Source organism: Equus asinus, chromosome 2, assembly GCF_041296235.1.
Source record: "Equus asinus isolate D_3611 breed Donkey chromosome 2, EquAss-T2T_v2, whole genome shotgun sequence".
Taxonomy (NCBI): domain Eukaryota; kingdom Metazoa; phylum Chordata; class Mammalia; order Perissodactyla; family Equidae; genus Equus; species Equus asinus.
The window spans coordinates 161995809-162066939 of NC_091791.1; the positions used below are offsets into that span (position 1 = coordinate 161995809).

General features: G+C 37.2%; 3 protein-coding genes and 1 pseudogene across 3 annotated transcripts; all 4 read right to left on the reverse strand.

The window, feature by feature from the left end:
* Positions 1 to 1404: 1404 nt before the first annotated feature.
* LOC106835200 (olfactory receptor 4F3/4F16/4F29-like) lies at positions 1405 to 2343 on the reverse strand. Its single transcript, XM_014847374.3, has one exon. It carries the CDS (start codon positions 2341 to 2343, stop codon positions 1405 to 1407), a length of 939 nt encoding a protein of 312 aa, XP_014702860.3.
* Positions 2344 to 19665: 17322 nt separating this feature from the next.
* On the reverse strand, positions 19666 to 20604 carry LOC106835199 (olfactory receptor 4F3/4F16/4F29-like). Its single transcript, XM_014847373.3, has one exon. The coding sequence runs from the start codon at positions 20602 to 20604 to the stop codon at positions 19666 to 19668; it is 939 nt and encodes a 312-aa protein (XP_014702859.3).
* A 19032-nt stretch (positions 20605 to 39636) lies between these two features.
* Positions 39637 to 40575, reverse strand: LOC106835198 (olfactory receptor 4F15). Its single transcript, XM_014847371.3, has one exon. The coding sequence runs from the start codon at positions 40573 to 40575 to the stop codon at positions 39637 to 39639; it is 939 nt and encodes a 312-aa protein (XP_014702857.3).
* Positions 40576 to 57414: 16839 nt separating this feature from the next.
* LOC139046420 (olfactory receptor 4F6-like) lies at positions 57415 to 58349 on the reverse strand (annotated as a pseudogene).
* Between the last annotated feature and the right edge of the window lie 12782 nt (positions 58350 to 71131).

Sequence of the window (71131 nt, forward strand, 5' to 3'; positions counted from 1 at the left end):
GGCTCAGGAAGTAGATTCTATTTGAGCTGGTTACAGTTATATATATCTTCAAATAATGAGTCTGAAAAGAAGACGTATTAATATTTTGGCAAAGTTTGCACAGCTCAGTTTGATGGGTTTATTTTAAAAACTTAGGGATGATTTACCACCAAACACTAAATTGAAGCAAGGCTAGAATTTGGTTTTCTCTCCGTTAGAATGACATGACAAATTTATTTTGGTATTTTCATTCTGCTCTTGATTAAAGGCAGTAAATGTTATTCTTTCCCTTCTGTGTAATCTTCCTAGTTAGTAGAGATTCCTAAGCTCCCAAGAATAACTTTTGTGCCTTATGCTGACTTTATATGCTCTGTTATTTAAAAATATAGTTAATTCCCTACGAAAGAGCAAAAGTTCCTCCTACTATTTTATTTATTTTAAATATATTTTCACTTTGATTATGGGGAACTATGCTACAACCATTCTTATTCCCAGATACCTATACTACCTACTGTTGTGGGTTGATTTGTGTCCACCAAATACGTATGTTTAAGTCCTAATCCCTAATATCTGTAAATGTGACCATATTTGGAAATAGGGTGTTTGCAGATGAGGTCAAGTTAAGATGAAGTCATACTGAACTAGGGTGGATTGAAAGATGTAGCCGCCCCTGACACAGGAAGGGTTAATAATCACTGGAAAAAGCTTGCCAACAAACTGTGACCCGGAGGTGAGAAGGCCGGTTAGCCAATGACGGGTAAGACCCCCTGGGGGGCAACCTAAGCCAGGTGGCGGCCGCCTGGGGGCACAGATGGAGAAACGATATCGATATCCGGAGCAGGAGGGACCATTGCCTAAGAGACCTTGCCTGCTCTGAGATAAAAATATAGGAGCACAGCAATAAAATGATAATATCAAAACAGAGGCCAAGGGAGGGCTCCTTGAGAAATCACTAAGAATTCTTGGCATTCGCTAATTACTTCATCCAGAACACATGTGTACGTTTAACAGCTGTAAGCTACGTATATATTGAAACGCTGGTTATAATAAACTCAGAGTGGCCATCAGCCCTCTCCGCATCTATCCTGATGTGTACATTGGATTGCGACACCAACAAAAGATTCTTCTCCCTGTTCTGAAGGACTTTAAGAAGACATTCCTCATGTATTTCTAAAAATTACTTCATACAACTATTATTCCGTAGGAATTTAGGCTCAAGATTATTGTAATCTTTGGTTTACAAATACTTTATATGTACCTCTCTCATTTCAGAAGTGAATATCCCTCCTTCCTAGCAAAAGATAAAATAGACTATCAGTGTGTATAATCAAATAAAGGTAGGAAATTCAACAGCTTCTCTCTGGGTTTGACCATCAATAATGAACATCAGTAATTAACAAGGATTTTTCACAATACAGGAATCACTTAAGAGATCTTCCTGTAATTCACTATCTGTCTGAATATTCTCCTCATTGCCACCTTCATTTCTTGATTCCTGAATGTGTAAATGAGAGGATTCAGGAAAGGAGTGAGAACTGCATCAAAGAAAGCCAGAAACTTATCTAGGTATGTGGAGGGAGATGGCCATGTATAGAAGAATATCAAAGGACCAAAGAACAGGAGCACCACAGTGATGTGAGCTGACAGTGTGGACAGAGCCTTAAATGAACCAGCAGACGAGTGTTTCTGAACAGTGAGAATGATGATTATATAGGAAATGATCAGTATGAAGAAGGAGCCAACAGAGATGAACCCACTGTTGGCTGTGACCATGAACTCCAGTTGGTAGGTGTCTGTGCAGGCAAGTTTGATGAACCGAGGAAGGTCACAGTAAAAGCTGTCCAACACATAAGGACCACAGAAAGGTAAGTTTATGACAAAAACCAATTGAACCGTGGAGTGGATAAGGCCAGTCATCCAGGCAGCCACTAAAAAGAAGATGCACATTCTTGGGCTCATGATGGTCAGATAGTGGAGGGGCTTACATATGGCAACATATCTGTCAAAGGCCATGGCTATGAGCAGTACCATCTCCACACCACCAATGATGTGGATGAAGAAGATTTGAGTGATGCAGCCTCTAAAGGAGATGACTTTACGCTTTCTGAAAAGGTCATAAATCATCTTGGGAGAACTGACAGAGGAAACTCCCAAGTCAATGAAGGAGAGGTTGGCCAACAGAAAGTACATGGGGGAGTGTAAGTGAGGGTCAGAGGTCACAGTGAGAATAATGAGGGAGTTTCCCATCATGCTTGCCACATAAAACATGGAGGAGAGCACAAACAGGAGAAGTTGGATCTCCCAGGAATTGGTGAGTCCCAGGAACACAAACTCTGACACCACAGAGCTATTCTCTCCATCCATTGGCTTTGTTGCCATTGCTACCTGAAGGAAGATACTAGAAGAAAATGTAAATTAAGATAATTATGTTAATAAGTTAGAAGATGAAAGGTCAAAGTTATGAAAGCCTACTTACACTTTAGCATTAAAACTGACTTAATAAATTCGTGGCCTCTGAAATGGAATCACAGAGAAATTTGTGGTTGTAACGTGGAGCTGTTTTCTACCATGAAGTGTCTCTTCATTTAGTACCCTCTACTTCCTCCCAGGGTCGATGCCATGACCCTACTCATGAGATACAAGGTGGTCAACATGAGTAACATGAATTCAACAACAAAAGTTTTGATTTTTGGTTCAAAACTAATATAGTCTGACCCCAGTCACATAGAACTAATCACTATTGCAATCCCTTCCAAGCCTATAAACCCTCATCAGAGACAGACCCTTCTTCTCTTCCTTCTCAGTCCCCATCTCTGAGAACATATTCTTAAATATACATATTCATTAAGTAAACATCATCTTAAATGTTACTTAAATGTTTACCACATCTATGAAGTCTTACTTTATTAGTAGTAGCATTTATTTTACTGTCCCTTGTATTATAGTGAACTGAGTACAGTTCTAACTCACCAAGTACACTGTAAGCTTCTTTTTTGGGGGACGGGGGAGATTAGCCCTGAGCTAACATCTGCTGCAAATCCTCCTCTTTTTGCTGAGGAAGACTGGCCCTGAGATAACATGTGCACACATCTTCCACTACTTTATATGTGTGACACCTGCCACAGCATGACTTGACAAGCAATGCATAGGTCTGCACCCGGGATCCGAACCAGTGAACCATGGGCCACCGAAGCAGAATGTGCAAACTTAACCACTGTGTCACTGGGCAGGCCCCTCCTGTAAGCTTCTTGAAGGCAGGGATTATGACTTATTCATACTTGGACACCCTGAAGCAATAAAAAAGTGGTCCACAGAGAGGTGCAGGTCCATGAACTATCTGTTACCAGTTTGCATCATGTTTCGTACAGAATTTGTGAGTGAGTTTTTAGAAACTTCTGCAGCAATTTGACATTATAGTGACACCTAAGTTTCTGATTTTGTATTTTACAAAGGTATTAGTCCATGAGAAATTGTAAATTAAAGAAAAAAACTTAGCCTTCAAGACAGGTAATTTGAAAAACACTGCATTAGGATATTTAGCACATGATCTGAAAAGCTTAAAACATGAAATGTATCATAATGTAGTGGAAACCATATGTACAGATCTCTATGTAACAACTTATCACACTGTCTTGTAATTATTTGCTCTTATTTAGAGAAATAGCATAGCTTAGTAAGAACAATATGGGTTTTAGATCCAGGTTACCAAGGTTTATACTAATGTTCAATCACTGACAAGTTGATTTGAGCAAGATACTAAAACTCTTTGAGGCTCATTTTATTTATCTATGATACTATAATTAGCAAAATAATTAATATATCTTAATCATATGGCTATATTAAGAATTCAGTAAATATTAAGTTTTCTTCTCTTTGTTTCTCTTGCTCATAACAGCCCTCAATACATGAGGCATATGTATGAATGAATAAGCAAATAAGATATTATTGACCAATAGAAAGCATCAAACTTCCACATCAGAGAACACATTTCAGTAAATAATTATGATTAATATCATATTCACATTATCCTAGTGATAGAAATTAAACTGTCTTGCATAAGTGCAATTGGTTTGCTCTCAAAGAACCTTGTATTTCTAAGCAGTACTTATCACATATGTAATTTATTATTTGCTTAATTTCTCCTTCCCAAGTAGGCTGCAAGCCCCATAAAGTTATGGACCACATGTGTCTTGTTCAATTCAGTGTATCAAAAATTTAGAATCACAAATAATATTTGCTGATGGGTGAATAAAATATATTTACTTGAGTTGGACACTGACCACATAAGGAAAGAAGGAAAGATCAAGAGTGAGGGAAATCCAGAAAAGTGAAAAATTTGTCTGAAGGGAAACCAAAAGTCGGAACAGGACTAAAAGGAAGTCTTCAATCTAGTGAAAGAGAATGAAATCAATGAGGTCAACTTTGGGACCTGCTGATAAACTCAATGTCCCTAATTTGAGAAAATCTCTAGTCATTATAGGTCAGGAAATAAATACCCAAGGTGTTAGATAACTTGAGAAAAATGATAAATTTACTTAGTGTTTGAGCTTATAGTAGAACCCTCAGTCCTGTCTCCAATTCGCTTCTTCCTTTCATTTATCCGTGACTTCCTGAGGATACAACCTGAAGAAAAACATGTGTCAGGGTGATGAGAGAAATTGTTGGGGGAAAGATGAGCTCTTCTTATAGCTGATGATTGCCATTTATTGACATGCTGCTAACTGCTGCCTTGGCCTCCATGATTAATCATCCCTGAAAACTGTCTGTCTAATTAATGCACCTCAGTGTCCCAGGAAATTTGGCAGTTTGCTAAAACATTTGTTCTTATTCTAATTGTTAGGGAAAACACTCTTATTTGGATCAGATGGTCTTTTGGATGGACTCATGATATAAAATGCCAATTTAATCTGTTTCACTCAATCATTCTTTATCCAGAGGGAAGTGAGAATCCTGAAGAGGGTCCAGCATGAGGTAACTGCTTAGAAGCCTCCATTATGTTTCCTATATTCAAGTTCTACCTCCATCATGAAATCACTCTTGACTTCTCCAACCTGAGTAGTTTTCTGTTTCTAGCATTTCATTTTAACCCCCCTAATAGATTATAGGACTATTCTACCTATCATATTTCTTTATAAGCTCCAAAGTGCCTAGAAGAGTGCTAGAGGACTTAACAGTCCCCCTGCCCCCGCGACTAGAAAGCTTGAGCATCCCATTTGAGTCAAAGTATATTGAGGATGATCTTCAATCTGAGTGTGGGTGCTCGGACTCTAGACTCCAACTGGGACTTCACGTTAAAAATAGACTCTCCGTATGATTGCATCATTCTTTGAATTTATCTCTATTTTATCTCTCACAACATCTGATAGCAATTACGACTGTGATTTTTTAAAGAAGTTGCATGGGATAATGAAATGAGTGTGGGGTTCAGTATCTGAAAAACCATATTTCACCTTCTGTAACCTAACAACCTGGTGATCTTGGGTTACATACATTTCATCTCTGAGCCCTTTTCCCATTTGTAAAATGGAGAAAATTATTGTCTATCAGAACTGAGGATGTGAGATAATATATGCCACTAAATCCAGTCAATTCTTCCTCTCTAATGCCTCTGGTAATGGAAATAATCTACATATCCACAATGAGGTCATATATAAGTAAATTGTTATAAATTAATACAATGGAATGAGTTATTTAGAAAGGAAATTGAATGAACCAGATTTATATTTGTCATCATGGAAAAATCTCAAAAATATAATACCAGATGAAAAATATCAAATTAAACACAATACATGTAAAGTGATACAAATTTTATGAATTTCAAAACACTCAATAACTATTAAATATTATTAAATGTAAATACACACATAGTAGAAGTATAAAAGTTTGAACCAGAAGGATATCTGATAACTTCAGAATAGTGATTTTCTCTGGGCAGGGAATCTGAGAGGAATCTGAGAAGATGAGTGATTTCAACTGTATTTGTAATGATTTACTACCAAAAGAAATCTGGTAAAAAAATAGCAAATGTTCATTGTTAAATCTTGATCTTAAACACACATGCCAATCATGCAGTTTTGGGTACTTTCTAAATGGTTGAAATATGTCACAATTTCTTTTTTAATTTAATATATCTGCCATGTGTCTGCTCCGTATTCTCATTGCCCCTACTGTCATCAGTTCTCACTAGGTCGACCACAAAGCCTCATCAAGATCCTCTCCTTCAAGTATTTTCACTGTTCTAACAAAAGCCCATTTACTCTCAAAACAGTCCCAATCCTAGTGTTAATGGTTTAACGAGTGTTTTTTTGCCTCCAGATGAACCACAAGCTCCTAAAAGAGTGTTCAAAGCCCTCTGGAGTCTAGTTCTTTCCATCCTCATTTTTCCTACTTCCTTTCTTGCATCTCATGATCCAACAACACTTGTTTATTATCTGACCATGCCACACACAATGTATGCCTCTATGCCTTTAAATATACTGGTTCTTCTTCCCCAACTCACCTTCCACCATCTCTACCCACTGCTCTTCTCTTTGGAATAGAAGTGCAATCCACACTTCAAAGTAAACACATACTGTAATGTTTGATTCCCTTTCCTACCTCTTCACACTCTAAGCATATTCATAAGCTCCTCATTTGTGTTCCTAGTCATAAAACTTTATTCATGCCCTAAGCATCACTTATCACATTACATTTTGGTTAGTTTTATATGTAAATAGGTTGAAGGGAGTAATTATGTTTAACCTCTTTTGTAACCTCAACTGCTAACGCATACTTAGAATAACAGAGGAGGGAGGAAGACACTAAAAATATTGCCTCTATCAAAAATTGGCTAAAGATTTCAATGATGTGGAAATTATGACCTAGACATAAGAAATAATAAAGGCAGCCTTTGACATGGGAATATTAGATTACAATTGAAATAGTAACATGTCAGTATTTATAATATAATCTGATGTATTTATAATATCAAAATTCAGCAAAGATGGAAAAAGATATAAATGGATGATTAAAAAACATGAAAATATATCTGATTATATAACTAGGGAAGAGTATTGAAAAGACTGAGAAGAGTTCTGAAAAGACAAGAAAAAACAGAAAAGAGGAGATTATAAAAATGAAGAATTAAGGAAAAAGAAATAAACTAGGTCAAAATTTAAACTGAAAAAGAAGAGGAGATAAGGAAAGTATGTGTATAATGACAAAGAGAAGAAAGACAAAGTGTAGTTTAAATTAAGTAAGAGACAGTTTACGAGGTATGATTTAGATTACTTTCTGAATCCATTCTTCAGAAACTCTATAATTAACAACTTATAGTACTATGTCTGTGGGTGTCTTTTAAGTGCTTAATGTCTTGGAAAACTTTCTTCATAAGGCTTTATCAGTTATACACGTTTAGTTGTGAATGTATCTGCTAGTTGGCTCTCCCATCCCCTTCCAATACATAAGAACTGGGAATTTGAGGAAAAGTTCAGTTAAAGGAGAATGAGCTATAAATATGGACGCTAATAGAACAACACTGGGTGTTCTTTAATTGCCCTCGTAGGAGTACTGAAAATAAGAAAGTTGGAAAAAGTCAGCAATAAATTTTCCCTAGATATACTAAAAGGAAGAGAAATACACAACCAAATGTCAAAGAATACACAAACTCACAGTTTGATGCGTGAAACTCACACATCAGAGTTTAAATCCACTTAAGGCATAGACAGGATCCAGTCTTCCACCCTGAACAATAGTCATAGGTAGGATTCTAGATGGAGACACTAGGATATGATGCTTATTCACCTAGGAGTCGTCAAATAACTGCAATCAGTCTCCTGGTTGATTATGTTCTGAAACCACGTTCTTATAGATTAGTTCTGCTCAAAAGAGAAAGTTTTTAAATTGTTTTTCTCAAACATATTAATTATAACCATTTGTTTTAACTAATTAAATATCCGTGATAGAAAAGAAAAAGCCTAGTTGTCTTTTATTGTGATTAATCTTTTTTCTTGACCCATATAGAATTGATCAATCTTTCAGAAACAGCTTCTCAGACACTTAATTTTTTACAGATGAAGGAAATACTGGTAGCTGAGTTTCCAAATAACAGAATTTTCAAGCTCCAAGGGGCCTACAGACATGTAGTTTTGAAAATCTAAATTATTTTTGATATAAATTTCCTTTTCAACCTAAAAATATTGAGAGATTAGAACTTTCCTAGCTAAAGCATTCTGCATTTTATCTCTCAAGTTGTCATAATATCATTTTTCATACCTAAGTAAATATCTGCCTCCTCTAATTTAATACCGTTTCTTTTACTTTTTATAACTGCATGCAATATAAGTAATTTTCAGTGTGTCTTTCAATTAACTTTATGTATGCATAAACTCAACAAACTAGTTCACTCCTTAGCTTTCTGTTTTCGAGACTCAAAATCTGAATCCCTTTTATATTTTCTCCTAGATTCTCTTTCTCACCTACCTCCCCTCTCCAAAACTCAATCACACGTGTCAACTTTCACTAAACACTCTGCATTCTACTTACATCTTAGAGACATAATTAATGCAAAACATCCTAAAATTCTAAAGCACTTAGAGCAGGAGAACTAATCTGATCTCCTGGTCATTTTCACTTTGCAAATTTTCCACATAATATTTTAAGATGACATTTACATTGGAAATAATTTATTCAGCTTTGGGTTTTTGGATGTCTCTTCTATTCAGGTATCCATAAAACTTTTTTCCATCTTGATAAGTTTACGAGTACCTAATAAATGCCTGTGTTTCAGTTTATACGTTGTCTCTTTCGAAAAGCTGTTGGAGAGTACAACAACTCTTGTTTTCCTAGTTTCATATGTCAGCAACTTTTCTTACCTGTTCATCAAATTGAAGAGGGTAAGAGTTATTCATATAATCATCACCGGCAGCAGAGTGCTGAATCCCAAACATTACAAAGCCTTCGGACTTTTTGTAATATCTTTCACCGTGTGATTCCAGTTAAAAGTCAAGCTCAGTCAACCTTCTCTAACATGTCAATACCCTTTTGCACAACGATCTTTCACTACTAGTCAATTTGTCTGACACCAGAGCTACTCTCTTTACTGTTAAATTTATTCTCATTCTTCCATTTTGCCCTATAAAGAAAAGAGCATCTTCACGGAGCCTGAGATATTCCTGTGTTCTCTTACACAAAGTGCCACAAAACCTTGCCATTTGTGGAAACGGAGCTAATAAACAGTCTAGAGGACAGTGATCAAGTGATACTGCAAACACAGGAGTTTAGAAGGAGCTCATGGAGCAAGGGACTTTACCCCTAGGGACTATTTAGTTTGACCAGAACAACCAAAGTTCCTAGAAACTCATAAGAGACTAGAGAATAAGAGGAAACAACAAATATTTATCAACATAAAAGGATTTATTATTTTGATTTATACCTTTTAAATATTTCAACATATGGTTCATGGGCTGCCATTTTTATACTTGCCCTAGTCCCAACAAATAGCTCTTTTTTGTCTTCTGGTTCAGTGACATGAGGAACCCAAAGTGGTCAGAGGCCAGTCTCAGCTGTGTTCCCTTTGGAAACATTCTTCCCTGGGTCACTAGGACCTCTAAACATACTAAACCAAAGTTCACATGGATATGAAGCATAGATCTTCCTAGTAAATGATTTGGTCTTATTGTTAAAGTAAATTTTTCCACCTTGGGTTCATATGTTCTTGCTATAAAACAGAAAGAAATACATATTGGCCACTGGTTTAAGATAGGTACTGCATCAAATAGGCAGCATCATACACTTGCAAGATGTTCACCGTCCAGCTGGAACAAAAGCTGAGCATTCACCAGGCCATTTCACCACTCCATCAGTGAGTTCTTTCTGGGTTATGGAGCACAAATAAGTCTAGTGAATTCTATGGGTGTAAGCCTGTTGTCATACTTCATTTTCTGTAAAAATGCATCTGGAACCGATGCTCAGTGGAACACCATAGGAATAGATAAGGCAGGAAAGGCTTCTATAAGTCCATGAATGGTAATGCTAGTAGAAGCACCATGGATGGAAAAGAAAAATCAATACCCACGATAAATTTATATTGCTGTGAAGACAAGTCTCTAATATTTCCGGAAAAGGTGGGCAATGAGTCTCCTGAGAGTATGGTGAAGTATAGTACCATAGAGGGTATTGAGGCTTTCTTTTTGCATTGACAGTTTGGACACTCAGCCATGATTGTAGGCAGATCACCCTTAGAGAGGGGAGATTCATATTGTTGAATTTATGCAGAGACTTCAACTATACTGCTATGGCCACTGTTTAGTACCAATTAACAATGACTTAGGTACTTAGCACATGGTTCCAATGAAGCAGTACTAGGAGAGCTGGGAAAAGAGACTGATTTACATCACAGAGCCAAGTCATCTTGTTTTTTCTACAGGGAATAATAGGCTTTTCCATGGGCATTTTCTATTTCTGAAAAGTCCATCTGCATACCTTTCCCTAGACTCCATCACAAGAAATTTATACTCTTGTTCTTTCTTAGACCTTAAACAATCAACAAACCATTAGACCTGCCCACAAATCAGTAGGATCTACACCACAGGCCATCTTTCCTTCCAAGGGAAGTGTACAACTAAAGGTATTCCCTGAGGTTCTTCCCATTAGAAGAGTTTTCTTTCACCATGATCCTCAGGGTAATTTTGTTCTTTCTTTTCTTTTTTAAAGGTATGTTTTTTGGTGAGGAAGATTGACCCCGAGCTAACATCTGCTGCCAATCTTCCTGTTTTTTTATTTTCTTTCTCCCCAAAGCTCCAGTACATAGTTGTCTACCCTAGTTGTAAGTCATTCTAGTTCTCCTGTGTGGGATGCAGCCACAGTATGGCCTGGCACGTGGTATGCAGTCTGCACCCAGAATCTGAATTGATGAACCTGGGGCCAATGAAGCAGAGTGTGTGAACTTAACCTCTTGGCCAGGGGTCAGCCTCAGGGTAATTTCTGAGGAGGGTTTACTACGGTGGCCATTCACTTCCAGGCAGTGCCAGCACAACACGTACATCCATTCATTAACCAAGCTCATGTTTTCTCTTCTTTTGTTAGTTATAGAGAATACTCTAGGTGAGAATAGAGAGATATGGTGAAAGAGTAGGAGACCATGAGAGTCTGAGCCTCCATCTCATACAGGCTAATTTTTGCTTCCAGACTGTCTACAGAGCCTTTTCTTGCATTAGAATTATCTCAAAACTGGCAGCCTTGTAAATTTCCCGATAGATAAGTTGGAGCAACACAGTTATGTACGGCATATATTGCCTCAGAAATACAAAGAAATTCACCAAAGATTGGGCCTTTTTCTCCAATGGCTATTGCAAGGTGAAAAAAATTTTGAAGAGATACCCTGGAATACCCCAAGCCACTAGGAGATGTCACTGATGTGGAAGGTCCCTGAAATTTTGATGGATTCATCTCATCATCTGGCACATGTATGTCTTACTGAAGCATTTAGGGTACTTACAACTTCTAGCTTATGACATCTAATTGGCATGTTGTCCTTAGAGTAATGGACCAACATAATATTCCGTGTGATACCAAAACCTTCAAGTATCCTCTCTGACAATAATATGAGAAGGATCAGGAAAATTACATGAAAGTTTGGATTCCCAGAAAAGCAGATTCTAGGATGAAGATTAACACACAGGAAGTTTGTTAGGGAGCTCTATGAGGATCAATTCTATTTGGAGGTAGGAAATTAAACAGGATGTGGCATAAGCAGAAGTTGGACAACAGTACAGTTACAATAATGTCTCAGTCAACCTTTCAAGGAGCTCCCAACCTGGCGTGACCTTTCAGAATTATCCCCTGTGGCTGATAACCAATCATTGGAAGCAAACTAACACAGAAAGGGGGGATGGCCTTGGGTATGTCAGCTCTCTTTAGGTGAGGACATTCCAAAGAGAGCAGAATGATGAGAGATGTCAGACAACAAAACTCCCACCAGTTAGAGGAATAAATTTTTCTGTCCTGAAGAGGGGGATCTGGGTGGCAGAGCATAGCACACATGACATCCACTCCTAACACTTGCATTTTCTTGATTCATTTGAATTCCAGGAGCAGCTCCTTCAGGACTTTGGTGAACTTCTTATCCTGTTGACATCTTATAAGATGAAAATTAATGGGATGGATTACACCACCTGCTCCTGAAGTGGGTAGTGAAATCACAACCAGTACTCATATCCCTCCTCTACTTATAGTCTAGATTCCTTAGTTGGCAACTCTGCTGGCTCTTCTCAAGCCATGGCTTATGCACTTGTCAATTTACCACCAAAATTGGTTAAGGGAGTTCTAAAAGTCACCCATGTGGATCAACTGGTTTCAAAATGTATCCTCCCTACTCTCACTGGGTAACAGTAGCCTTACTTCTTCTTAATGATCAATTACCCCTGCCTAGAGGGTGATTCCTTTTCTTGCCTGTTTGCTCTTGGTGCAAGAAGCCTGAATTTCCTGGACCATAGCCATAGACCAAAATTTAATGGGACCCCTTTTGTGTCCCTGATGGAAATGTTTCCTCTTATTATTGAAAACAAGACTTCTAAACCCATAGTGCCCAGAGTTCCAAGGATGGGAAACTCGCATTTCACAATCATACCCTTGCCCTGGACCCATGTATGCTAACTAATGGGGACACAATTCCAAGTAAAAATTACTTATTGTGTATATGTAAAGTATTCTAGAGAATACTGCTGCATTCTCAAAACATCATCTCCAAACTAGTGGTTCAGCCACAAATGCAGTAAGGCATTTAATTGCTCTTTTATGCCAGGAGATTCTGGGTGGTGCTTTATGATGGAGAGAGTAGATCCAATGGTAATATGTCAGCTCCCACACTCCTTTTTCTTTAATGTAGATCCTTGGTATTCTATGATGTTTGTGGGATACCATATCTGTATATAAATTACTCTGTAATTTTAGGAAAATGGTTGCTATAGAACCATTGCAATTTGCAGCTTGATTATCCTATTGATGCTTGCTATGAACTTAACATCTTATCTCTTCTCACCAACAGTTTTTCTAATTCTATTGTAGTTCAGGTTGTATGGCCCAGACAGTAGGGACCTTTGTTACAGAGCCTGGAACTGCTGCCAAAAAACCTTTTCCAGATCTGGGCTCCACTCAAAGCTGAGAGAATTTCATGTCATCCGGTATATTACTTGGAGTGGTATTCCTGGATATAGACTATACTTTCTCCAGCAAAGGAAGAAGTCACACTATTTTCCATAGTGACTGTACCACATTACATTCCTATCAACAGTGTGCAAGGGTTCCAATTATTCCATATCTTTGCCAATGCTTGTTATCTTTTTTCTTTTGCTAATACCTTTCCCAAAAGGTGTGAGTTGATATCTCATTTTTGTTTTGATTTGCATTTCCCTGATAATTAGTGATATTGATCATCTTTTCATATAACTGTTGACCATTTGTATGCCTGCTCAAATCCTTTGCCTGTTATTTGTGTTACTTTTTGATTTTGAGTTGTTTGAGATCCTTATTTATTTTGGATATTAATCTCTTATTAGATACATGGTTTGTAAATATTTTTCCCAATTCTAAAGTTTGGCTTTTGACTCTGTGATTGTTTTTCTACTGTGCAGAAGTTATTTTAGTTTGATGCAGTCCCACTTTTCTAATTTTGCTTACGTTGCTTGTGCTTTTGGTGTCGTATCAGAGAAATCATTGCCAAGTCCAATGGCTTGAAGCTTTGCTCCTATGTTTCTTCTATGAATTTTAAAGGTCCAGCTCTTACATTTAAATCTTTAATCCATTTTGAGTTTTTTTGTATATGGTGTAAGATAAGGATCCAGTTTGATTCTCTTGTATGTGGATATCCAGTTTTCCCAACACCATTTGTTGAAGAGACTTTCTTCTCTCTTGGCATTGTATATTGTATATTCTATTGTATATTCTTGGCACCCTTGTTAAATATCCAGTTGATGCATAAATGTGGGTTTATTACTGCACTCTGTAGTTTACTCCATTGGTCTATATGTCTGCCTTTATGCCCGTACTATGCTGTTTTAACCAGTATATATTTGCAAAATTTCTTGAAATCAGGAATATGCCTCCAGGTTTGTTCTTCTTTCTCAATATTGTTTTGACTATCAGGGTCATTTGTGGTTTCATGTGAATTTTAGGATTAGTTTTTCTATTTCTGTAAAAAACGTCAAATATCTTTGCTGAAGCTAAGGAATAAGTTGGTGCCAAATCCAAAACTAGTATGTTTGACCCTTGGCTTCCAGACAATCCAGGTTATTTCCAATATCCTACCCTTCTTTTGCTGTGATGGTCCAACATTTGCATTCGGTCTGTGGCCCAGGAAATTGTAATCTATCAAAGCTACTCTTTTCAGCATTTTCCAAAATTCTTCGCATTTTACTCCCTCTAAACTCAAATCCTCTGCTCCTACTTAATTCTTTGCCTGGAGACCAACACTCAAGACATCTGTGCAAATGTCATTAGAAGACCTTTTCCAACACGGAGCATGAAGTCATGATTTGACTTCACTTATCCGGCTCTTCTACAGTTTGGTTGTGAGTTTACCTGCTTCAAAGCCCCTATTGAATTACGGAGTTGATTCATTCCTGCTCTGATTAGAATCCTTTCCCCCTGCTCTATTTCTCAACCAAAGACAATTTCCATCCATCTAATTTATCTGAACCGATATCCAAATCATGATGGAGTCAAACTACCACAGAACTCAGAGCTCTTATTTTTAGAATATTATTATCCTCTGTCACAAAAAGCATGTAGAAAATCTGCATAGTGGAAAAGGCAACTGATAAGCGGCACTGAAACATCGTATGCACAGTTTCACTTTTAAGGTACAGTGTTAAATAGTCCTGTATGGAAGTCTCATGATCACGACTGTTTATTTGAAAGAACACATTTAAATTTTTACCCATATGAGTTATTTAATTATTAAAGCAAAAGATAAATTACATTGCTAAATATATACAGCTTATTGATGCCTTCTTTTCTGCTGGGTTGGTGGACTCATGACCTGTAAGGAGTGACTGCCGTAACGTAGGAGCACTGGGTGTATCATTCCAGGACCCATAACCCTTATGATCCCAGGAAGACCTCATCAACATCTTAGTCAGTAAACCTACACCTCACCTGCCACATGACTAGGACCTTTTTTTCAAGTTCTAAGAATGAAATTCTCACTATGCTGCAGAGTTGAGGAACTTTCCAACCCAGGTCGTAAAAACATATTTTCCACACAGCATTTTTGGTTTAGAGACAGATTTTAATTTGGATTTCCCTGATTAATAGTGAAGTTGAGCATTGATTACTACTTCTTTATTTTAAACTTCTTAAATGTCTTAAAATGCAGAGCTTTTGTATTTTAAAAATCTCAAATATGTCTAATGAATATTTCTTCATTTAATTCACAAACCTCTTGGCTCTTAGGTCAGTGGGAGATCATTTTTGTGAATGAGAGGTAATCTGACTGGTGTTTTTCCCCTTCAGTATGACTCTTCAAATTCTGAGTGGTCAGTGTATTCAGCCCAATTGTGACACAATAATTGAATTGGTGAAATAAGAAGTATGAAGAGCATTTACAAGTGGGTTCATTCAGACTTAGAAACTGATTCCTTCAAATTTAATTAAAATCAACTTAACATCTTGCTTACACATGATCATATATGAGTCATGTATTTAACTTTTTAAAATTATACTTTGACCATTTTCGAGACCCATCAAGATATCCAAGTGGACTCACTTTCTGGAGCCTATAAGCTGTGTTTCCTAAGCAATGCTCTTCCTGGTATGTTTAAGCCCAGGCATGTCTCTTCTTGGTTCCCATAGTGAATTCCAAGCAACAAAAAAACTTTACCTTCACTGACACTCTGACCTCCATTTTGTTTTTCTGGTTTGGCGATTTGTTTGTTTCTGGTTCTTGGCTAAGTTTGGCTCCAATTCTGGTTCTAATGCTGGTTTTCTGATAGGTTTTATCTCATTGGTGGCAACAGAGAGTGTGAATTTGGTTTTATGAACTGATAATTTGTTATTTCCTATTGGGATGTGTTGAATTGTATCCCCCCAAAATTCATATGTTGAAGTCCTTACCCCCAGTACTTTAAAGTGTGAACTTATTTGGAAATAATGTCATTGCAGATGTCATGAGTTAAGGTAAGATGAGGTCATTAGGGTGAGTCCTAATCCAGTATGACTGGTGTCCTTTTAGAAAGGGGGAAATTTGAACACAGAGACAGACAATCACAGAGGGAAGGCAATGTGAAGAGACACAGGGAGAAGATAGCCATTTACACGTCAAAGAAAGATACCTGGAACTGATCCTTCCCTCACAGCCCTCAGAAGGAATCAACCCAGTCAACACCTTGACTTTGAATTTCTAGGCTCTAGAAACTGAGATAATAATTTTTATTGTTTAGGCTACCCAGTATGTGGTACTTTGTTATAGTGGCCCTAGCAAACGAGTACCAGATCTCCTCTCTATCAGATGAGAAATAATGGAGAATTTGGCTTATGGGTTTTTTTGTAAATCAATTTGCCTGTTTGTGTAAGAATATGCTTGGTTTCCACTGAAAGCAGAAAGGTTCTCTGAGATCCAATGTTTATATGTGTCTCCATTTTTGATGTCTTGGTAAATCTGATTCTACTGTTGGTCTGTAGGTGAGGTTGCAAAGCAATTTTGCAGTTTTATGTGTGGCTGTATTTCTGTAACTGAGAAAACTTTCACTCTCATTGTGTGAATGTGAAATATTTTCCTACTACAAGGAGATATTTATAACTTTTATTCAAAGCCTTTAAAGATAAAGAGGCTCTGTCAGAATTGGTTTATAGAGATGAATAAATGCTGACATGAATATGATATACCCCATACTCTAAAAAAATTTTAAAAGCTGTGCTTCTACTATTTTCCATGTGCTAGCTTTTCAGAAAAAAAATATTATGGAAATTACTAGTTGCAAAGCATTTTTGTATGAGAATCCAAATTCACATAATCAAAATTAGCTTTCGGACAATTCAGATTGATTTGATAATGTTTGTAATAAAACAGCTATAAGTCCTCTCCGTGATCTTATCAGTAAGCTATATAAAAGAAACATTTAAAAATATAAAAAATGCAAAATTTTGTGTTCAATTAATTCGAATAATACTCCTGACAGTTTTGTAGTGTATCCACTTAAACATAATGTCCTAAGCAATTTTAAGATCTTGGTTTAGTGTTAAGTACAGTAATTAGTGGATATTCTTTGGATAATTTTAAAATAGAATTGAATATTGAAACACTGGTCACTGTATGTATGTGTGTCCATGAGTGTGTATGTGTGTTTGTATGTGTGACTTTATTTATATCTTTATAAATTATCTGGATCTTTTGATCAAGGTACACATGTTTATTTTTGCTATTTTAAAGATAACATTTACTGCCTGTAAGAAGGTGTAAGTAGGATGTGTGTGGCTGTCAGGGGTTATATTTAGCGCGTTCATGAGCTCTCCTGGTTTACTAAAATGATTGTATATGATAGGCAATTCTCAATTAGCTTCAAGAACTCTCAATGAAATAGAAATTAGCTATGTTGATTAAAAGTCATAGTTAATATGTGTGACTGAGACTATACTAGAAGTAAAATGATCAAAAAATATTACTGACTATGCAAATAATAGGATCTGGTTTTGTTTATCAAGCAGTAAAAAATGTACATTTATCTGAAGACAAAATGTCATTCCAGAATGTGAAAGAGGATAGTAAAAGACAAAACTGAATGGATATAGAAAGCTGTAGATGGTTTTCAGGAAGTGTATTCTATTTGCTTTGGTGATATATATAACTTCAAATAATGAGTCTGAAAGGAAGCAATGATATATATTAAAATTTTGGCAAAATTTGCACAGCTCAGCTTTGATGGGCTTGTTTACATAAACTTACAAATGCTTTACTATCAAATACATATTAAAGGAAGACTAGAATCTGGTTTTCTCTGTTTGAATGATGCAGAAAATTTGTCTTAGTGTATTCACTCTGCTCTTAACTAGAGGCAGTACATATACTTCTATAGCTTCTGTGTAACTTTCTTTATAAACAGAGATTCTGTAGATCACAAGCTGTGTTGTAAACAGATGTTTTCAATAGAAGATAAGAGAAAAGGAAAGGAAAGAAAAAAAGAAAATTTCATAAAAAATAGATATTGTTACGTGAAACTTTGATTCAGTTCTTTATGGAGATGGGCAGAGTATACTACAACGTTTCTTACATTTCACACTGACTCGATACTGTGGGTCACTCTTTAAAAATGTGAAAGCCACAGCTCTAAGTGACACTGCCCTTGCCATTTAGCTTTTCTTCCTTCAATCACATACCACAGCTGAGGTTTATGGCCAAAACAATGAGTTATTCAAGTGATGAAACCTGTGGAGGAGACAATTTGTAATAATTATCATAGAACAATTTAAAAGGGACAGCAGTAGGGGCCGGCCCCGTGGCCGAGTGGTTAAGTGCGCGCTCCGCTGCAGGCGGCCCAGTGTTTCGTTGGTTCGAATCCTGGGCACGGACATGGCACTGCTCATCAGACCACGCTGAGGCAGCGTCCCACATGCACAACTAGGAGAACCCACAACGAAGAATACACAACTATGTACCAGGGGGCTTTGGGGAGAAAAAGGAAAAAATAAAATCTTTAAAAAAAAAAAAAAAAGGGACAGCAGTAATTTATTGTGATGGGTGTTAACTAGCCTTATTGTGGTGATTCATTTTTGCAATATATACAAATATTAAATCATTATGTTGCATACTTTAAACTAATGTAATGTATCAAGTATACTTCAGTGAAAAAAGAGAAGAAAAATAAATGAATAAAAGGAACAGCATTAAGGTAAATTTGAATTTGACAGAGCAGCAACTGAAGAGAAGTGGGAAAAGAAGGAAGAATGAAGGCACAGAAGAACGAGGATGGAAGCCTGAAAAAGGAGAGGGAAAGGGGGAAAACATCTTCCTAGCCCAGAGCCTGCGAGTGGCTGAGGAAAAATGAAGAGGAAGAAATAGGAGGAAAATGAGAATGAAAATTTAGTAGGTTTGAGTAGCACAATGGTAAACAGAGAGAAAAATCTTGGTGTTTTCCTTGTTCTTTTTGTCCCAAGAACAACTCATGTGACTTCTACCCAGAGACATGCACCCATAGGACTCCTGTATGTGTGTTCTCGAAGATTCTCTGTGTGCTCTCAGAGGTTCTGCCCTAGTTGCATAGTCCAGGCAGAGACTCAAAGGAGGGTAGAACGTGAGCAAGCTGCAGCACACAACATGAACGCTCAGTTCAGTCCTCCCTGAGCAAACCCCACTGAGCGCTGAATTCCTGTCTGTGAGACAGATGCCTGTTAAAGGGAGAGAGAGCTCTCCCTGTGCTGAAGGCCTTAAAAAAGCCTGTCCTCTTTTGTATTTTTGAAAATTATTTCATATACATATTATTCCTTAGGAATTGGGAGTCAAGATTATGATAATCTTTGATTATAAATATTTCATATGGAAATCTTTCTCTCTTTTCAGAAGTGAATTTCTCTCCCTTCAGAGTGAAAGACAAAATAGACTCAATATCAGTGTGTATAATCAAATCAAGGTGGTCCAAAGAAAAGTTTCTCTCTGATTTTGACCATGAATACTGAGTTTCAGTAATCAACAAGTGCTCTTCACAATACAGGTATCACTTAAGAGATCTTCCTGTAATTCACTAGCTGTCTGCATATTCTCCTCATTGCCACCTTCATTTCTTGATTCCTGAATGTGTAAATGAGAGGATTCAGGAAAGGAGTGAGAACTGCATCAAAGATGGCCAGAAACTTACCTACATGTCTGGAGGGAGATGGCCATGTATAGAAGAATATCAAAGGACCAAAGAACAGGAGCACCACAGTGATGTGAGCTGACAGTGTGGACAGAGCCTTTGATGAACCAGAGGAAGAATGTTTCTGAACAGTAAGAATGATGACAATATAGGAAATGACCAGTATGAAGAAGGAGGCAACAGAGATGAATCCACTGTTGGCTGTGACCATGTTCTCCAGTCGGTAGGTGTCTGTGCAGGCAAGTTTGATGAACTGAGGAAGGTCACAGTAAAAGCTGTCCAACACATTAGGACCACAGAAGGGTAAGTTTACTACAAAAGCCAATTGAACTGTGGAGTGGATAAGGCCAGTCATCCAGGCAGCCACTAAAAAGAAGATGCACATTCTTGGGCTCATGATGGTCAGATAGTGGAGGGGCTTACATATGGCAACATATCTGTCAAAGGCCATGGCTATGAGCAGTACCATCTCCACACCACCAATGACGTGGATGAAGAAGATTTGAGTGATGCAGCCTGTAAAGGAGATGACTTTACGCTTTCTGAAAAGGTCATAAATCATCTTTGGAGAAGTGACAGAAGAAACTGCCAGGTCAATGAAGGAGAGATTGGCCAATAGAAAGTACATGGGGGAGTGTAAGTGAGGGTCAGAAGTCACAGTGAGCATAATGAGGGAGTTTCCCATCATGCTTGCCACATAAAATGTGGAGGAGAGCACAAATAGGAGAAGTTGGATCTCCCAGGAATTGGTGAGTCCCAGGAACACAAACTCTGACACCACAGAGTGATTTGCTCCATCCATTGGCTCTGTCAGCATTGCTACCTGAAAAAAAGACAATAGAACAAAACGTCAGTTATGGTCATTACAATAATTATTAGGAATTAGGTCAAAGTTATGAAAGGCTACTTCTACTTCAGCATTAAAACTGATTTAATATACTCAGGCCTTTTAAATGAAATCACAGAGAAATTGGTGCTGGTCATATGGAGCTGTTCTTTATCACCAAGTGGTCTCTGCATTTAATACCCTCTTCTTCTTCCCAGGGTTGATGCCATGATCCTACTCATGAGACACAAGATGGTTAACATGAACAGGAATTCAACCCCAAACGTTTTGATGTTTAGCTTAAAACTAATATGATCTGGCCTCACTCATATGGAACTAATCACTATTGCAATCCCTTCCAAGCCCATAAACCCTCATCAGAAAGACAGACCCTTCTTCTCTTCCTTCCCAGTCCCCACCTTTGGGAAGCTATTCATTTAAAATGTTTCTTAAATATTTACCATATCTAAGAAGTCTTACTTTATTCTTCCTAGCATTCATTATTACTGTTATAACCGACAAGTTTTCTCTGCATTTAATACTCCTGTGCTTCCTCCCAGGGTAGATGTTATGATGTTCCTCATAAAATGCAAGATTGGTCAGCGTGGGTAATAGGAATTCAAATTATAAACAAATTATAATGTTATATCTCCAGGTGTCTTTCAAGTGCTAAGCCTCTTGGGAGAGTTTCTCAATAAGCAGTTTATCAACTACACACATAGCTGTGAATTTATTTGCCTTTTGGATCTGCTATCCTCATCAACTAGGTAAGAACTGGGAATTTCAGGAGGAGTTTGAAGTGGAAAAAGATATACATGTGGAACCTAGATGTACTAGAAGGATGAGAACATATCCATTCAAATCTCAGGGAAAATAGAAACTTGAGAAGTTTGGCTCATCACAGTTTTAAAGTCACTTGAGATAGAGTCAGCATTCAAATCTTGTCAAGAGAAAAAGTCATAGGGAGGTTTCTAAATGGACGCACAAGGGTATGATATTTATTCACCTAAAAGTCATCAAATACCCTAAGGAAAAACTCTTGAATGATGGTGTTCTGAAATCACCTTCTCTTATAGATTGGCTATGCTTTGAAATAACTTTTCCTAAACATATTAATTATACCCATAATTTTGAACTAATTAAATATCCAAGATGCAAAACCAAGGCTTAACTCTGCCTTCTTTTGTGATTAATCCTTTCTCTTAATCCACATAGAATTGATTAATCTTCCAAACAGACTCCCAGACATTTGCTCCTTTACAGATGAAGGAAATGTTGGTAACTGAGGTTCCAGATAATAGAGTCATCAAGTTGAAAGGAATTTACAGACAGTTGTGCGGTTTGAATAAGGTACTAATCTAAATCATCACCCATATAAATGTCCTCCTCAATTTAAAAATATTGTGAGTTTAACATCTCTCTCAGCTCAAACTTTCTGCGTTTTAATCCTTCAAATTGTCACAAAACCTTCTTTATCCCCAAACAAAATCCTGCCTCCTCTAATTGAAGACAACCTCTACTTTTTTTTATAACCGTAATAAATATAAAAAATTTTGCCTCCTTTTCAAATAAGCTTTTATGGACATAAATGGAACAAATTGTCACCCCTTAGCTTTGTGTTTGCAGTGTTAAACAAACTCCATACCTTTTGTATTTCCTCTTAGGATCTCTTTCTGACTTACTCCCTTCCATAAAAAAAAAAGCTCATTTGCCAGCCTTCTCTAAACCTTTCTTCATTCTACTTACAGCTTAGACATAAAATTAATACAAAACACTCTGATACTAAAACATGTAAGAGACCAGGAAAACTAGCTTAATCTCCTGATAGTTTTATGTATTATTTTTTATGTTTCTCGTCATATTTTAAAGTGATATTATACATTGGAAATTATTTATTGACTTTGGATATTTTGGTCTCCATGCCTTTTTTTCTATTGAGATGTCTATGAAATCCTTTTCCATCATGTAAACTTGACAAGTTCCTAATAAAATTGCTTCCCTTTTCACAGAAGATAGTTTATACTCATCTCTTTTGAAAAGCTAATGGAAAGAAAAATATAATTAGCCCTTTTTAAAAACATTTTTACATGTCATCATTTTTCTTTCCTGTTTATCAAGGGGCAGAGAGTGAGTATCATTCATTTAATCAACATTGGGAACAGAGTGATTGATTTCAACCTATGCTGAATCCAAAATACTACAAAGCCATTTGATTGTTTCTCATATCTTTCACATTACCCCAGGCACAATGTGATTCTAGCTAGAAGTCACGGTCAGTTACCCTTTGCCAATATGTCAATAAACTTTTTCACAGTTATTCTTCTGTACTATTCAATTCCTTATCCTGGACACTATCTACTTTGCTTTAGGATAACACTCATGCATGTGAGGATATGACTCATATTCATAGAAATTCCAACAACAAAATCATGTCTGAAACTAAACTCACTCTCTGTGGTGTTAAATTTCTTTCCATCCTTCCCGCTTACCTGCATAAAGAGAACAGCATCTTCAGAGAGTTTGAGATTTTCCTGTGTTCTCTAACACAAACTGCCGTATAAAATCTTGCCATAGGAAGAAATAAAGCTAATTAAAGCTCAAGAGGACACTGACCAAGTGATACTGCAAAAACATGATAGTTGAGAAGGAGCTCATGGATCAGGGGACTTTGCCCCTAGAGAACTATTTGGTTTGACCAGAGCAAACGAAGGATCTAAAAACTCACTATAAGATATTAGAGAGGAAGAGGAACACAAGAGTGGGATATTTGTATTTAATGTCTTTGTGCTATTTTGTTGGAAATTTTATAAATATTGGTAAACACATTAGAATTAATCTCTGACAATAGGTAAATATTAGCTCAAAAAAGTTGCTATAATCATCTTGGTCATCTCCAAAAAAGTCAATGTACTTAATTTTTTAGTCTAGTTTAAATAGTAGAAGAATGTACATGAGACCACATTTTTACACAATCATATACTGAGTAATTATGGATATGTACAAAGATTTAGTTATACTAAATTTAGCTATTTATTCCAGTGAATAGAGTTAGAGTTAGCAGAAGAAAGTACAGTAGACTTCATCTTTATACAATCATATATTGAATAATTGTGCACGAGTACAAAGATTTAGCTATGTGGAAGTTCATTGCAGTGAATAGACCTTAAAAGTGAATGAAACAACTGAAACATATATGAATTGAGGATAAATTTTAAAAAATCATAATACATCCATATGGTCTAATTCTCTGAAGCCATTGAAAATCAAGTTTAAACTATATACATTTAAAGACCACCATAATACTGTTGAATGAAATTCTGGGTAGCAAAATAGCATGTATAGTAGGTTGCTGTGCATATAATAGTGCCCCCTTGTCTGTGGGGGATATGTTCCAAGACCTCGGTGGATGCCTGAAACCATGATAGTATTGAACCCAATATGTATACTATGTGTTTTCCATGCATACAGATAAAGTTTAATTTATAAATTAGGCACATAAGAGATTAACAACAATAACTAATAATAAAATAGAACAGTCATTACAATATACTGTGATGAAAGTTACCACAGATCTTAGAAACCTCAGCTTATGATTTTCTTTTTAATTTTGAGGTCGTATTGTTTTAAAACACTGTGTAATTTCAGGTGTACATTGTTATGTATCAGTTTCTATATAGACTGCATGATGCTCGCCAACAATAGTTTAGTTTTTATCTGTCACCATACATGTGTGTTCCTTTATCCCTTTAGATCACCCCCTTCCCTCTTCCCCTCTGGTAAGAACTAATCTATTCTTTCTATTTGTGTGTTTGTTTGTCTTCAACATATGAGTGAAATAATATCGTGTTTGTCTTTTTCTGTCTGACTTATTTCACGTAACATAATACCCTGAAAGTCCATCCATGTTGTTGCAAATGGGACGATTTGTCATTTTTACAGTTGAGTAGTATTCCATTGTATATATATACCACATATTCTTTATCCATCATTCTGTAGAAGGGCACTTGGGTTGCTTCCACTTCTTGGCTATTGTGAATAATGTTGCAATGAACATGGGGTGCATAAATCTCTTTGGATTGTTGATTTCACATTTTTGGATAAATACCCCATAGTAGGATAGCTGGATTGTATGGTATTTCTGTTTTTAATTTTTTGAGAAATCTCCATGCTGTTTTCTTTAGTGGCTCCACTAGTTTGTATTTCCACCAACAGTGTATAAGAGTTTCTTTTTCTCCACACGCTCTCCAACAATTGTTATTTTTTGTCTTGTTAATTACAGTCATTCTAATAGTTGTAAGGTGATATCTCATTGTAGTTTTGATTTGCATTTCCCTAATAATTTGTGATGTTCTTTTAATGTGTTTATTGGCTATCTGTATATCTTCTTTGGAAAAATGTTTGTTCATATGTTCTGCCCATTTTTTGATTGAGTTGTTTGTTTTTTTATTGTTGAGTTGTATGTGTTCTTTATATATTTTGGAGACTAACTCCTTGTCAGATATATGATTTGCAAATATTTTCCCCCAATTGATGGTATGTCTTTTAATTTTGTTCTTGGTTTACTTTGCCTTGCAGAAGCTTTTCAGTCTGATGTAGTCCCATTTGTTTATTTTTTTTTTGGTTTCCCTTGCCCAAATAGACATGGTATTTGAAAAGATGCTACTAAGATAGATTTCATAGAGTACTGGCTATATTTTCTTTTAGGAGTTTAATGGTTTCAGGTCTTACATTCAAGACTTTAATCCATTTTGAGTTAATTTTTGTATATGGTGTAAGATAATGGTCTACTTTCATTCTTTTGCATGTGGCTGTCCAGTTTTCCTAATGTCATTTATTAAAGAGACTTTCTCTATTGTATGTTCTTGGCTCCCTTGTTGAAGATTAGCTCTCCATAGATATGTGGTTTTATTTCTGTGCTTTCAATTCTGTTCCCTTGATTTATGTGTCTGTTTTTGTGCCAGTACCATGCTGTTTTGGTTATAATAGCTTTGCAGTATATTTTGAAGTCAGGTATTGTGATGGCTCCAGCTTTTTTCTTTTTTCTTAGGATTCCTTTGGATATTCGGGGTCTTTCATTTTTCCATATAAATTTCAAGATTCTGTGTTCTATTTATGTGAAGACTGTCATTGGAGTTCTGATTGGGATTGCATTGAATCTGTAGATTGCACTGGATAACATGGACATTTTAACTATGTTTATTCTTCCAATCCATGTGCATGGAATATCTTTCCATTTCTTTATGTCTTCTTCAAATTCTTTCAATAGTGTCTTATAGTTTTCAGTGTATAGGTCTTTCACCTCCTTGGTTAAGTTTATTTCTAGATATTTTATTCTTTTTGTTGCAATTGTAAGTAGGATTGTATTATGACTTCTCTTTCTGATAGTTCAGTATTAGCGTATTGAAATGCAAGCGATTTTTGTAAGTTGATTTTGTACCATGCAACTTTGATGTAGTTGTTGATTATTTCTAACAATTTTCTGGTGGATTATTTAGGGTTTTCTGTATATAGAATTATGTTATCTGCAAACAGTGAAAGTTTTACTTTTTCCTTTTCAATTTGGATATCTTTTATTTCTTTTTCTTGCCTAATTGCTCTTGCCAAATCCTCCATTACTGTGTTGAATAGGAGTGGCAAGAGTGAGGGCCCTTGTCACGTTCTTGTTCTCAGAGGGATGACTCTCAGTTTTTCACTGTTATGTATGATGTTGGCTGTTGGTTTGTCACATATGACCTTTATTATGTTGAGATACTTTTCTTTTTACCATTTTATTGAGAGATTTTTATCATTAATGGATGTTGGATCCTGCCAAATGCTTTCTATGAATCTATTGAGATGATCATGTGATTTTTATTCCTCATTTTGTTAATGTGGTGTATCACATCGATTGATTTGTGCATGTTGAACCAACCCATTGTCCCTGGTATAAATCCTACTTGATCATGGTGTATGATCATTTTAATGTATCGCTCTATTTGATTTGCCAATATACTCTTCAGGATTTTTGCTTCTATGTTTTCTCAGTGATGTTGGCCTGTAATTTTCCTTTTTGCATTGTCCTTGTCCGGTTTTGATATCAGTGTATTTTGGCCTCACAGAATAAGTTAGGAAGTATTCTGTCTTCTTCAATTTTGGGGAATAGTTTGAGAAGGATAGGTATTAAATCTCCTTTGAATGTTTGGTAGAATTCTCCAGGAAAGCATCAGGTCCTAGACTTTTGTTTTTTGGGAAGTTTTTGATTACTGTTTAAATCGCTTTACTTGTGATTGTTTTATTCACATTCTCTATTTCTCCTTGATTCACTCTTGAGAGGTTGTATGAGTCTAAGAATTTTTCCATTTTTTCTAGATTATACAATTTGTTGGATACAGTTTTTCACAGTATTCTCTTATAATCTGTTCTATTTCTGTGGCATCCATTGTAATTTCTCCTCTTTCATTTCTGATTTTATTAATTTGAGCTTCTCTCTCTTTTTCTTAGTGAGTCTGGCTAAGGGTTTATCAATTTTATTTATGTTTTCAAAGAACCAGCTGTTAGTTTCACCTATCCTTTCTATAGTTTTTTAGTCTCTATTTCATTTATTTCTGCTCTTATTTTCATTGTTTCCCTCCTTCTGGTCACTTTGGGCTTTGCTTGTTCTTCTTTTTTATAGTTCTGTTTAGTGTAGTTTAAGATAACTTATTTGAGATTTTTCTTGTGGCCTGTGTGGCTATGAATTTCCCTCTTAGCACCACTTTTGCTGCACCCCATTGGAGTTTGTATGTAGTGTTTTCATTTTCATTGGTCTCCAGGTATTTTTTGGTTTATCCTTTGGTTTCTTCAATGATCCAATTGTTGTTTAGTCCTGTTGTTTAGTCTCCACATATTTCCCAGCTTTTTTCGTGTAGTTGATTTCTACTTTTATAGGATTGTGGTCAGAAAAGATGTTTGATATGATTTCAATATTCTTAAATTTATTGAGGCTTGCCTTGTTTCCCAGCATATCGTCTATCTTTAAGAATGTTCCATGTGCACTTGAGAAGAATGTTTTGTCCTGTTTTTGGATGGAATTTTTAAAATATATCTATTATGTACATCTGGTCTGTTATTTCATTTAAGGCCAATGTCTCTTTGTTGACTTTCTGTCTGGATGATCTATCCATTGTTGTAAGTGAGGTGTTGAAGTCCCCTACTGTTAATTGTATTTCTGTTTGTTTCTCTCTTTAGGTCTGTTAATATTTGCTTTATATACTTTGGTGCTCCTGTGTTATGTGCATATATATTCATATGTGTTATTTCCTCTTGGTGTAATGTACCTTTTATCACTATATACTGACCCTCTTTATCTCTCATTGTCTTTCTTGTCTTGAAGTATGTTTTGTCTGATATAAGTATGGCAAATTCTGCTTTCTTTTGCTTGCCATTTGCTTGGGAAGATTGTCTTCCATCCCTTCCTCTGAGCCTATGTTTGTCTTGAGAACTAAGATGTGTTTCCTGGAGGCAGCATATCATAGGGTCTTTTTAAAAAAAATCCATCCAACCTCTCCTTGTCTTTTGATTCAATTAATTTACATTTAGAGTGATTATTGATAAATAAGGGCTTAATGCATTTTAAGACATTTTATCTCTTGTTTTCTGGTTGTTCTAAATTTCCATTGTTTCTCTTCCTTTGTTTTTCTGACTGCCATTTCAGTTTGGTTGCTTTCCTTAATGGTTTTCTCTCTATTTATGATGTGTGGCTCTGCTCTGATTTTTTTGTTTAATGGTTACCATGAGGCTTGTATAAATGATCTCATAGATGAGATAGTCCATTTTCTGATAGCCTCTTATCTCCATTAACATAAACACGTTCTATCTTTTTCCTCTTCCCATTCTGAGTTATTGTTGTCACAAATTACTTTTTTTCTGTTGTGAGTTTGTGACTAAATGGAATTGTTTAAACTTATTTTTGATATTTTCCTTCCCTTATCTTTTATTTTATAATTAAACATTTACTAACTTATTCTGATAGCAATTTTCTGATTCTACATGTCTATTTATCTCCTTGCTCAAAGCTTTGTAAAGCTTTGCTTTTCCATTTCAGATGGGAGGGCTCCTTTCAACATTTCTTGTAAGGCAGGTCTAATGGTGTTGAACTCCCTCAGCTTTTGTTTACCTGGGAAAGCTTTTATTTCTCCACCATATCTGAAGGATAGTTTTGTTGGATAGAGTATTCTTGGCTGAAAGTTTTTATCTTTCAGTGTTTTGAATATATCATTCCGTTCTCTCCTAACCTGTAAGGTTTCTGCTGAAAAAATCCTTTGAAAGCCTGATAGGAATTCTTTTGTAGGTTATTTTCTTCTGCCTTGCTGCCCTTAATATTTTTTCTTTCTCATTGACTTTTGCCACTTTTAATATTTTATGCCTTGCTGGTCTTTTTTGCATCAATGTAATTAGGAGTTCTATTGGTTTCATGTACATGTAAGTTTAGTTCTTTCCCCAGGTTTGGGAAGTTTTCAGCTAGCATTTCTTTGAACAAACTCTCTACTCCTTTCTCCCTCTGGAATACCTATAATCCTTATGTTGCTTTTCCTATTTCTCAAAGGATATTTCTCAAAGAATTTCTTCATCTTTAAAAAAATCTTAGTTCTCTCTACTCCTCCTCCTGAAGCATTTCTATATTTCTATACTCTAAATCACTAATTATGTTCTCCATTATATCAGTTCTGTTTCTTTTGGTTTCTAGATTATTTTTTATTTCATTAATTGTGTTCTTTAGCTACAGAATTTCTGTTTGGCTTTTTTAGAGCATCAATCTCTTTGGTGAAGTTTTCCTTCGTCTCATTAATTTTATTCCTGAGCTCACTTAACTATCTTTGTGAGATTTTTTTTTGTAACTCATTGAGGTCCTTTATGGCAGCTATTTTGAATTCTCTGTCATTTATATTGTAAATTCCTGTCACTTCAGGATTGGTTTCTGGAGACTTGTTACTTTCCCTTTGCTCTGAAGTGTTACTGTAGCTCTTAATGGTATTTCATGAACTGATTCTTTACCAGCACATTTGTGGTAGAATCAGGTCACAGATTCCACTTGCCTCTGATGAGGGGAACAGGGTCTGAGTTTTCTGGTTCTGCCCCATCTGGTGGAATTTGTACAGGTAGGGCTGCTCTACACATTGTGCTCATGTGGGCATGGCCTCTGCATTAGGTGTGTGAATCTTGAACCAGGGGCAAGGCTTCTCTGCTCAATGAGTGGGCTGCTCTTGCATGCATGGGACTGCTGCACTTGGCTGGGGATCAGCTAAGCTGCCGTGGTAGGTGCAAAGGGTGCCTAAGTGGGGGCTGAGCCTTCAACTGGTGGGTCCTGTAGCCTCCTGTGCTTCGTGGGTGGGGCATCTTCTGAGTTGGTGGGGCCTGTACTTTGTTCAGCAGGCAGGCACATTTGTGGAGGCTGAATTGCCACTTGGTGGGGAGCGTTCTCACAGGCGGGTCTGCTGCAGCATGGTGGGCATTCCTGGGGGCAGAGCTACCACTGTGAAAGCATTTGTGTGAGCTAGGCAGCCCCTGTCTCCTTTTACAGTCACACTGGCTGCTGTGTGAGGATCCATGGCCTGGCTTGCTACCACCAGGGAGGGAGAGAGGAAGGGGTGTGCTCCTCTAGTTCTAGTGTCTCCCAGGGATCCACTCCACAACCTTCAGATGCATGGTTGTGTGGATCTCTCACATGTCATTTTGTGCTGTGCAGGGAATCCTCTGCTGGTTAATTAAAATCCATTTAGTTATAACTTAGAAGGCAGAGACAAAGGTAAGAACTCACTTTGCTATGATGCTGATGTCACTCCGCTTATGATTTTTTTCTATCCTTAATAAAGGAGAACTTTCAGCTTTTCACTTAAAGGGAGCACTTTATGGCTTCCCTTTGGCATATCTGAATTTCCAGTCTCACTACTCTTGCACTTTGGGGCAAATTTAAATAAAATAAGTTTACCTGAAAACAAGCTCTGTGTTGTTGTGACAGTGGATCAGACAATCAAGACAACTACTAGGTAACTAATGGGCATGTAGTGTATATGGCATGGACATACCAGATAAAGGGATGACTCACATCCCAGGCAGGATGAAATAGGACAGCTGAGATTTCATCATCCTACTCAGAATGGCATGAAATTTAAGTCTTATGAGTTGTTTATATCTGGAATTTTTCCATTTAATATTTTCAGACTATGGTTGACTGCAGGTAACTGAAACCATGAAAAGTGAAACCACAGATAAAGGGGGACTACTGTACAAATATCTCTATATCTGAACAAACAGACAATAAACTTTTTTTGATAACTACTTCAGGACGGTGGGATAGTTAGGTGAGAAAATAAGGATTTTGACTTTCAATTTTGTATACTTGTATCAGTCAGGATCCTGCAAGGACAAAAAAATGGCACGCTGAATTTAGGTAACTGGCAAAAAGCTTAATAAAGGCAGAAAGTCAGCTGGAGAAGGGTTGAGTGGAACCGGAGGGGCAAATGGAAGCTATCCTTTTACTCTCTGCATCCACTCTTACTTTTTCTCCAGGAGACAAACAGGACAGGAAAGAAAATATCAAGATAGAAGAAACTGAGAATCACAGAAGAACATTTAGCTATTATCTCATTGCAGAATGGTCTAAATCCAAAAAGGTAGCCTCCACCAGTGTATTTCATATGAATTATATAGGGGAAAAAAAGGCAAGAAAAAAGTTACTATAAAACAACTATCAAAACTCCATTTGTATAGGAGGTCATGAGGCCTACTTTGTTAACAAAATTTCCCTCATTTCATCTTATCTTCCAACAGTACCTAGGCTCGACAGGGTTCTCTACCTGGTGGGATGAACAAAACTTCATTCCTATATTTTATCGGTCTTGAGATGATCCTTTCTTTAATGTGATGCTATTATTTTCCATTGACAGGAACCATTGGGCATAGAAGTACTAAGAAACACTCCAATAAGGCCCCTGAATTCTTCTTGTCCTCATTGTGGAATAGGAACCATATTTTGTCCTGGTAATTGGGATTTGTCAAACTGACAAGCAGTACTACTCTTAGACTCAAATAAGAGAATTGCCTGCCCCGATTTCCATCCTACAGAAGACTCTAAATTGGCCCATTCCCATTCATGCCCTTCACCATGGTGTGAAGATTTCAAGGAACCAAAAAAGTTTTTACCTGGAACCTATACCCATCCTTCTAGATCAGGTTCTGGTCCCCTAAACCCAGGAATTTCTTTTCAAGCTTCCCCAAGTCCACAAACCTGGATTTCCAGGCTTTAGTATAGCTGTATACATAGTTATCATATATATATTTATCAACATAGATGGATAGAGCATATTGTACTCAAGATTTTGTTACTGTGATTTATAACTTTGAAATATTTCAACATATAGCTCATGGACTTCAATTTTTACTCTTGCCTCAGTCCCCACAAATATCAGAGGCAGGTCCTTTTCTGTCTGCTGGTTCAGTGACACGAGGAGCCCAAAGGAGTCAAAGGTTAGTCTCAGCTGTGTTCCCTTTGGAAGCATTCTTCCCTGGGGCACTAAGACCTCTGAATCTACTCAATCAGAGTCCACAGGAATAGGAAGCATAAATTTTCTCAGTAAATTCTTTGGTCTTATTGTTAATGTGACTTTTTTACCTTCTGTTTATGCATTCCAGCTTTAAGACAGGTAAAAATTTATGTATTGGTCACTGATTTAAGACTTGTACTGCATCAAATAGACAGCTTCTTAAACTTGCAAGATGTTCACCTCCCAGTTGGTACAAAAGCTGAGCATTCTCAGGCCATTCCACTTGTCCATCCAGCCAATTGTTTCTGGGTATTGGAGCATGAGTAAGTCCACTGAATGCTATGGGTGTAAGCCCATGGTCACATTTCACTTCCTGTAAAAATATGGCCAGATGCAATATTGTATGTGACACCATAGAAACAGACAAGGCAGTAAAGGTAGTCTATGAATCAATGAATGGTAGTGCTGGCAGCAGCACTGTGGGTGGGAAAGACAAAGTAGTACCCAAAGTAAATAGATATATAGATGGATAGATAACTTATATTATATAAATATATTCTATATTATCATATATGTTATGTATGTTATAAGCATATATATTTATAGTATATTTTATATATTTATAATATATATTATATAGTCTATGTGTTTACATATATGTTTACATATTTATAAGCAGTGATGATAGGCAGATGAGCCTTAGGCAGGGGAAATTCATGTTGCTCATTTTATGCAGAGACATCAACTATGCTGCTATGGCCACTTTTAGTCCCAATTAAGCAGTTCTAGAATAGTGAGGGATAGAGGTTGACTGACATCCACAAGTCCAGGTCATCTTGTTCCTGAACATTAAATAACATCTAATAGGCTTTTTCACGGACATAAATACTGTCATTCTATGTACTTTTCTGAGAAGTCTGGCTATATACCTTTCCCCAGAACTCCATGCCAATAATTTTATAAGCTTACTTTTTATTAGGACCTGAACAATCCAATAAACCATTAGGCCTGCCATAAGTTAGTAAGATCTCTATCACACACCATCTTTTCTTCCAAGGGAAGTGTACAACTGAAAGTGTTCCCTAAGGTTCTTCCCCTTAGAAGGGTTTTCCTTCACCACTATGCTTCAAAGCAATCTCTGAGTAGAGTCACATGCAATGGTCATTTACGTATAGCTGATGTCAGCATAACATGCATAACTATTCAAACACCAGGCTGTGTTTTCTCCTCCACTGTTAATTGGTCATAGAGAATTTCAAATGTCCAACGAGAGAGATGTAGTGAAAAAGTAGATGACCATGGGACATCTGGTACACACGTGTCTTATTCCTTCTAGCTTAAGGTCTAATTTGCATGATGTCATTAGAGCAATTAACTAACATTGGAGTAATATTCCAAATGATACCAACACCTTCAAGAACCCTCTCTGACAATAATAGGAGAATGATCAGGGAAATTGTATCAACATTTGAGTTTCCAGAGAAGAAGATTCTGTGATGAAGAGCAGCATGTAGAAAGCTCATTAGGGAGTGCTATGAAGATCAAGTCTATTTGGAGGTAGTGAGTTAAGCAGGATCTGGAAGAAGAAATTGGATGACAGAACAGTTACAACAAGCCCTCGCCAAACTCACAGGTTGCTCTGAACCAGGAATGAGATTCCAGAATTGTCCCAAGTGGACTGACAACCAATCACTGGATGCAAACTGACATAGAGAGTGAGTATGGCTTTGGGTATGTCAGCTCTCTTTAGCCAAGGACATTACAAAATTGGCAGAGTTAGGAGAAATGTCAGACAGCAACACTCCTAACAGTTGGGGGAGTTGACCTGAATAAATCTTTCTGTCCTGAAGAGGGGTATATGGTGTCATACATAGCAGATTTGACATCCACCCATAAGCCATGTCCATTTCCGTGATTCATTTGGGTTCTGGCAGAAGCTCCTTCAGGACTTTGGTGGACCTCTTATCCTGTGGGCCTCGTATCAGAGGAAAGTTAATGGGATGAATTACAACACCTGCTACTGTAATGGGTAGTGAGACCACAACTGGTACTCATATCCCTCCTCTACCACGTGGTCGAGATTCTTTAGTTGACAACTCTGCTTGCCTAGTTGGTTTAGCTGATAAGGTGACTTAGACCCTCATCATGAGCACTCCATTTCCTTGCATTCTATGCTCTTCTCAAGCCGTGGCTGTTGCATTTGTCCATTTACCATCAAAATTGGTTAAGGGAGTTCTAAAAGTCACCCATGTGGATCAACTGGTGCCAAATTGTATCCTTCCTACTCTCACCATGTAATGGTAGTCATACATCTTCTTAATAATCAATTACCCCTGGCACAATGGTGATTCCTTTTCTTCCCTGTTTGTTCTTGGTGCAAGAAGCCTGAATTTCCTGGCAATAGCTATAGACCAACATTTAATGGGATTCTTGTTGTGTCCATGATGGAAATGTTTCCTCTTGTTATTGAAAACAAGACTTGTAAACCCATAGTTCCCAGAGTTCAAATGATGAGAAGCTCAAATTTACTAACCATACCCTCATTCCTGGACCCATGTATGCTATATAATGGAGACACAGCAGCAAATTTTATAAATACATATATATATATATAAATGTAATATCAAAATATCGTTTCCAATCTGGTGCTTCTGATGCAACTGCAGTAAACCATTCCATTGCTCTATTAGACCAGGAGATTCTGGGTAGTATAGTATGTTATAGGGCCAGTAGATCCAGTGGTCATGTGCCAAGTTCCACCTTTCCTTTTCTTTAATGTGGTTCCACAGTATGTTGTGATGTCATGCGGCATCCCATGGCTATATATTAATTACTCTGCAATCTTTTGGAAATGATTGATTCAGAACCTAAAGGTTTGTGTTGTTATTATCCAATTGGTGGTGCTTGCTATAAGTTTCTAATCTTTTCTCTTCTCACTACCAATTTTTCTAATATCAGAAGGTATGCCGTGCTGAATAGTTCATGTAGAAGGGCTATTTGCATAAAGTCTGGAGCTGCAAAAAGTCCTTTGCAGATCTGCATCCTGCTCAAAGTTTACAGTCTTTCATGTCTTTCAGTATATGGGTTATAGAGGTATTCCTGGTGTATAATGTTTCCTTGAGAAACTGAAGAAATCTAACAGGTATTGTGCTTCCTTAGTGACAGGAGGTACAAGATGCAATAATTTTTCCTTTACTTTTAAAAGGATGTCTTGGCTTTCCCCAGAACTTTGAACTTGTAAAAAATTTTTAAACTTTATTTAGGAATAACTGACTAACACAGTTGTATATAATTTAAGTATACAATGTGATGATTTGATATTGTGAAATGAAGATCAAGAAAATTAACACATCCATCACCTCACATAGTTCATTGTGCATGTGTGTGTTTGTATTTGGTGAGACTAACATCTACTCTCGACATCTTTCAAGTATACAGGACTATATTATTAACTATAGTCGCCACACTGTACATTAGATCCTCTTAATTTATTCCTATAATAACTGAAAGTTTGTACCTTTTGATCTACATTTTATCATTCACCCTTCCCCCAAGGTTCTGGCAGCCACCATTCTATCCTCTGGTTCTATAAAACTGACTTTCCTCCCCTTAGATTCCGCATATGAGTGATACCATGAAGTTTTTGTCTTTCTCTGTCTTGGCTTATTTCACTTAGCATAATGCACTCCAGGCTCATCCATGTTGTTCCAAATGGCAGGATTTCCTTTTTATGGCTTAATAATGGTCCATTGTGTGTATATATGCACATTATTTTCCTTATCCATTCATCTGTTGAATGGCGTTTACATTATTTCCATATCTTAGCTAATGTGAATAATGCTGCAATGAAGATGAGTGTGTAGATAACTCTTCAAGATAATGATTTCATTTCCTTTAGATATATACCCAGAAGTGGGATGGCTGCATCATATGGTAGTTTTAGTTTTAATTTTTTGAGGAAGCTTCATAGTGGATGTACCAGTTTACGTTCCCACCAACACTGCACAAGTGTTCTCTTTTCTCCATGTCCTTGCTAGCATTTATCTCTTTTCTTTTTGATAATAGCCATTTAAACAGGTGTAAGGTGATGTAAGGTGGTTTTGATTTGCATTTCCCAGGTGATTGGTGATGTTGAGCACTTTTTCATATACCTATTGACCATTTGTATTTCTTCTTTGGAAAAATTTCTATTCAGATCCTTTGCCCCCTTTTTAATTGTATTGTGTTTTTCACTATTGAGTTGTATGAGTCTCTTGCATATTTTGGATATAATCCCTTATCAGATACATAGTTTGCAAGAAAACCTCCATTCTGTAGATTGTCTTTTCATTTATTGATTGTCTCCTTTGCTATGCAGAAGCTCTTGAGTTTGATGTAGTCCCAATTGTTTATTTTGGCTTTTGTTCCTTTGCTTTAGGTGTCTTATCCAAGAAATAATTGCCAAGACCAATGTCAAAGAGAGTTTTCTTCTAGGAGTTTTATGGTTTCAGGTCTTACACTTAAGTCTTTGATCCATTTTGTGAACTCCTAAAATTTTTAATGACATGGCACTTCTTCATTCTTCATAGAATTTATTCCTTCCCTTGAAAGCATGTGTATATTACCAAAGCATCCAATGTACTTACCATTGCCTCCTCATCTTGTGTGATAGGATGATATCATCCATATAATAGACAATTATGATGATCTGTAAAATATCCAGATGGTCCAGATCCAGATCTCTTCAGATTATATCGTGACAAACAGTAAAACTGTGAATGTATACTGTTTTCCATTCCATGTAAATGTTGTTTCTGTTTCTCCTTTCTGAAAGAGATGGAAAAGAAAATTTATCAGATCAGTCATAATATCATATACCCGAGGCTATGCTAATCTTCTCTGACAGTGATACCACCTTTCTTAGCAGCTGCAACTAAGACTAATACTGGATTGAGTTACAACAGTCCATTGTCATTCTCCAGGTTCTGTCTGGCTTTGTAGGGTCCACACTGGTGAACTAAATAGAGATACCACCTTTCTTAGCAGCTGCAACTAAGACTAATACTGGATTGAGTTGCAATAGTCCATTGTCATTCTCCAGGTTCTGTCTGGCTTTGTAGGGGCCACACTGGTGAACTAAATAGAGATATGATGGGAATAAACTTTCCTGTATCTTTTGTGTATATTTTTGCTACAACACCCTTAAAAAATGTAATATACTTTTTGAAATGCTATCTTGGCCTGAGGATGGGACTGTTTCAGTACCTTCTCCTCTACAATAGCTGTAATCCATGGAACTAGGAAACAGTGTGGGAGTTGCACCAACTACTAAGTACATCCATTCAAATTATACATTCAGGAAATGGTGTAATGATGACTGGGGGTTGTCACCCAGAGAACCTGCTGTGCAGCAGACCTAGACTAAGACTTCATATATACCTAACTCCCACATGCTAGGATTCAAACAAAAGTTCATGATGACCCTTGAGAAATCTGGGTGTATATAACAACTCAGACACTGTGTCCAACAATCCTCAAAACGTTGTGACATTCCTTTTTTTCCTTGTGTATGGTTATGCAAATAAAGGGTCACTAGTACCTTTGGAAAAAGTACTGGGAGAATCATTGTCATGTACCCTTACTGAGCTATTGCACAGTCCTTCCTCCTGGTATTTTTATTAAAACAGTCTTGGTGATGACATGTCCCCCAGCCCCTCACAGAAGAACAGAGTTAGGGATTATCTGCATAGGTTACACATAATAGATCCATTCAAATATACTCTTAAGGTTTTGGACTCCTTCCTCTACAGTATTTCAGAGCAATTCTGGCATTTCAACTTCCTTCATAGTAGTGAGTGCCTAGAACAATTCCTGGTTGGTTTTACATACACAATAAGTATTTGTAAATTCATTAATCCCACAAATACTGGGGTTTTACAGATACGGGGTCACCAGAAGAAGGCCCACAAATAGAGATTATTTTCAAGTAAAGGAGTTGTTCTGATATCTTTTATCACCAGAGATGCGCTCTAGTGCAGAAGTGAAGATAACAGATCCAAACTGGAAGAATTTATGTCTAGGCTTATTACCTAATAGATTTTGAGAATATTTAGCATCTTTGTGCCTCAGATTCCTCCTCTGTAAAATGAAGATAATGAGAGTATTTATTTCGTAAAGTTCAAGGTAGCACTTAGCACCTAGCACCTAGACTGTAAAAATCACTGTGTGAATCACATCAATTATTACCTCCCCTAGGACACAAATGTTGAAAAACAATCATTACTCCACTGCTTCATGAAGGAAACTTCAATTAATAGGTTCCTTTCTGTTCTTTAGTAACCATGTTAAATAACAGGCTGCACAATTTCTGGAAAAAGAGAAGCTTCACATATATTTTATGAATATTTCATTTTATATTTGCTGAAATTTTCAAATTTTTCTTTCTGTGAGAGGTAACTTAAGCAGAGTACACAATTCAACAATCACATTTGTTTCCCACAAAAGAGATAGCATCATTAATTGTAAGTATTTGGGGAGATTTCAGTCCTACAGAATAGAACTTCATCAAGATCTTTCTCAACACCACAGTAGATAAAGGAATTCTGTTTAATAATGAATTTTAAACATTTCTTTCATGACTATAGCAATGGTTTCAAATTTGGTTTTCATAGGACAGGAACAAGGAAATGTATGATAGTGGTAGAAATTAGGAAATATTTAAAAATGATAAAGAAGTAATAAATACTAATGACACTTTACTAAGAAGAAGAAATACAAATGAGGTGCAAATCTCTCCCTCCAAACAAACCTACAGGAAAGATCTGGAAGAGTGGAATATGAGCAGAAATTCAAAGACAAAGCTCATTTGAAAGTGAAAAGGCACTGACTTGGCAACCAGAGTCATGCTTTCTGGTGCCTGGCGCTCTCTGGTGATTTCTGGCTGAATGCCCTTGGACATAGTACAGTCACCCCTCAATTCCTGGGTTTTATCATGTGCAATTCATGGGATTAGAACAAGTGGTTTTAGTAATCCATCCTAACTTTAAATTCTAAAATTCTAACATAGATTAACAATTTCCCAGACTGCCAGTTAGAGGAGCCTGATAAGGAGGCAAAATATGTAGAAAATGGGGAAATAAGAAGAAAACAGAGTTGAAACAAAGAGAATTATAATTAAGATAGGTAATAAGTAGATGAAAGTAATATGAATGCATAGTTTGTCTATCAATAGAATAATCTGTCCAATGTAGGAAAATATTAAATATTATTTGCTCAGTTACATGGCCCTATCCTAGACCATGTCGACTGCAAAGAATATATAATTTGGCTTTAAGCACTTTGATGTTCAGAGTGTCAAAGAATATCACTTCTAATTTAATGGTGAGATTGATACCATAATTTGATAGAGAGTAGATTTCTAGGCATATAACATGGCTTAAGTCTTGAGTATTTCTCTGAAATTGCATGACGTCTTTTCTGCAACCAGCAAGAGGGAGAATCTATAGCTCCGTGTCTTGACAGCCATCCATTATGAAATCTTCCCGGCATGAACAAGACGAACACACAGTCTCCTCATCGCCACTTTCATCTCTTTGTTCCTGAATGTATAGATGACTGGATTCAGAAAAGGAGTGATAAATGCATCAAAAATAGCAAGATATTTATCCAGGTGTGATGTGGGAGAAGGCCATGTGTAGAAAAACATCAGAGGCCCGAAGAACAAAACCACCACAGTGATATGAGCTGACAAAGTGGAGAGAGCCTTGGAAGATCCACCAGAAGAGTGTTTCCAAACAGTGAACAGAATGAAGATGTATGAAATGACCAGCAAGGCAAAGGATCCCACAGAAATGAGCCCACTATTGACAGTGACCATGAACTCCAGTTCTTGGGTGTTTGTGCAGGCAAGTCTGAGGAGCCAAGGAAGGTCACAGTAAAAACTGTCCAATACATTAGGGCCACAAAAAGGCAAATCTACCACAAAAACTAATTGAACTAATGAATGGATAAGGCCAATGATCCAGGAAGTGACTAAAAAGTATAGACAAATTCTTGGACTCATGATGGTCACATAGTGGAGAGGTTTACATATGGCCACATATCTGTCAAAGGCCATGGCAATGAGTAGCACCATCTCAGTGCCCCCAACAGCATGACTGCAGAATATCTGGGTAATACAGCCACAAAAGGAGATTGCTTTGTGCTTCTTGAAAATATCATAAATCATTTTAGGGGCTATGATTGAGCAAAACAACATATCAATGACTGAGAGGTTGGTCAGGAGGAAATACATGGGGGAGTGTAGATGAGCATCCAGGGTTACAGTGAACACAATGACAAGGTTTCCCATTATGCTTGCAAAGTAGAAGAAAAAGGAGAGGACAAAAAGGAGAAGCTGGATCTCCCATGTGTTGGTGAGTCCCAGGAACACAAACTCTGATACTATGGAGTGATTCCTTCCATTCATTGTCTCAAACACCAGAACGAGTTTTCATGTTATCTAAAGGACAAAGAAAATGGATGAGTTGCCTAGACAAGTATTAGTGTTCAAGAAAGAAAGCCCCCAGTTCATGAAAACAATTATCATATTAACATCTCATACAGCCAAATAATCTTCATCACATGCATATCTAACTTCTACTTAAAGGAGTCAGCTGGTTCCCATATGGCACAATGGTTTTCAAAGCTACTACTACTAAATTAATTCTATCTCTGGATCTATTTCCCTCCTGCCTTCTTTTACTATTACACGGATATTTCCTATTTCCTCTTTCCCAGAGTGTCCAACTTCAATAACGTAGAAGATTATCTTCAAACACTTTTGACTGTGACTACTTTTGAATGGATATGATTTCAACCATTCGTTTGAGCCACCTAACCATTCCTCATGCACAGCATACGGTTTTCAAAGTCTTTGTTCTGTTATTCATATTGCTCAATTAGACTTCAAAATTTTTCTTCCTTTCAATTTTTGAAATTTCTCAAATTCTATTCTCCATTTCACAAAATCCTAAACATCTAAACATCTCAGCTCAAACGCTCCCTCATTAGTGAAATCCTCCAAATCTGCCCATCTCTATACTCCCTCTGCACTGTTAGCATTTATTTCACTCTGCCTCTCATGATGATATAAATTTCCATCTTAATTAAAATGGAGCAACTTGGGTAAAGGAATCATGTTCAGTTCATATGAATAACACCCCCTCCATCACTAATGCAACCAGTTGTTTAATGAGTGTTTCACACTTATTGAATGAAGGAAGAAATTCATGAGACTGAAGAATGAACCTGGAGTCAAGAGAGTATATCATAATTCAGTAAGGTTCACATTAACAGTATGTTTTGTGTTGCCAGTCAGGAATTATCAGAGGACCCCAAGTCTGATTCCCACCATTGTTTAACTACACAAAGTTAGATGTGCACAATAAAATTCTGTCATCAAAGGAATATGGAGTACTAATTATTGATTTAAAATAGTCAATAAAAGGCCTTTGATATGTTTCAAAATGGGAAAAGATCATTTATTTGATAAAAGATGCTCACTTGCTCACCAAATATCTCAATTTCTACCATAAAATGTGTGATGAACTGAGACAAATAATCTCTTCCTCTAATATATGTATATATTCATATGTACGTATATACACACATTCATTGGATCCTCAAAGATAAGAACTCTGCCACATAAAGGCTGTCTCATTTCTTTTTCAAAATACATTTGGAATGGTTAAAAGAGTGACAGAAATAAAATGCTGGTAAAAAGAGCCAGACTGTGTATGTGTCTGGAAATGAGAAAAGGTGATTATTGAGTTATAAAATTCAGAAAAAGAATGAAAGGACAGTAGTCAGATCCCAGCATGGGGATGTAAAGACAAAATTACAAGTCTTCAAGGATTAAAAATTGCTGGAGATAAATGATCTGAGGTCCACTGTTCAATGTGGGGTTCCTGACTTAGTACAATATCCATGCTTTACGAGTGAAATAATTTATATAGAAAGAGTTATAGGAAGTGACCTGCCTATTTTCACAAAAGTGTTTGGTGGGAGAGTTTGTACTGGGATCAAAAGCCCTTGCTTGAAAGCTCTTTGCATTAAATAGCCTTTGTATTAATTTCCTATTTTCTACTGTAATAACTTATCAGAAATTTAGTGGCTTAAAAAAACACAAATGTGTCATCTCACTGTTCTGGAGAAGGCCAAAATGTGTGTTCTGAGCTAAAATCAAAGAATGGGCAGAGCTGCATTCCTTCTGGAGGATCTAGGAGATAATCCATTTCGTTGCCTTTTCCAAGGTTGCCTGCATCCTTAATTCATGACCCCTTCCTCTCTTTTCAAAGTATATCACTCTTAACTCTGATTCTGTCATCACATCTCTCTGACTCTGACCTTCCTGCCTTCCTCTTTTAAGGATACTCATGATTACATTGGGCTCACCCAGATAATCCAGTATAATTTCCCATCTCACAATGTTAATTATGTCTGCAAAGTCTCTTTTGTCATGTAAGGTAACATAGTCAAAGGTCCAGAGATCAAGACATGGACATTTTGGGGGGCCATTATTCTGTATACCACAACTTTCTTACGTGAGAACAAATATTTTAGGAGAAAAAGGAAAATTTTAAAACGGGGCAATGAATCTGACAGAGGACATTTCAGATAGCCTGTTAAGAAGATGGATGAGATATTGAAGGAGGCAGGATAGATAGCGCATCCTGACTTTTTCCATGGCACTACACATAAGTGACTTCTTACTCCAACTACATTGAGGAACAAATCTGAACAACTCATGTCCACTGATAATAGGGAACCTATGATAATCAGCCACCCAATATGTTCTTGGACAAGTAGGTATATAATTGACTCCTGAGTGGTTCTCTGAATGGTTTTTGTTCATTAATTAAATAAATACTCTTGTGTTTCCAGAATACCAGGCAAAATTTCAGGCACTGGGGGTAAAGCATAGACAAGAATTCCTGCTTTGTGGAGTCCATCTTCATGACAGAAAATGCGATTTTGGTCTGTTACATACAGATCTTCTTTTTCCAGAAAAGATAAGAACACTTGAAGAAATACTATAGTCATCAAATTCCTGGGGAGTGTCAAACACTCTGCTTGCTTCTAGCTGAGTTTCCACCTTCATGAAGTCTCGTCTCAGTATTCTGACTTTTTCCTTTATCTGAAATTTTACATCTCTAATTTCTATCACCCTAATTTTTCAGTGGCTGTCTAATAAATATGTATGGGTTTTATTGCCTCAAAATATATTATAAAACACTTGGGGCAGGTTTCATGTATCCTAATTCTTTGTGCTGATTGAAAAGTAGCTAAAAAATGATGCTTAGATTTCTTGGTTTTGCCACTCATTCATTCAACAAATATTTATGCAGCATCTATAAAATGCCTATTACTCTGCTAAGCTTTAGAAATAATATAAAGATGAAAAATTAATAGATATCAATTATGTGGAATAAAGTAATGAAATAAGAACTTAAAAATACATAAAATGGAACTCTAAGATTATCAGAACTGTTTTAAGCAAGAGTTGTATAAAGCATTTTATGACTGATAACTAAAAATCCATGCCATGAACTATGAACTAACTAATCAAAATTTCTGTAGGAATGAGCAGAGAAATAAGGCAAAAAGACTTCCTTCTGATCACTAAGGGAAAAAGTGCTTCTAGCCAAATGTTTTTTAAGGCTTCTATGAAGTAGGAATAACAATGAGAATACACTAGGAAGTGAAAATACAAGTGATGCTTCCTCCAAATTGAAATTTGAATAGCAAAAAAATCCAAATGAGAATAGCAAAAGAAATGATGGTAAACTTGATAATGAATTTATAAGAAGTAGAGTTACTCAAATCAGAACAGGACTTGTTGGGTCATTCAGAAAAAAAAATATATGTGATTCAACGTAAAGTTTACATAAAGACAGAGTCTAGCCATAGGGAAAGAAGAACATTCTTTTAAAAAATAAGTTAAACATATTATTTAAATCAGAAAGAAAATTGATAGAAAGATGAGTAAAATGAAGGCAAAGCAAATTGGATTATTGAAAGCAGCAGGAGACCAAGCTGGTCAGTTAGATGGAAAATTATGAGAAAGAGAAGAAATGACAGCCTGGGAGTTTGTTCAGATGTGCAGTCTTAAAAGCTCCAGAGCACAAAATGATTTCCTACTAGCACCCGGCATTAGAGTTGCCTTCTTTTAGGCTAACAGACTGCATTCCCTAGTTTTACTTACGAAACGAAGGGAAGGATGCTCCATTAGCTGTTACAGACAAACAAGTTACCAGATGACTTTCTTAGCTGAGATCTTATGGATGCAAGAAATTAGCATTTTGACGATGATGAAATAAGTGATCCATTTTAAACCTGATTCATTAGCCAAGAAGGATTAGCTTGGATATGTTGCTATAGAAGACAGGTAAACAGCAGATGAGCTCAGCAGGAATGGGGTAGGCTCCAGGAATGAGAGCTAAACCTGAGAAAAGGAGAAATGTCATCAAAGACAAAATGTACTTACTTTACAATCCGTTAAACAGCAAAGAAGACAAAATAATAGAAAGAGCAAATAGCAGCAGATCTAGAAACTTACCCAGCTCCTGTCTTAAGTCTTCAAATTTCTTGACGATCTGTCTAATGGCTCTGAGTCATATTCTCTGAATGGCTTCCAGGGGGAGATGTTAGGTTCTGGGTGCTTGGTCGCTTTGAGACATCCCAGACACTCCACGGAAATGGTGCTGTTCTCCTATGACCATTGCCATTAGAAGATATTTCACTTTGAGTTCTCTACTTCTGGTCTAGCTATTACTCACGTGAATTATAATGACATGAATTAGAGCCATCATTTATTTAGACTACTTAAATGATCTAGATATGTGACAAATTCAGCTTCTGCAGTGTTTGATGCAATCATCATTTAAATGTCTTGATCTATATGGAATTAGAATTGGGCAACCCCTTAGAATAGATTCATGGTAATTTTACCTTTTAAAATTTTGAAAAAAAAGAGAGATACTCATTATCCCTAATAATAAAATCACTCAAGCTGGAAAAGATCTAAAAATATGTTCTGACCTAGTTCTTTTCTTTTCTTTTCCATCCAGGATATGTCAGTTCTTCTACAGTTTAAAAAGTTTGAAAATTCATTTTCTTCCTTGGCTTCTTATTTTTTATTAACATAATAGTTCAAAAGTTTTCCTTACAAAAGAAAATCTCTCATCATTTCAATTAAGCTGATGTCCACTTAATTCTTTCTCTGTGAATTGAAAGAAGTTGTCAGCAACTCTCTCAGATAAATGTTTAATATTCTTGAACTTGGTAAAAGCAAATAAAATCACTCATCATCTGTACACTCTATTTTTAATCACCTAAATTCTTTTAGCTTTTCCTCATAGGTCCATCTTGTATCCCTTTATTTTTGTCACTCTGTCTACCAACCCCCTTTCACCATGAAACATCTCACTGTAATGACCTAGAAAAAAACCCTAATAAATGTTTAAAAAACATAGACAAAAACAGGAGGATTGACTGTTGGTTGATAACATTACAGATTCAGTTTCCTATTTTTTTTCTCTTCATTCTTCTATCACCGAATTTTAACTGACACTACATTATTTTAGATTAGGGTGAGCTCCATTCCTAGGTATTTTTCTTCTAAGCAAGTTTTCAATCATCCTTCTCCACCGTGATTCTATGAAATTGGGGTTTTATTTTTTAAAACTTCACTTATTACTGGTACCTAATGTACTTTCTCCTCTTTATTTCTTAGTCCTTTAAAGAAGAAGTAAAGCAGACAACAAGCTTGTTATGAGAACAGTACACATATTTGTTTTACTTTCAGTGCTAATATATTTCCCTAAAAATCCCTAGGTGTAGTTCACAACTCAATCTGCTTCCTAATCCTGACCACAGCGTAGATGCCAGAGTCTGCAATGTATCTTCAGTTGCACCTTTGGACGTCCACGTCATTTCCAAGTCCTAGTTACAAATTAAGGTTAATGCCTTTTCTCCATATCCACAACCACTCACATTTATTTTCCTGTGTGCCCATCATCTCACCACCACTACTTGTTTCCTTTTGCTTCCAGGGCAAAGCTTAATTGATATGTACAAAAAGCAAACCTGAGTTTTCCTTGTCACCGAAGTTTATCTAGTTTAATATCTTGCTCCTGTTGTCAATGGACCCCATCCTTCCTCTGTAGCTATTCACAGTCTATCATCTCAAGCACACAGAGGTATATAAAATGTTTCTATAAGAGGAAAAAATACCTAATTAACTGCACTGGAGGATAGTGACCATAATGTTACAGTGACCTGGGACTGCAGAACTACAGTTAATTAGTCAAGGAAATTGTCTCCTAAAAATATATTCGTTTTGATTAAAGGAAAAAGGAGAAATATTGGGGCTGGCCTGGTGGCATAGTGGTTAAGTTTGCACTCTCCACTTCTGCAGCCTGGAGTTCACAGTTTCAGTTCCCAGGCCTGGACCTATGTATCACTCATTAAGCCATGCTGTGGCGGTGTCCCACACACAAAATAGAGTTGGCACAGATATTAGGTCAGGGCCAGTCTTCCTCACAAAAAATGGGGAAATGTTAATAATAGGTACAATGGAATCTTTAAGAAAAACAACATCTGCCATTTTTTTTGCCAATTTAAATCCTGTGATGATGAATGAAAGCATCCCTGGGTAATTCGATAGTATTCAACTTCTAAGAAATTCATACAAGTTACATGTAATAGCCTAATAAATGTCAATTTTCACTATACGTAAATAAACTAACCAAGTAAAAGAATAAGCTTCAAAAACTTAACTTAAAAAATAGCTTATTATGTGACTATAATTAATAACAATAATAATAATAAATTTACCACGTTGTAATAAGTACTTTGAAGACACAGATCTGTCTAATATTTGCTTCTTCCAAAGCAACTTGTGCAGTTTCCTGCAATAAGGGGGCCTACTATTTACTTGTTGAACTTAACAGAAGAATCCAATCATTGAAATAATTCCATTGTCCCTTACTGTGCTTGCCATTTGGAGGTAGGAATAGTATAAATAAGGAGGTTCACTTCAAAATATTATGAGGAAGTAACAAGACATTTCCTTCTGTTTTTTTTAGCTTTAGGCGCATGAGACTGAGGTGATGATATTCCTCAGTCCATGGTACATTATCAACATTGGTATATAGAGGGCCCCTCTCTTGTTTACTGGTTTGTTCTCTTTAATCTCCAGTCTCCATTTACAGTCTTTTTACCTCCGAGGCAACCATTCTAGTGTTTTTAAAACATATCCTGTTGTTGTATGTGTTCACATAAAAATGTATACTGTTTTCTATGCATATACATATAAAATATTATTATACATGCCATTCTAGTTTTTTTTCACTTATCCTGTGTTGCTATGTGTACATCTAGTCTATTATTTCCAAATGCTGCATAGTAATCCATGGTGTGTATGCAATGCCTTTTCCTGTCTGATCACCCAAAGGCAGACACCTAGATTTTCTCTAAGTTTTTCAGGGCCACTGCTTGTGATTGCATGTGATTGGACAAGCATTGGATGATTCTCTAACTTCTCCAACCCCACATCCCAATAATGTTAATATTCAGCTGGAACATGGCTGTGTGATAAAACTGGTTGTTAAAATTCTAAACTATGTGCGTATTTGTTAGAATATAACTACAGTCACAAGTCCCTTGAGGTTCCACTGCCACCCAAGTTAATTTCCCAGAGTTCCTTATGAATCAGCACCTAAATGTTAACACCTGGAAAAGCAGGGGTCTCCAGGACCCTGCTCCAACTCTATGGCAAGCATCTGTTCTGATGGCTCAGTGCATATACCATACAGTTATTTCATATCTGGAATCCTTCCCTGTGTTAAAAGCAACACTACAATGAACACCCTAATACATGTCTCCCTGAAGATCAGCACTGACCATGATCACGCCCCAGGATGCCTTAAGAAGCTCTGACATTTTAATTACTAATTATTATATTACTCGCTCTTTAGTAGCATAGAAAAAATAAAGCAAATGGATGATCTAAATGAGAAGTAAATTCCAGCACTGGAAATAGTATCTGGGTGGAAAAATACAATTTTTCTCTGCTGTCCTGAACCCCAGGCTGAGGTTACGGAGTATAGTCATTAATTAACCTGTGTTGCTGTGGTAACAGTTATGTTTCAACATTCATGACAAAATATTCAAATGCCCACTCAAGAAGAATTATAATGGAGAGCCTAGATAAAATGTTGGGCACTAGGAGCTGGCTAAGGCGATTACACTACCAAAGACCCTCTAATGAAAAGTGTTGAGAAAAACTAAGCGTTAATAGACAGAGATTTGAGATACAAACACCAAATCTAAAGGCATACGATCAGGAAACTCAGAAATAGAAGATCAAGAGTTCCATACGCATAGAAGAAAAAGTAACTGAATCAAAGAAGGAACAAGGGAAGAGGAACATAAGCAATCATGTACACAGCTTGCCTTTATAGTCCAACCAAGATGGGATGGAGTTGAAATAAACTCTTGCTTAGACCTCCAATAAATATATAAATTACATATGCAAAATCATGATAAACCATCATCAAGTCCTTAGAAAACTTGTGGTTGACTACTCAAGTAGGAAGAAACAACTCAAATGGTAGAAGAAACATCTAATAGATGTCTTTTCTTTTATTAGGATCAGATAATAGAATAACTGAGCAAGTTTAACATCACTAGTGATGACATGAATATTACCTACTCCCCGAAAAAAGCTACTTCACCTCTTTGGTATTCTTTACAAAAACCTGGAATCCCTGTCTAATTATCAGGAAAAACTTCAGACAAACCCAAATTGAGGGGCATTTTACAAAATACCTGACCAATACTCTTCAAAGCTGTCATAGCCATGATAAACAAGGTCAGACTGAGAAACTCACAAACCAGAGGAGACTAAGGAGACATGATAACTAAATGTCACGTGGTATCCTGGAACCACTCTGAAACAGAAAAAGGACATTAATGGAAAAGCTGGTGAAATCTGGGTAAAGTCTAGTGTTTAGTTAATACTTACGCATGAGGGTCAATTACTCATGTTTGGAAACATGAGATAACGTTAGAGGAAATGGAAACTAAAAGTAGGTGAGGGGTATATGGGAACTCTCTGGACTATCATTGTAACTTCTCTGTAAATCTAAAATTCTTCCAAAATAAAAGCTTTCCTTAAAAAAATAGGATCAGAGAAAGAAATGTAAAATAGGGCTGAATAGACTTACTAAGTGAATGTCACTCATGAACATTTGTTGAAAGTCTGCTATTTGACAAATGGACATTCAAGATACAAGGTGCCTGATCTAAGGGTGCATGTCAGTGAAAAATTGACAGTCCAAAGGAGACGTGGGACTCAGCAACTGAGGGAATAAGATCTGAAAGGACAGAAGACAGCAAAGGGCCAGGAGTCTGTCAACCTAGATTCTCGATTTGGATCTTCCATCTATTTCTTTTATGATGTTGAGCCTATTAGTTAATTTTCCAGTACCTGAGACTTTCTAAAAATAGAGAAACTTTAAGAGATAATTTATAATTTACTCTAAGATTCAAAAACAGGATGATCCTAATTGATATTTAATAATTGTCTAAGTAACTACATGTGCTATATAAGCTATATGACTACATGTGCTATATAATCTATATAACTACGTGTGTTATATTATTTTTCAGCACTACAGTACCTGTCTATACTCTGTATGATGCAGGGCTGGGTTCTACAAACTACATTTCTTTTTTGGCAGCCTGGCCATTAGAGGGCACTAGAGAGAGACTGCAAGTCTGGAGGCGGAAAAAGGGACTTTTGCTCCCTCCTGTTTGCTGTTTCAGGGCTTCCTCTCTGCTCACTGAGACTGTAAGCATCACCCAACCACACACTTCACCTCAGCAAACTTGATTTCTTTCCAAAGCAGGAGCTGAATCTAGTTACAGTTTTTCCAGCACTGGAGGAACTCGTCTTATCACACTCTCCTCAGGAACACCTGCGTTAGCCAGCAGCACCCCTTCTTCAGGGGCTGTGTCCCTGCCCCATAGGCCCTCCTCTAGGTTAGAGACACTAGCACCAGCCAAGCAGCATCCCCTCCTCAAATATTTGAGTTTGAACTCCACATGTCCTTCCTCCAAGCTTTTAATCATTTTTATGTTTTTAAGATGTAATAATTCTAACAGCTTTCCCTTATTTTCCATCTCTGGAGCCGAAAGGGGCTTCCTACAAATGCTATATCTGTGACATCTTAGAGTTCCTTCTTTTTAAAATAACTGGTTAGAAATTTATACTTAGTCAACAAATCTTTATATCAAACTTTCTCTGTTCAAAAAAACTGATATGGTTTCTGTCTCCTTACTGGACCCTGAAAAAGCCAGATTAAGAATAAACCAATGAGGGAAGCTAATAGATAATGAGCTGAAAAGATAGAAATTGAATCAGCTAATAGTAAGACAAATCAGATGAAATAAAATTTAACATTATCTTTTTAAAAATTAATTGATTTTTGATTGCAGTAACACTGGTTACTGCAAATTATATAAATTTCAGGTGTACATCATTATATTTCGATTTCTGTGTAAATTACATCATGTTCACCCCCCAAAGACTAACTACAGTCCATCACCACACACGTGCCTAATTACCCCTTTCACCCTCCTCCCTCCCTCCTTCCCCTACGGTAACCATGAATCCAATCTCTGTCTCTATGTGATCGTTTGTTGTTGTTTTTATCTTCTACTTATGAGTGAGATTGTACGATATTTGGCTTTTTCCCTCTGACTTATTTCGCTTAGCATAATACACTCAAGGTTCATCCATGTTGTCACAAATGGCCGGCTGAGTAGTATTCCATTGTGTATATATACCACTATTTCTTTATCCATTCATCCTTTGATGGGCACCTAGGTTGCTTCCACGTTTTGGCTATTGGGTATAATGCTGCAGTGAACATACGGATGCGTGTATCTTTATGCATTTATATTTTTGAGTTTTTTTGGATAGATACCCAGCAGTGGAATAGCTGGATCATATGGTAGATCTATTCTTAATTTTCTGAGGAAACTCCATACTGTTTTCCATAGTGGCTGCACCAGTTTGCTCTCCCCCTAGCAGTGTATGTGGCTTCCCTTCTCTCCACATCCTCTCCCACCTCTTATTATTATTACCTCTCTTGTTAATTATAGCCATTCTGATGGGACTGAGGTGATATCTCATTGCAGTTTTGATTTGCATTTCTCTGATAGTTAATGATGTTGAACATCTTTTCATGTACCTCTTGGCCATCTGTATATCTCCTTTGGAGAAGAGTTTGTTCAAATCTTTTGCCAATTTTTTAATTGGCTTGTTAGTTTTTTTGGTTGTTGAGATGTATGAATTCTTAATATATTTTGGATATTAACCCCTTATCAGATATATGGTTTGCAAATATCTTATCCTAATTGTTAGGTTGTATTTTCCCTTTGTTGATGGTTTCCTTTGCTGGTACAGAAGATTTTTAGTTTGATGTAGTCCCATTTGTTTATTTTTTCTGTTGTTTCCCTTGCCCGGTCAGACATGGGACTTGAAAATATGCTGCTAAGACCGATGTTGACGAGTGTACTGCCTATGTTTTCTTCTAGAAGTTTCATGGTTTCAGGTCTTGTATTAAAGTCTCTAAACCATTTTGAATTAATTTTTGTGTATAGTGAAAGGTAATGTTCTGTGTTCATTCTTTTGTATGTGGTTGTCCAGTTTTCCCAAAACCATTTATTGAAGATATTTTCCTTTCTCCATTGTATGTTCTTGATTCCATTGCTGAAATTTAGCTGTCCATAGATGTGTGGGTTTATTTCTGGGGTTTGATTCAGTTCCGTTGATCTGTGTGTCTGTTTTTGTGCAGGACCAGTTTCACTTCTTTTCCAATATGGATCACTTTTATTTCTTTTTCTTGCCTGATTGCTCTGGCTAGGACTTTCAATACTATGTTAAACAAGAGTGGTGAAAGTGGGCATCCTTGTCTGGTTCCTGTTCTTAGAGGGGTAGTTTTCAAATTTTCTCCATTGAGAATGATGTTAACTGTGGGTTTGTCATATATGGTCTTTATTATGTTCGCATATTTTCCTTCTATACTCATTTTATTTAGAGTTTTTATCATAAATACATGCTGCATCTTGTCAAATGCTTTCTCTGAATCTATTGAGATGATCATGTGATTTTTAGTCTTCATTTTATTAATGTGGTATATCACATTTATTGATTTGCGGATGTTGAACCATCTGTGAATCCCTGGAATAAATCCCACTTGATCATTGTGTATGATCTTTTTTATGTATTGTTGTATTTGATTTGCTGGTATTTTGTTGAGGATTTTTGCATCGATGTTCATCAGTGATATTGGCCTGTAATTTCTCTTTTTGTGTTGTCCTCATCTGGTTTTGGTATCAGGGTAATGTTGGCTTCATAGAATGAGTTAAGAAGCTTCTCTTCCTCTTCAATTTTTTCATAGAGTTTGAGAATAATAGGTATTAAGTCTTCTTTGAATGTTTGGTAGCATTCACCTGGGAGGCCTTATAGTCCTGCACTTTCATTTTTTTGGAGGTTTTTGATTACTGTTTTGATCTCCTTACTGGTGATTGGTTTATTCACATTCTCTATTTCTTCTTGATTCAGTTTTGAAAGGTTGTGTGGTTCTAAGAATTTATCCATTTCTTCTAGGCATCCAATTTGTTCATGTATATCTTTTCATAGAATTCTATTATAATCTTTTGCATTTCTGAGGTGTCCATTGTAACTTCTCCTCTTTCAGTTCTGATTTTATTTGTTTGAGCCTTCTCTCTTTTTTTCTTGGTGAGTCTAGCTAAAAGTTTTTCAATTTTGGTTATCTTTTCAAAGAACAAGCTCTTGGTTTCATTGATTCTTTCCATTGCTTTTCTAGTCTCTATTTCATTTATTTCTGCTCTGATTTTTAAAATTTCCTTCCTTCCACTGATTTTGGGCTTTGTTTGCTCTTCTTTTTCCAAGTTCCTTTAGGTCCACTGTTAGCTTGCTTATTTGAGATTTTTCTTGTTTGCTGGGGTAGGCCTATATTGCCATAAACTTTCCTCTTAGAACCACTTTTACCATATCCCATAAATTTTGGGATGTCGTATTTTCATTTCCATTTGACTCCAGGTATCTTTTTTATTTCTTCTTTGATTTCTTCACTGACCCAATTGTTCAGTAGCATTTTGTTTAATCTCCACATATTTTTGGCTTCGCTGACTTTCTCCCTATAGTGGATTTCTAATTTCATATCATTGTGGTCCGAAAACATGCTTGGTATTATTTCAATTTCCTCAAATTTATTAAGACATTTTGTGGCCTAATATGTGATCAATACTGGATAATGTTCCACGTGCATTTGAAAAGAATATGTATTCTGAGGTTTTTGGATGACATGTTCTACATATATCTACAAAGTCCATCTGTTCTAATGTGTTGTGTAAGGCCTATGTTTCTTTATTGATCTTCTGTTCAGATGATCTATGCATTGGTATAAGTGGTGTGTTAAAGTTCCCTGGTATTATTGTGTTACTATTTCTCTTTTCATGTATGTTAAAAATTGCTTTATATATTTAGGTGCTCCTATGTTGGGTATTTAGATATCTACAAGTGTTATATCCTCTTTTTGGATTGTTCCCTTTATCATTATATAGTGCCCATCTTTGTCTTTTGTTACAGTTTTGTTTTAAAGTCTATTTTTTCTATAAGTATTGCTATCTTGACTTTCTTTTCTTTGCCATTTGATTGGAATATCTTTTTCCATCCTTTTACTTTCAGTTTGTGAGTGTCTTCAGGTCTGAAGTGTGTTTCTTATATGCAGATATATATGGGTCTTGTTTTTCTTTAACCAATTGGCCACCCTATGCCTTTTTTTTTAAGATTTTATTTTTCCTTTTTCTCCCCAAAGCCTCCCTGTACATAATTGTATATTTTTAGTTGTGGGTCCTTCTAGTTGTGGCATGTGGGATGCTGCCTCAGCATGGCCTGATGAGCAGTGCCATGTGCATGCCCAGGATCCGAACCAGTGAAACCCTTGTCCGCTGAAGTGGAGCACATGAACTTAACCACTTGGTCATGGGACTAGCCCCCACACTATGCCTTTTGATTGGAGAATTTAGTCCATTGATATTTAAAGTGGCTATTGATAAGAATGTACTTATTGCCATTTTGTTACCTTTTTTCTGGGTGTTTTAGCAGTTCCTCTCTGTTCCTTTTTTCTTCTCTTGCTCTCTTCCCTTCTGGCTTGATGGCTTTCTTTAGTATTTTGTTTGGGTTCCTTTCTCTTAATTATTTGTGTATTTATTATAGATTTCTGGTTTGTGATTACCATGAGGTTCATATATAATAATCTACATATATAGCAATCTATATTGTGTTGATGGTCTCTTTAGTTTGACCTCTTTCTAAAAGCTCTACTCCTTTATTCCCTTCCTCTCACATTTTATGTTTATGGTAAATCTGGCCTCTTATTTTGTGTGTGTGTATCCATTACCCTCTTATCATTGAAATAGGTAGTTTTAGTACTTTTGTCTTTTGACCTTCTTATTATCTTCATAGGTGGTTGATCTGCTACTTTTATTGTATTTTTGCCTTTACCACTGATTTTATTGCCTTTTTTTGAGATAATTTTCTTATTCCTATTTGTGGTCTTCTCTTTCCCACTTAAATAAGTCCCTTTAGTATTTCTTGCAAAACTGGTTTCTTGGTGATAAACTCTTGTAGTTTTTGCTTGTCTTGGAAACTCTTTGTTTCTTCTTCTATTCTGAGTGATAACCTTGTCAGGTAGAGTGTTCTTGACTATCGGTTTTTCCTTTTAGCACTTTAAACATATCATGCCATTACCTTCTAACTCTGTAAGGTTTTGCCTGAGAAGTCAGCAAACAGCCTTATGCGGTTTCCTTTGTATATCACTTGTTGCCTTTCTCTTGCGGCTTTTAGGATTTTTTTTATCTTTAATTTTGGACATTTTAATTATATTGTGTCTTGGTGTGGGCCTCTTTGGGTTTATCTTGTTTGGTGCGCTCTGTTCTTTCTGCACCTGGATGTCTGTTTCCTTCCTTAGGTTAGGAAAGTTTTCAGCTATTATTTCTTCAGATAGATTCTCTGCCCTTTTGTCTCTTCTTCTGGGACACTTAGTGTGGCTTGTTGCTAGGCTCAGGGGCTTACACTTGCTGTAGTCTGGCCTGCAAGGCTATTGTCAGCTCTGTCAGGATTGCAGCTGAATGCGGCTGGCCTCAGGCATGAGACCACTCAATTTTTTCAGGCTTTGTAAGGCGGGGCTGATCCCCCTATGTGGCTGTTTGAGAAGCACAAGTCTTCTGCAGCTGACAAGCCCCACCACTGAAAGGCAACTGTCGACGAAAATAATCCATATCCAATCTATAAATGAAAATTTGGGTGAGTTTATTCTGAGCTTAAATCTGAGGATTATAACCCGGGAGAGTCTTTCCACAAAGGAACAGAGCACTCCAAAGAAGTGGGGGTATAAGGGTGGTTATATACCCTCAAAGAGGATGTTTCACATAGGATTGAAATGTCCCTTTTACAATAGTCACTAGACTGCTCTGTCGGCACAGCGATTGATGGAAATAGCAGGTAGGTCTTCTGTCTCTGTGAACACAGCAGGGTGGCAGTCTGTTGTCTCCAGCTGGGTGGTCACAGGTGAGCTAGGAGGTGAGTGCAGCAATCAGTTCCTAGCCTAAGGAAAAATGCTTATCCCTAAGGAAATGCTAATGTGGGGGGAAGTTGCACCTTTATCTCAAGGGCCTTTGTTCTGGCCATAGGAAATGTCTAAGCAGATATGCAATGCGTGCTCAATAGCCACAGTCAGGCCCTTTTGAAAAAAAAAGTCAGGCCGAATTAGGTTTATACCAAATGGCTTCCTCATATACTCCAATATATCCTATTGCTTGCCATTTTTATTTGTCACAACACACACCGTCCTCACAGGCCTACCCCATGAGCACTCCCTGACTCGCTGAAGTGGAACCAGTTGCCCCAGTGAAGAGACCCTACACACTCCACCAATGCCTCACATGCTCCACCGGCTCCTTGCACACACCCTGCCTCTCAGAGGTGGATCCACTTGCTGCAGAGGATCCAGGCACCCAGCCTTTGTATGCCCACAAGTTGCCTGAGGGCTTGCTCTTGGGTGGGGCCAGTCCCTAGGACAAGTTACCTGCCCTGGCTGAGCTGGATTAAATTGGTGCTCTAGTGGGTGGGGCAGACCCCTGGGCTAACAGGCCAGCGGAAGAACTCCAATGATGGTCTGTCAGTGTCTGTGTCAGCATGCCTGTTCTAGGTCACAATAATGGCTGCCATCAATGTCTCACACCCTGGAGAGGTCTCACTTCTCATCAAGATGCACCCAGAACCTATCAGATGAATCTGTTTTCACCAAAATACTATGCACTTTTCTTTCTTGTGATTTTAAGTTGTTTTCTGAAAGGGGTGTATTCATGTGTGGGCCCTGTAAGAGCTGGATTTTTTTTATCTTATGACCAATAACTTTTCTGTGAGTATTCCCGATTGTTATTAATGGCCAGCAAAGCCACATATTGTAACGCTCATCTCATTTGTGCTGAGTCCCAAAAACGCGTACAGCAGTAACACTTCCCTGCCCAGGTCCCGCACTCCTCCCAGGAAGGCTGCATACCTTAGGAGAGCTCCTGGCTGCACACAAAGCACTGTGGCTTGTAAAGGTGGCTTTTTTCTCTCCAGAAAGGAATTTCTGCCTCTTCCACCTCAGTAAAGACTGTCCCTTGTGGGTGTTCTTTTTATCCACTGTTCAGTTCTCTCTTATGGGTAATTGTTCAAAGAGTAGTTGCAAATTTGTTGTGTCCATGGGGGGAGGTAAGTTCAGAGTCTGCCTATGCTACCATCTTGACACTAGCCCCCTAACATTATCTTTAAAGTAAGATGGTTTATTTAGCATGGAAAAATAGAAAATGGACAATGAGACACATATTGACATTTAAAAGGGATTGTTTAACATTTATATCGACTGTATTTGGCACATATATATATAGAGGTAAATCCACTGGTGAGATAAGAAAGCCATAACCTTTTGTCTTTAAGTCTCTTACATGAGCAGAGTCCAGAAACTGACATCACAATACAATTAGGGGAGGAAAAAAGTGATAGGACACAACACATGTTAGTAGACAGTGACATTATAGCTAAATTTAACCACCTTATTTAGTTCAAATCCATGAGAAGTTTTAGTATACTTTGCCTTTTTATACATTTGTGGTATATTTAAGAGATTTTACTGTAATTTCCAACCTGAGTGCATGGTCTCCTCATTTCCACCTTCATCTCTTTATTCCTAAAATGTAGATGACTGCATTTAGAAAGGGCGTGATAACTGCATCAAACTTGCAAAGGAATTTATCCAAATGTTATGAGGGAAATGGCCACAGATAGAAAAAGATTAATGGTCCAAAGAATAAAACAACCACAGTGACATGAGGTGACAGAGCGGAGAGTGCTTTGAATATACCATCCAGAGACTTTTTCTGAACAGTCACCAAAATAAAGATGTAAGAGATGATCAGAATTAAATAGGAGGCCACAGAAATCAAACCGCTACTGCCAGTAACCATGAGTTCCAGTGTGTATGTTGCTATGGAAGTAAGTTTGACAAATATAGGAAGATCACAAAAAAAGCTTTCTAGTTCATTAGGGCCACAGAAAGTCAAGTTTACAACAAAAGCCAATGGAGTCACTGAATGAATAAGGCCAATAATCCAGGAAGTGACTAAAAATATAACACAGTTTTGTGGGCTCATGCTGGTCAGGTAATGAAGAGGCTTACATATGGCAACGTATCTGTCAGAGGCCATGGAAATGAGCATCACCATCTCAGTGCCCCCAACTGTGTGGATAAAGAAGATCTGAACTATGCAACCCCTGAAGCAGATGGTTTTAGGCTTCCCTAAGAGATCATAAATCATTTTGCGAGCTGTGGAGGAGCAAAACATCAAGTCCATGATGAAAGGTTGGTCAGCAGGAATTACACTGGGGACTGTAAACAAGGCTCAGAGGTCACAGTTAGCTCAATGAGGACGTTTCCCATCAGGCTTGCCAAGTAAAATGTAGAGAAAAAGGATGAGGAGGATCTGAATCTCCCATGAGTTAGACAGTCCCACAGACACAAACTCAGACACCACAGAGTAATTGGCTTCATCCATTGCATCTGTCAGCAGTGACAACTCTCATGCTACCTGAAAGAGGAGAATAAGGAGAAACTGATTTAAAATAAATGGCACTGATCTTAATATTGGGCAATTCAATATTTGTTGGGAAACTAGGCAAGGGTTGATGTATGCCTGTGGAGACCGTTTCAGTCACAAAGCAATGTATATGGATTCTTCTGTTGTATATTTCATTGTGAAAACATTTTGCACAATATAAGGATCTTTTTACTTATTTGCTTAGGTAGTTCTGTTGTATATTTATGTGTCATTATCTCATAGTCATATGTCTTATATTACTATAAGTTAAAAAGCCTTTTTCAAATAACTTGACTATAGGAATTTATTGACAGTGGATTTCATAATTTGGACGGCTCTCAGTGTATTGATATCATACTATGATGACATCAGCAAGTTCTTTCAAAATCCTTACAAGCATTTTTGTAAGACCTGAGATGTAAATTTCTCTTCTCTGTAAATTAGGAAGTCAACATGAGTTATTCAGAGGAATGAAGGAAGGATAGGAGTAGAGGATACCAGAGAAAGGCACTATCATCCCAGAGGGGGAGGTTAAGTGCTAGAGAAAGTGACCCACTTATGGATTCTGTGGAGGAGATTCTGACCAGGGGTGGAGAGAGGAAATGATGGTGGAGGGAGGAGAATGACAATGATGAGTCATAAATCCCAAGCAGAAGAAAAAGAATAAGAGTGACAATATCAGAGGCTTTACACATGGCTCTGTTTACTTATATATAAAAATACATAACTTCCTTCATAATTAAATAAATACATACTAAAATAACAAGACAGTACCATTTTCTTATCACATTGGCAGAGACCTAATAATTTGCCAAAATTCAATGCTTCAGGGGAAGTGGGGAAACAGGTAGCCTCCTGACTGGTGGTGGGAGAGTAAACTGGTAATTTGGCAATACTTTCCAAAATTTTATTTGCTCATACACTTTGACTCAGCAATTCTACTTCTAGAAAAAAATCTCAGCGTATGTTTATGAGGGCACATGAACAAAGTTGATTAAAAAAAAGATATAGAGATGTTTACTGAAGCATTGTTGCTTCTAAGAGCAAAAGGATGAAAATAAATGTGAAGAAATAGAGGACTAACTAAATAATTTCTATTAGGTCCCTTCGATGGAATACTGTGCAGCCATTTATAATCCTAAGGTAGATCTAAATGTAGAAAGACAGGATAGATAGGAGGGAGAGGGAGGGAGACAATTTGCACTCATCTCATCTGACTTTTAAAGAAATTATATATATATTAATTACATATGTAAAACTACACAAATAAAACAATAATTGATAGAAAATGTCTTGGTTGATAGACAAAAAAACCTCCTGTTAACAACAATTATCTCTAAGGAGTGGAGTTGAGGAAATCATGGAGGAGAAGTTATCTTTTACTTTTCACTTTGTGCTCTTACCTACCATCTTAAGTTTTTGCAGTGAATATATTTGTTTCACTTTACAAAAAGATCAGTATATGTGGATTTGAAAAATTGTGTAATTTGCATCCTCAGAGATTCAAAGCTTCCAAAGACAGAATCATAATATTTCTCCCAAATTAAAACAAAAATCAAAGCTACTCCTAAGATATTTGGAATTAGCTGTATTAGTCCACTCCTCCTTCTACTCTGCACTCTAAGTTAAACTACTTTCTCTTCCCTGGACATGCACTCAAATGGTATCTACCCTCCCCTCACACACACTCAAATACGCCTGCTCACGGCTTCCATCCACATTCTTCACTCAGCCTGCAAGGCCCTTGCCTTCATTACATCTCTCTGATTATTCCCACTATCAACAGCCCACTCTGCAAGACTGACTCTGTGATGTCTTCTCTGATGCTCTTACTTTTACATATGTTTGGTACAGATACCTTTTTCTTAATTTGTGATAACCAAATCAGGAGCACTGATAAGAACAGTGTTATATTAGTGGTCTAACAAAGACCAATTTAATTCTCTGTAACTATAAATATGATTCTCTGTAACTTTAAATATGATTTTAAAATATTTTTAAGATTATATAAATGATATTCACATTCATAAAAAGTAACTCAGCTTGGAATCAGTTTGGTTCCTTTCACAGGGATTGCCATCAGCAAGCCCCACAATGATGCAACGTATCAAGGAAATAACTGAACTCGAAATTACTCACCCAGAAGCTTAAAGTTATTCTATCAATGCTTCCAATTCCCACTCATGCCCAAATACTTTTTAATTTTTACACAAGGCTTTATTTTATCTTTCAAGAAATGGATCATATTTTTTAACTATCAGTTTGGAAAAGATGCCAAAGTTAGATAATTCCTAAGTTGGTAAAAGTTGGAGAAGAGGATTATGCATTCATTGTTGGTGGCACTGCCTCCTAGCCAGTCTTTTGCATTGTGTCTGTACTGGAAATTTGGGGTCTCTAGGTGCCATACTTTGTATCTGACTCCACTAAACATCTTCCTTTTTTTGAGGAAGATTAGCCCTGAGCTAACTACTGCCAATCCTCCTCTTTTTGCTGAGGAAGACTGGCCCTGAGCTAACATCTGTGCCCATCTTCCTCTACTTTATACGTGGGATACCTACCACAGCATGGCTTTTGCCAAGCAGTGCCATGTCCACATCTGGGATTCCAGAGAAGAGGATCCTCAGAGAAGTGGAACGTGTGAACTTAACCGCTGTGCCACCAGGCCGGCCCCAATATCTTCCTTTTTAAATAAAGGCAGAATAATAGTTTAAATCTGATCTTTTCAGTGAAGGCAGAGTGGACCTGTCCACTTAACTCACTTCTGCAAAAGGAAAACATGTTATCCACAGTGATCAGCAACTAAATTCCAGTGTGCCTTTGTAGTGTCCTGAATCCCATGATTTTGTTTAACATGGAGTGCTGATCTCTGCTCACACTCCCACCACTAAAATATAAGAATATAAAATATAAGAAATGAGAGATTATTCAGAGAACATCTACTGGCCAGTTAACTCTCTTCTCTGTTCAGGTCTGCTCATCTGTGCTAGCCAACACAAATAGGAAACAAATTATAAACAATATGGGCTTACCACCAATTCAAACAAGGCTGACAGTTCTAGAAATTTTTTTTAAGTAGATCAATGTTTGGGGTCACTCAGATAAATATTTTTAATCCTCTCCTTGCTAATGTTAGTTTCAAATTACTAAAAATGTTGATTATAAATTAGAATTACTGGAAATAAAATTTGCAGAGAAATATCTCAATCTGATCATCTGAGAGTTTTCTCCACTAGCTTGCTCTCCCTGTGATGGGTAGAAAGAGCTCAGGACACTAGTCAGAATAGTAGAAAGATATACAGGAATGGGCGCTGGAACTGTATGCTCCTGAAATGCTTTTCTGTTTGTTTTTTTTACTACTATCAATGCAGCAAGCCTTTACAAGGCTGTTGTTGCTAGGACCTGAATGAAATTTTATGAGGGCTGTAAAATCCCTTCAGAGCTAAGGAAGCCAAGCTACAGAAAGCATAAATACCTTGGCTGAAGCTAAGGAACAAGTTGGTGGCAATCCAGGTTATTTCTACTACACCATGATTTTATTTCTGTGATGGTCCAACCTTTGGTTCCAGTCTGTGGCCCAGGAAATCACAATATGTCAAAGTTACTTTCTTCCTCATTGTCCAGAATTCTTTACAATTAACTCCCATTGGACTTAAATCTTCTGCTCCTACTTTATTCTTTGCCTGGAGACCAACACTCAAGACGTCTGTGCAAGTGTCACTAGAATAATTTCTTCAATACAGAACATGAAGTCATGATTTGATTCCACTCATTCTGCTGTCTTCTATGTTTTGGTTGAGTTTATCTGTTGCAATCTCCCTATTGAGTAACACAATTGAGTCATTTAATCTGGTTGATTAAATTCATCCCTCTCACTGCAGTGTGTGTTTCCACTGGAAGTTCTGATCTGCATCAAAGACCATTTCTTTTCATCTAACCTACCTGGACCAATGTTAAATGATCATGAATTTAGAGCACCACAGAATGCAGAGCTCTTGCCATTGAAATGTTATCGTCACCTGGCATAAAAAACCTTATGTAATACCTCCATATTGGTAAAAACAGCTAATTAGCAGCACTGAAAAGTTACTTAAATGCTGCCATAGAGACCTGAGATTGCCATCCTGAGTACATTTAGCCAAGGGAATCATTTCCTAGGACCATAGAAATCAGGCCACAGCAACCAAAGGGAAAAGCTGTTAAGGGGTCACTTGAGTGGAAGGAGGAATGGAGATTAGGGATTTTTTTGGAAATTACAAATTTTTATGTTATTACCTGCTTGTTTTTCTTATTTGTGAAGGAAGAATCTCCATAAGAATCAAAACAGGTGGCTTCAAGCAAGTGAACATAATGCTTATCATCTTCATAGGAAGGAAGAAGGGGAGAGAAAGAGAAAGAAAAACAGGCTTCCGACCTATCACTAGAATGTGATCCATGTCCCATTCGAAAAGATAACCAAATTAGAGGTAATGAGATATACAGATGGTCCATCTACATTTAGTTGGTTCTGTATTATGTGTGTGATGTGGAGAGATTAAGAGAGTGCTATAACAACAGCACAAGGGGATGAACTAAAAATACTAGTGGAAATGGGATGAGGCAAATCACTAACAGTTTGATCTCTCATAGATCAGTTTCTTAAAAGAAACATCAACACAGCAAAAACCATCCTCTGGTTATATTTTATATCTTTACATCAAAAGTATGTGGAAAGTATGCAAAAGGACCATTGATGAACTATAATCATACAGAGTAATCTATATTAGTTATCTATTGCTGCAATGAGGGCTGAGCTCAGCTGGGCGGTTCTGCGGCAGTCTCACCTGTGCTTTTCTGCGAGGCATCGTTATCTAGCAGAATATTACTGAGCTTGGAGGGTTTAAGATGGCCTCCTTCACATGTCTAGGGCCTTAATGCTGGGTACTAGCTGGGCTTCTCTCTCCAAGGGGTCTTTTCCCATTCAGTAGTCTTGCCCAAGATTCCATACAGGGTTGTGGGAAACATTACAAGAGGACAAAGGCAGAAGCTGCAAACTATGCCTCAGTTCTGGAATTCGTGCAACACCATCTAGTTGTCGGAGATGCCACATTCGTATTTGCGTAGACTGAATTGAGCCACTAGATATGTTTAAAGAGTCTCTCTTCCCTAGTAAAGACTAGTCAGTTATACTACAGGAATTTGTGTGGCATATGAGTTTATTCCTTTGATATCTTTATTGTAACAACCCAGCGCTAGATTGATATTTTAAAAATTATTCATAAAATTATATCACAAGTAATTACTTCCTCACCCTCAGGTTCGTCATCACTGGTGAGACACTTAATGAAGATTTTACAAGCACAGCCTCATTTATTCATCACAACAATTCTATGGAGCAGGCACTGTTATTTTCCCCACTTTAGAAGTGAAAAAAGAAAAGAAAATTTGGAGAGGTAAAGTGACTTCTCTATCATTTTGTCCAAGGTTTTCTGTTAAGGGAATTACTTTCTTTTAGGTGCTGTGAAGAGTTGGATATGAGACACAATCTTGTTTCTTATGGAATGTACAATTTAAGGAATGAACGTCTTGGGTTTAAGAGAGAGAATCCAGAATGCTTTGACAGAGTAGAAGGTTCTTAAGTGAATTGTTATTTGGGGGTGGGGTGGGGCAGAAACAGAGGCAGGGACGATTGGCAGAGACACAGGCAAGAGATGGTAATTTGGCTGCCTTGGGTGGAAAGATTATCTTGCAATGTGTCTCCTCTTTCCTTAAATTTTCACAGGAAGCTTCAGGCTTCTCTATATCTACAGCCATTTTTGGTCATGGGGTTTTCTTTAGTATCTGTTCCCAACTGCTTAGTACCTTACATCAAATAAACCATCCGGGCAGAATTTTCTGTTTTCCTCAAGCCATCTCTGGGTGAAGGGGAAGGGAGTACCAATAACTGAGCATCTACACACACTCCAGGGGTTTCATGTAAGTTCTCATTTGAAGCTCATAGAACCCTATGAAGTAGAGTTATTATTATTATTTTTTATGAGGAGGACTTGCCCTAAGCTAACATCTGTGCCAGTCTTTCTCTATTTTGTATGTGGGACACCACCACAGCATGGCTGGTGAGTAGAGTAGGTCCATGCCCAGGATCGGAACCTGCGAACCTGGGCCACCAAAGCAGAGCATACTGAGCTTTAACCACTCGGCCATGGGGCTGGGCCCTGAGGTAGGTTTTGTTATTCCTACTTGGTAAATGAAGAAGCTTCAGCCTAGAAGTCACATGCCTAGAAAATGATTGAGTTGGGGTTAAAACCACATCTTGCCAATTTCTCAATCAAATTTTGGTTTCAAGTAACAGAAACAAGAAGAGAGGAGTTATTTTCATGCTGAGGTATTTTGGGGTATTCAAGAGCACAACCAACAGGAATTGGTACAAGAATGGGAGCAGCAGAAGGAACTCAAGCCACTTTTTCTTCCAACCGTCTGAGGTCATGTGGTCTCTCATTTGTACTTCTTTCTGTGTCCCATCCCTGTAGCTACATCACTTTAGTTTAAGTGGAGAGCAGAGTCTAACCGGCAATTATGAATCTTAAATTTCAAATTTATAGGAGACAGAATTTGACTGGCTAGGTGGATTGAGGACCACGAAAGCACAGGGCCCTTTCTGTGAATGAGTTTTAGATCTCATCCCTGGTTACTTCCTCAGGGCCCTTGCTCTGTCAAATACTCCCACTCACTTCCACATCTTTAATCCACTCTCTGTATTGGTTTCTTTATATCAGTATTCAAGTATGGTCACATCTCTCCTATGCTTAAAAATGCAAAACAAATAAGACTTTTCCCTTGAATCCACTTTACTTCTAATTATGGTTTAACCTCTGTATTAGTTTCCTAAGCCTGCTACAACAAATTTGCACAAACTTGACAGCTTAAAAATATAGAAATTTATTTTCTCCCAGCTCAGGAGGCCTGGATTCTGAAATCAGTTTCACTGGGCTGACATCAAGGTGTCAACAGGGCCATGCTCCCTCCAGAAGCTCTAGAGCAGAATCCCTTCCTTGCTACTTCCAGCCTCTGGTGATCATGCGTGTTCCTTAGCTTGTGGCAGCATCATTCCACTCTCTGCCTCTGTGGTCACATTGGCTTATCCTCTTCTGTCTCTCTTGAATCTCCTATTGATTGTCTCTCATAAGGACACTTGTGACTACATTTATGACCCATTTGGATAATCCAGGTTAATTTCCCCATCTCAAGATCCTTAAATTAATCATATCTACAAAGACCTTCTCTCTCTTTTTTTTTTCCTTTTGGCCATAAAGGCAACAGTCACAGGTTCCAGAGATTAAGATGTGGATATCTTTTGGAGGGAGGCATTTCTTGCCAACCACAATCTCTGTCTGCCTCATTCCCAAGCCAATGCCTTGAGAGATTGTTATACCCTGGCTGTGACCTTGCTATTCTTGCTTGCTGCTCTCGGTTAATGATTTTCTTGATACTAGTCCAGTGTTTCTCTTTCTTGATTTTTTGAATGGAATTCAAGATTGTTGATAACTTTGTCTTCTCAAAAATGGTCTTTTCCCCTGTCACTCTCATGGTTTTCCTCCTTCTGTCTCTGGCTCTTTCTCAGTATTCTTTGTCACTATTTCTTCTCTGTATTCTTTGTCAGTTTTTGTTCTTCTGACTATCTCCTAAATCCTTGCATTCTTTAGGACTCTCTCCCAGGCCTTTTTTCTTTTCATTTTAAACAATCTCCGTGGGTTATTTTATCTTCTTCCTTGACATCAAATGTACCTATGTACTTATGACACCAGAGTATAAATATTTAGTTAAAATATCCTTTTCATCCATTCAGTTTCTAAGGCCTATGAATTCTGCCTTCTAAAGATTTTTTGAGTCTCTTCAATTATTTTATTATTCAGTGCTACTTTCTTAGTTCAAGGACCATTATCAAACTATTGAAACCTCATAATGGAATTCTCTGTAGTTAGTATGATTCCCTTCCATACAACCTCCACCCAGCCACCAACTATTCTTTCTATAGTGAAGATCTTACCACCTCACTCCCTGCTTAAACCTTTGATGTCTCCCCATTGCCCTCAGGATAAAGTTTAGACTCATGAACATGGCTACGGGGCCTTTATCATTGGCCCTTTCATGGTCTTCAGCCTTCCTTTCTTCTACTCCCTCCTTTAATCTTATGCTTTTGTAAATTGGAAACCACTGGAGGGTTTCAGATAGAGGAAAGACAAGTTGTCACTTTCAAATTAGAAATATCACTCCAGCTTCTGTCTGGGGATAGTTTTAAGGGAGGAGGTAGGAAAAGGAGGCTGTTGCAGTTCCCCAGGTGCAAATTAACAGTGTCTTTGCCCAGGGTGTCATTAATACAGATGCAAAATGTTGTTGAATTCAGGATGTATTTTAGAGGAAGAGGCAAACTTACTGTGAATTTGCTTTAATTACAATAGAATGTTCACTTGTTAAGTGAACCAACTGGCAATAGGAACTAACCAGAAAATAGATTTTTTTCCGGAAACTCCACTGATTTCCTATGGCCACAATAAATAATCATAGGTACTATATATAAAAATAAACAGTAATTGTGCTTCTCTGCTTTATAGGGCTCTACTAGGTGGAATATATAGAATCTAAAATGGACAGAGATTAGCATGGTTTCTTCATAGGCATTTATATAAATGACAACCACAAATGTTTTCAGCCATAAATGAAGGGTTTTGTAAGGAAAACCTTCCCCATCTTGATTCACACATTTTGTAAACCTAGGTTTTGAATATCTTTTTGTTGGTAAAGAATTAGAATAATATTTCAGCTAAGTAAAATATTTATCTAGGCATTCAACATTTTATCACACAATATTTAATATGCAGGCATAGAATCAAGTTAAGAAAGGAAAAAATAAGACAATCAAAACCCCAGGCTGCAGTACCTGCTGAGTACTAATGTCTCACATTTACCCAACTTTCCAAGTCTTATTTCTCTGACCTTCTTGAGAATCAGAATGTTAACCTTTTCCTGGGTTCTCTTCCTCAAGTATTCTCTCTAGAGTAGTTGGATGGGAAGGTCCTCATGTAAGGAGAGCCGACTTGTTCTGATGGCTGTGTTGTAGCTGTTCTTCCGCTTCGAGGACAGAGGCCACTCTGTGGCTCTTGGCCATCTGCTTAAGTCATTGCTTACCTCTCCCCATCTGCTGACCTCTGAGTTGTCCACATGCCACTGCCTGAAATTCTGGTGTCCTGCTCTGGAGTGTCAGCCCTTTGCTTCCTTTATGTTTCCTCTCACAGCCCCTTCTGTGGGAAGTTTTGGGCTCCAGTTTCATAGATCTTTCCTTGTATCACAGCCCTATTGTTTCCAGAGAGCACAAGAACACAAAGGAATCTGGGGTGGTGTGGGAAGGGGTAGAGAGGCTGTGTTAGAGGGTGGTCATGCATTCCCTTACTCTGTGCCTGGAGTTACTGCCCAATCTAACACCAGGCCTTGCTGCTTAGTCTAGCTAATCTTCCAGATTTTGCTACTTCCATAATGACTTTCAGATGCACCAGACTGCCATGCTTTGGACACCTAGAGTTCATCAGACAGTTCTGTATATGTCCAAACTCATTTGCTGATGGTGGGAAGTTTCTTTCCCACAGGACGGTTAGACTCCTTTTAAATCAAGTAATGTGGCTGTGTCTCTGCCTGAGTGTTTCTGAGTATTCTTTGACAATTTGGAGGCTGGTCTCTCATGGGCATGGAAGACTCTAGAAAGTCATGTGGCTTAACATAGTCTTATATATAGTCTAAGCAAGTAAACCAATTAAGAAAATTAAAATTAATTATTACAAATCTGTTGAATCTAAGACAAAATAAGGAATGGAAGAGAGCTGATGCTCCTTTAGTTAGTGAAAGTTGGAGCAACAACACCTTGGAGCCCTACAGGACATATATCAAATCCCTATATCAAACTTATTTGTAATTGACACAGCCAAACAACACAACCAGAATGAATAGTTGTGGAATCTCTAGTTGATTGAAAAACATGGCTACAATATTTTATATTTCCTCTTACCAAGAGGTGGAATCTATTTCCCCAGCCTTAAATCTGGCCTAGTCTTGTGCCTTCCTTTGGCCAATGGAATGTGGCAAAGATGATGTTGCATGAATTCCAGAACTTAGGCGTAGCTTACTTTCAGCTTCTGCCTTTGTCTCCTTGTAATGCTCCCCAACACCCTGTATGGAATTTTGGGCAAGTCTACTGAATGAGAAAAGACCCTTGGAGAGAGAAGCCAGCACTAAGGCCCTAGACATGTGAAGGAGACCATCTTAAACCCTCCAACCTCAGTCAAGCTGCCAGATAACTGATGCCTCATGGAAAGCCCAGCTAAGAGCAGTAGAAGTACCACCCAGCTGAGCTCAGTCCTAATTGTAAACTTATAAGCAAGTAAAATGTTACTGATTTAAGCTACTTTGTTATATAGCAATAGATAACTAGAGTACTCTGTATGATTATAGTTTATCAATAGCCCTTTCACTGACTCCTTGCATACTTTTGATATAAAGATATAAAATATAACCAGAAAACGTTTTCTGTTCTGTCGATGTTTCTTTTAGGAAGCTGACCTATGAGGGATTGAATCATTAGTGATTTGCCTCATCCCATCTCCACCAGCATTTTGAGTTTATCCCCTTATGCTGCTGTTATAACACCCTCTTCATCTCTCCACATAACACACATAGTTAAGACCCAGCTGTTGATGGATCATCTGTATATCTTATTTAGTTATCCTTTCTAATGGGACGTGGATCACATTCTAGCGATACATTGGAAGCCTGTTTTTCATCCTCTTTCTCTCCCTCTTTTCCTTTCTATGACGATGATAAACATTATTTTCGCTTGTTTGAAGATACAGGCATACTTCAGAGATATTGTAGGTTTGGCTCCAGACCACCACAATGAATTGAGTTTGGCAATCAAGTAAGTCACATGAAGTTTTTGATTTCCAAGTGCATATAAAAGTTATGGTTACACTATAGTGTAGTCCCTTAGGCGTGCAGTAGCATTACGTCTGAAAAACAATATTCATACCTTAATTAAAATATCTTTATTGCTAAAAATTTCTAACCATCATTTGAGCCTTCAGTGAATCATAATCCTTTTACTGGTGGAGAGTCTTGTAAAAAATACAGTATCTGCGAAGCTCAATAAAGCAAAGCGCAATAAAAGAAGTTAGGTCTGTATTTTCACTCCTATGGAGAATGAGAACTCTTATGGCATTCCTTCCCACATAAATAAAAAAAAAAAAGCAGGTAACAAGAAAGAATTTGTAATTTTCAAGAAGAATCTCTAATCTTCCTTTTCTTTCGCCTCAAGTGACCCATTAACAGCTTGTCCCTTTGCTTGCTGTGGCCTGATTTCTGTGATCTTAGGAAATAATGACCTTGGCTAAATGTACTCAGGATGGCAATCTAAGTTCTCTACAGCAGCATTTATGTAACTTTTCAGTGCTGCTAATTAGCTGTTTTTCCTGTTATGGAGGTTTTACCTATGGCTTTTCATGCCAGGTGATAATAAGATTTCAATGGCAAGAGCTCTGCATTCTGTGATCCCCTAATTCCATGATGATTTCCACATTGGTCCAGGTAGGTTAAATGAATGGAAACAGTCTTTGATGCAGATCAGAAGTTCAAGAGGAATAACACACAGCAGTGGGGGGGGGGGGGGGGGGAGGGGGGCGAGGGAGTCTAATCAACCGAAGAAATGACTCAATTCTATTATTCAATAGGGAGATTGCAGCAGATAAACTCACAACCAAAATAGAGACAAGCAGGATGAATGAAGTCAAATCATGACTTCATGTTCCATATTGGAGAAGTTATTCTAGCAACATTTGCACAGATGTCTTGAGAATTAGTCTCCAGACAAAGAATAAAGTAGGAGCAGAAGATTTGAATCCAGTGGGAGTTAAATGTAAAGAATTTTGGACAATGCTGAAGAAATTAGCTTTGATATATTATGATTCCCTGGGCCACAGACTGGATGCAAACGTTGAACCACACAGCAAAAGAAGTGTGGTGTAGTGGAAATAATCTGGATTGCCTGGAAGCAAGGGTAAATATCTTAATTCTGAATTTGCCATCAACTTGTTCCTTAGCTTCAACGAAGTCATTTATCCTATCTGTACCTTGGTTTCCTCAAGTCTAAAAGAAAAAGATTTTACAGTCACTGGCAAATTTTCATTCAGGTCTTAGCAACAACAGCCTTCTACAAGGCTTGCTGCATTGATAGCAATAAAAACAACCATTTTGGGAGCACACAGTTCCAGTGCCCATTCCTGTACATCTTTCTATATTTCTGAATAGTATCCTGATCTCTTACTACCCATCCAAGGGAGAGCAAACTAGTGGAGAAACCTATAGGATGATCAGATTGAGATGCTTCTCTGCAAATTTTATTATTTTCCAGTATTGCAATTTGTAATCAACACTGTTAGTAATTTGAAACTAAAGTTAAGAAGGAGAGGATTGCAAATCTTTATCTGAGTGACCTCAAGCATTGATTTACTTAAAAAAAAAACCCTCTAGAATTGTCAGCCTTGCTTGAATTGGTGGTAATCCCATATTATTTATAATTTGTTTTCTATTTGGTTGAGCAGAACTGAATAGAGAAGAGAGGCAACTGGGCAGTAGATGATCTCTGAGGAATCTCTCATTTCATATATTTTACCTTATATTTTAGCGGTGGGAGTGTGGACAGAGGTCAGTGCTCTGTGTGAAAC

Excerpts from the sequence above, each read along its gene's own strand:
- LOC106835200 (XM_014847374.3), bottom strand. The coding sequence starts at position 2,343 with ATGGATGGAGAGAATAGCTCTGTGGTGTCAGAGTTTGTGTTCCTGGGA.
- LOC106835199 (XM_014847373.3), bottom strand. The coding sequence starts at position 20,604 with ATGGATGGAGCAAATCACTCTGTGGTGTCAGAGTTTGTGTTCCTGGGA.
- LOC106835198 (XM_014847371.3), bottom strand. The coding sequence starts at position 40,575 with ATGAATGGAAGGAATCACTCCATAGTATCAGAGTTTGTGTTCCTGGGA.